The sequence below is a fragment of the Notolabrus celidotus genome, chromosome 22 (genome assembly GCF_009762535.1).
Source record: "Notolabrus celidotus isolate fNotCel1 chromosome 22, fNotCel1.pri, whole genome shotgun sequence".
Lineage (NCBI taxonomy): Eukaryota > Metazoa > Chordata > Actinopteri > Labriformes > Labridae > Notolabrus > Notolabrus celidotus.
In genome coordinates, this window is record NC_048293.1 from 22,885,858 (window position 1) to 22,954,840 (window position 68,983).

Here is a 68,983-nt window from a genome sequence, read left to right on the forward strand (position 1 = left end):
TGATTAGGATTAGGGTTAGGATTAGGGTTAGGATTAGGGTTAGGGTTAGGGTTTGGATTATGATTAGGGTTAGGATTAGGGTTAGGATTAGGGTTAGGATTAGGGTTAGGGTTAGGGTTTGGATTAGGGTCAGGGTTATGATTAGGGTTAGGGTCAGGGTTAGGATTAGGGTTAGGGTCAGGGTTATGATTAGGGTTAGGGTTTAGATTAGGTTTAGGGTTAGGGTTCCGATTAGGGTTAGAACCAGAACTAAACTTAAGCAAACAGAACCAGAACCGAACCAGAACCTAACCAGGACCGAACCAGAACCAAACCAGAACCGAACCAGAACCGAACTCAAGCAAACCGAACCAGAACCGAACCAGAACCGAACCAGAACCGAACCAGACCGAACTCAAGCAAACCTAACTCAAGCAAACCGAACCAGAACCAAACCAGAACCAAACCAGAACCGAACCAGAACCGGACCAGAACCGGACCAGAACCGAACTAGAACCGAACTAGAACTAAACACAAACAAACAGAACCAGAACCGAAGCAGAACGGAACCAGAACGGAACCAGAACGGAACCAGAACCGAACTCAAGCAAACCGATCCCGAACCGAACCAGAACAAAACCAGAACTGAACCAGAACCAATCCAGAACCAATCCAGAACCGAACCAGAACCGAACCAGAACTAAACTCAAGTAAACAGAACCAGAACCAAACTCAAGCAGACAGAACCAGAACCAAGCTCAAGCAAACAGAACCAGAACCAAGCTCAAGCAAACAGAACCAGAACCAAAACTGGAGCAGACATTATTAATGTCCTCAGGTTGGCATTGAGAAAAATCAGATGCCTCAGCTTGGATGGGCTGATCTGATTTCTCCTCTCAGTGAGTATTTGCCCGGTCTTCGAGAAGAACCCGAACCCTAACCCTCTCAGAAGGAACAGATGAAGCCACGATACACAGCCTCCCCTCCATCACCTGTATCCTATATCCTCACATATGATTGGCCTCATGGCCGCCATGCTGACCAATCAAAATAAAGTTCTGCTGTGAGCAGAGCTGGGGCTGAGCACTGTGAGAGCTAAGCAGCAAAAGGAAAAAACTGGGAGCCGGCTCTCTCTCTCGATGCGAGCCGGCTCTTCTGATTCACTATAAGGCATCGGCTCTCAGAGCCGCAGCTTTTGATCATGACACATCACTAATGTGCTTAATCTGTGTTACAATTATGAGGGGGTCCTTGGACAATTTTCTCACCTGTAAGGGTCCCTGGCTCCAAAAAGTTTATCTATTGTACTGCATATTCTTTATCTTTTCATATTAAGTTGTCTTCCCTCTAAATGTTACCATGGGTGGTGGGTGGGGAATTTCTATCAATCAGTATGTGTCATCACTGTGAATAATTATTGTTGTATTGGAAAAAAATCATAAATAAACCTAAATGTTAAATTAAACTGCTCACAGATTTATATTCCCCCTTTCATGATAAACCTGTGGCCTAAAGTAAAGTTAAATACTTAGAATGCCATTTTTCGGAGGTTCCTAAACGCAACACTCCCCCGTGGAGAACTCTGGGTAATGTAGTGTTTATGTGTTGTTGTGTAGTCATCACCTTAGCTGTCGATGCTACAGTGACTTGCAGCTCAGTGGATGCCTCAGTCCCTCATCATGATGAATGGAAAGACCATCATAGTGACCGGGGCCAACAGCGGGATCGGGAGGGCCACAGCAGCCGGCCTCGTGAGGCTCCAGGGCCGGGTGATCCTGGCCTGCAGGGACCGGTGCAGGGCGGAGGAGGCAGCCCGGGAGATCCTGCAGGAGACCGGGGCAGACTGTAGTAAGCTGGTCGTGAAACAGCTGGATCTCGCTTCGCTCAGATCTGTGCAGGCTTTCTGTGAAGACATTAAAAAGGTTGATGAAGTGCTCACTGTGACACAGAGGAGTTAACTCTCCTGATAATTAACATTTAAATGAACTTCATGGAGAAAATGTGGATTTTAAATAAATGAGGCTTTATTATTAAAATCCATGACACCAACTGAATTCAGGAACACATATTCTGAAATGGGTCCTAGAACTGTTTAATTCGGCATACATTTGATTTTAATAATAACACTTATTCAAGCAAAATTCAACTTTTTAAATTAGCATTCAAAGTATGTTCATCCTGCACACGTGACATGAAAAGCTGCTTCCTTCTTTTATTATCTGCAAGTTAAAAATAATCTGCTGCACAGATTTATTATTTATAAAAGCACTGATGAGCATCACACTGTGGTTTATAAAGAACACTGTAAGTAGTTATTATATTGTAATTAATATGTCTTCCTGCAAAAAATAAATCATGGCATTTTTTTAATGGAGTTCTCTTCAGTAGGTGGTAATAGTATTTTTTTTTTTCAGATGTCAATTTGAATTTTTACACATTATCTACAGGAGATCAATGTAAACTATTGAAGCTTATTTTCTTGTGTCAAAAAAACAAAATAAGTGAATGAATTAAAAAATATAATAATAATAAATGATAATATTTTAAAGCTGCTGTGAGGAACTTTTGATTTATATCAATTTTGGTGCCCCCTTGTGGACAAAGTGATACCTCTTATCTCTTGTTCTGTACATGCAAAAGTAGTGTTTTCAACAAAAACTCACCCTAATGTCTTATAACAGCCAGATTTATCACTCCTTAAAAACAGCCAAAAAAAGGGTGTTTCTAAAGCCAAATATCAATCATGTGGTCTGACACCTACCCCCTCTGAGTGGTTTAAGGCATTAAAACTGACAACAGAGAAGGTATCAGTGTTGTTGTTCATGGTCTTGTTTGCTTTTGAAGGTCATAAAGAGGCATCAGTGTCGGATTCAGTCTGTTTCTCAGCTGGTTAAAAACTCCTCACAGTGCCTTTAAAATAAAAATATATAATTGTTAAAATACAATCAAATAAATAAATGAATATTTAGAAAATAAATACGTTTTTAAAAAAAGTGATTTGTCATATTAGCAGATATCTGGGTGTTGAGCTACTGTTTAAAAACACTGAAATCTATGTTGGTAGATGTGTAAACATTAATTCATAATTATACATTTTTGATATATATGTTCTTGCTATGGCCATTTATGAGCAGTGTGTTCTTGGGCAGGCCCAGAGAATACTTGGAGACCCGTTGCACATCCTTTACCCTGAGTATGAACTTTTACCATCTGGAAGAAGGTACAGAGTCCCCAAATGTAAATTGAATCATTTTAAAAACTCCTTTGTGCCGATCTCTATTAGAATTTTAGATATTAAATAGCCTGTTAGGGTTGGGACAGTGTTATGGTGCTCTCTCTTTAAGAGTATGCTGTGTGTTGTATGAATGTGTATTATTTATTGTACTTTTCTTATTTATTTATGTGTTCTTGTGTCATTGTGGTGATTTTTGTAGGAGCAGGTAACATGTGCAGCACTGATGTCAAAGACAAATTTCCCTACGGGGACAATAAAGTACATTGTATCGTAATAATTGCACAATGTTTAATATCTGCTCTTCTTTGTGCCTCTGAACAGGAGGAGCTTCGGTTAGACGTCCTGATCAACAACGCCGGTGTCTACCAGTGTCCTTACACCAAAACAGAGGACGGCTTTGAGATGCAGTTTGGAGTGAACCACCTGGGCCATTTCCTGCTCACGCACCTTCTGCTGGACCTCCTGAAACAGTCCGCACCCAGCCGTGTCATCGTAGTATCCTCTAAGCTCTACAAGCACGGACACATCAACTTTGAAGACCTGAACAGTGAGCAGAGCTACGACAAAGCCTTCGCTTACGGTCGCAGCAAACTGGCCAACCTGCTGTTCACCCGTGAGTTAGCCCGTCGCCTGGAGGGCAGCGGAGTCACGGTGAACGCTCTGACTCCCGGCATCGTGAGGACTAATCTGGGGAGGCATGTGCACGTCCCGGTTTTAGCTAAGCCCCTCTTTAACCTGCTTTCCTGGGGCCTGTTTAAGAGCCCAGAAGAAGGAGCTCAGACTTCAGTGTATCTGGCCTGCAGCCCGGATGTAGACGGCGCGCAGGGCGAGTGCTACGCTGATTGTAAGCGTCAGGTTCTGCTGGACAAGGCCACGGACCAGGAAGTGGCCCGTAAACTGTGGGACATCAGTGAGGTCATGGTGGGCATAACCACATGATATCTCAAATTAATTTAAGCTTCCAAAATGTGTGAAATGAAGTGACTGAAGTCCAAAGAAAGACACAGAATGATTCGTGCCTTGCTCTGTACAACATCGAGTTGATGATATTTGCACTTGTGTCAAAAAAATACTGTTTTTATCTCCACATGATCCTCCATCCAACTCTGCACGACACTGCTGAGGTGAAATCAAAAGCAGGTTAATTTATTATAAGATGTTTTTCTTCTGTTCAGATTACAAATCAACATTTCTGTTTTCATTTAAAGGCTTTTAAATCATCCTGAATCATATTAACACTCGTTCATAGGCACACTTCTTCCTGAAGAGTATTTTAACTGTTTCTGCAGAATAACAAACATATTTGTAAAATTAAAATGCTTAAAATGCAAAGTTTAAATCATTTGAATACAGCAGGCTTCCATATCCTTACCTCATATTGTCAGAGATATATAAACATCCAGTTACCGGGTTTAATCAAATCAGTGCCACATTTTAAGTCGAGCGCTCTGAGGTAGGTCTGTTATCTAATTGTGTTAAAAAGCTTCATAATTAGGTGTTCATAATAGAATAATGTTCAGTGACTTGCTTCATTTCCACTCTGCCTCATTTACAAACCGGCTCCAGGAGAAGCAGGACTTTGGAAATCACATTTCTTCAGGGGTTAGTTAGGCTTCAGTCAGCCGTGCTGGTTTCTCTGAGAGCGTTCATTAGGAGGGAATGTTTTCTCTCCAGGTCACCTACAGATACAGAACTCCACCTTACATGAAGTGTTTGTGAGACCCCCAGGATACATAATGATTTCCCCACTGGTATTCTTCATTAGGACATTTTCTGGATCATTTATAGAGAGCTGGAAAACACAGGCAGCTGCTTTATCAAATCAATCTCACACTAAATGTTCCCGAGGCTTTTTAATGGCAGCTCTATTCTATTTGTCTTACAAATAACTCCAATTAGTGCAATTACTGAGTTTAATGTCCTTAATCGGCACAGGAATATTGAGAGGTACTGCAGCATGCTAATACAGATGTGAGGGCCTCGAGGTCCAGCACATAATGGTTCAATTAAAAGTGCATTAAATCTGTCTTTTCCTCGGCTTCTGTTGGACTCACTGCGCTCAGGTCTCCAGCGTCAACTCACAGACTGAAGCACCAAAGGTTCAGTACCCTGACTCTGATACATGATTTAAGGACAGTTTTGTACTCATTGTTACTATACGGATGAACAGTTTCAAATGGTCTCTCATATCGCAGCTGTCATCGTGCAAGAAACGGCTACACCCTGGACGGATCTGCAGTCTATCACATGGGCACACACACAAAGAGACGAGCAACCATTCACACACACACTCACACCTACAGGCGACTTCAAGTCAGAGAGAACACACTCATGCAGAGGGGTTTGGTGTGATTGAGAGTTTGAAACATGGAGTCAACATTTCCAGAATGCCCCCTTTTGGCTTTATAACATCTCTCCAGACACCACAGGGTGACCCCAGAGAGACCAACAACTTTCAGGTGATCTAGAAACAGGCGATGAGGTGCCTCACACAGGACTTCCACCAGATCCGTGTCAGGCCCGTCTCCGTGCTCTCATCCGTCAACATCCACTGGTTGTGTTTTCAGCACGCAGCACGAAGCAGGACCGCCAGACAGCTGGACTCATGTGACCGAGGTTTTCCCACTGTAATCACTGAATCAAGGATTTTCCTCCTCCTCTCCTCATCCATGTTGTCTTTCTGGTCCTCTGAAAACCTCTGACTCTGTTGACTCCAGGCCTGGCTCCGCTCATCATGATGGTTTGTTGTTGTAGTTAAGTGAAATACGATCTGGTGATAACACAGAGTGTTTGATTCTGAAAACTAACCGGATGATTTCATTTTGTTTTGGTGCCTGACTTCCTGTCCCGCTCCATCTGCTCTGTTGAGATTGATGCGTCGTGCTCCGGCATCCGGCAAAAAATAGAAGTCTTGCGTATCTGATCCGGAGGACTCCGACCTGCCGGGTCAGAGACGCAGCCGGAACGCAACGGAGCGGATCCAGAGGAAGTTAACACATTGACTAGAATAGAAACCTATCAGATCCGGTGCTGTGGCAGAACGGAGACGGACCGGTCAGGTGGAATTTGGCCGTAAGTCAGATCAGCCGCACCCCTGATTGTGCCTAATAAAGCATTACTCTCGGCCAAGACTGATGAATCCTGAATAAATGAAAACATTTCCACACAGGTTTAACAAAAAAAGAAAGAGCTACAGGGACCAGAACTGTGTTTGTTTCATTCTGCTGTAAAAATGAGCATGTTGTGTTTCTTCTGCAGAATGCCTCTAGTGGACACTCAGGGAACTGCAGGTTTTTGCAGCAGTTTCTGTTCCTCATTGGTTAGATGTTTCAACACTGAAAGTTTCCACTTGTTAAGTCCTTTTTGTGTTGTAGCTGCAGATATAATTTCTATTCTTTACCTTGCGCAGCGTTCACTGTGAGGATCAGATCCACCCACAGACCCAGCACTCAGACTGCTCCACAGCCTGCGCTCCCCGTGACCTTACATCACAGCTGATGTTAGACATGATGGTGTAACCGCGGCCGCAACAACACTGTTAGATCGGGCGATGAAAATGTCGTAAGACTGTGTGAGAAGATTGTAGTTTTACACATCAAGATGTCAGGGTTGATTATTTCAAGCTGTAACCTCAAAGTAACCTCAGGGTTTATCTGCAGCAGCACAGACCTCTACAGAGCAGATCACAATACGAGCCGTGGACGCCAAAACCATGCCGCAGTTTACAAATCAATACCAAGAGGTTACAATCCTGCGCCCACATTTAACGAAAGCATGCCAAGGGTTTACAAGATCATACCAGGCCCAGAGTTTAAGAGAGTACATCACAGTGTTTTAAACTGTGCCCACAGCTTATGAAGTTATTCACAGAGTAAACAAAGCATGCCCAATTTAAAAATCTGTGCCTGCAGTTTACAAAAGCATGCCAAGGGTTTGCAAACTCTTACCCCTACTTTACAAATTCAATTCAATTCAATTCAAACGTTAATTTATTCTCGAAAAGACATTGAGGTTTCCCTCATTTCCAATGTCGTCGAGATCACAGGGACGTTAGAAACAACAAACAAACAAACAAACAAACACAATCATACACAAAATAATAGATTAATTAAAGCAGATACAGTTTGAAACACAGTGGTCGGAGATCAAGGTCTTAAACTCTGCAAAAGATGGAATGGATGTCAGCTTCAAGGTCTGTCGGAGGGTATTCCATGATTTAGGGGCATCAATGGAGAATGCTGATCGACCCAGTTTGGTATTTATTCGTGGTACTTTCAGAATGAGCCAATCGGAAGAGCGAGTCCCGCAGGTTCCGCAATTCCATTCCAACAAGTCTGTGAGGTAGGTGGGGAGCTTTCCAACAAGCGCTTTAAAAATAAACAAAAGCCAGTGTTTGTTCCTCCTTTGCTCAAGAGAGGGCCAACCAACCTTCTCATACAGGACACAGTGATGGGTGTCATATCTGTCACCAGTTATAAATCTGAGAGCAGAGTGGTAAACAAATGTTTGACCATCGTTAACCAAATCATGCAAATTACAAAAAACTGTTCTCAGATTTTACTAAACTTTCTCAGAGTTTGCAAAACAGAGCTTAAAGTTTCCGAAATGGTCCCACATTTTACAAAACGCCAATATTTTAAAATCTGTGCCACGGCTGGAATATTCAAAACCATGCAGACAGATTACAAATCAATACCAACAAGATTACAAACTCATGCCTAGAGTTACAAAAGTGTTAACTGAAATGTTCCCACGGTTTACAAAATTATGTCAATTTTAAAAATCTGTCCCCAGAGTTTTTACATTTTTGCCCACAGTTTGCAAAATGAGCATTTGATTGAACTGAATCAGGGCCACGGTTTATTCTCCTCCACTCAGATAACAAACTGGTGCCCACAATTCACAAATCAGGGTCCACAGAATGCAAACTTTACAAAGTAGAACTCAGTTTTCAAACCTGTTCACATTTTACAAAACTTTGGTCTCAGTTTTTAAATCAAAACCCAGAGTTCAGGAAACAGCACCCAGAGTCTATGAATATGTTTTTGCAAACAGTGGGCGCAGAGTATGAGTCTGTCGAGGGTTCTCAATCAATCAATCAATCTTTATTTGTATAGCGCCAAATCACAACAAACGTTATCTCAAGACGCTTTTACAAACATAGGAGGTCTAGACCACTCTATGTCAAATAACTGTGTCTTCACCATAGACTGTATAAATAAAGGACGTAGTATCCGTGACGTCACTCGTCTGTTTCTGAAGCGCTGTTTCGAGGCCAATCGCGGCAGCCATATTGGAAATGTTGAACTCAACATAACTTCTGTCGAGCGAGTGTGACGTACAGAGGCGGGCTTTGAGCCTCCTCGCCAACAGCTACAGTGATCTCGTCAGCTGTGCCTCTCATTGGAAGGCTTGTAATCTTAATATCTTCGAAATTGCCACGTTATGAAAAAATTCACCCCCCGTACAATGTGTGCCGATCGAGAAATGAGCTATCCAGACTACACTCGTCTTTTGAACCAGGCTGTAAACATGTTTATTTCTGCTGTAAGGATCAGCTTTTTTGAATTGTTGTGTATGTGGTTTCCGTTTTTTCTGCAGCCAGCCTCAAGCGGATCCTAGATGAACTGCAGTTTTTAGCACTTCCGTATTGGCCTCGTATTTTTAGACCGGAGGTTGCTGCTTGGTCTGGATTTGTAATACTGAGAGCACACCCCCTTTCTCAGCTGACCCCAGGACGGCCCTGGAGATGTTAGAGATGACTCAGGGGTAAATTTGTGTCAAGGTTAGCCTGGGCAGTTCGGTGTCTCTGTTGGATAGACCTGGTTTTCAGACTTCAGAGTTGAAACAGAGTCAAGTGTTGTTTATTTGTCTGCTTTTCTCTTCATAGTTTATCTACATTAGTCACATTTTGTCCACAGCAGCTTTTTATGACATCAAACTGTCACTCTTATTAACCTTCATCATGAGAGCTGAGTAAATAAACAGAGTTTTGTTATGAACGTGACAGAAAGGGGTCTCTGGCTGCATTTGGTGCCACTGCAGCCTTTAAGAGAAACACAGGAACAGAGCGAGATCATGGCTTTGGTATTCAGTCTCTCAGAGGTCGACCCTGTCAGCTGGCGTGGCACCTGAGGGACCCGACCCACCTGACTGATTGGACCGAGACCCTTAGATGTTACCTGTTGTTAATATCACAGTGAGCTGTGTCGACATCCGTGCCTCCCCCCTCCTCCCCCGGCCCGCTCCCCTCGCTCTTAAAACAAGCTGTCTGCAGAACATTACGGACTCTGCGGTTGTCACAGCTCGCTCAGATCCCCATACATCATGAGAGCTGTGTGAGAAATATGTTTCTTCTCTTCATGTGAATGCTTCACAACTCTGCACACTGTCTTCATGCTCTCTCACACACAGCTTCCTCTTGAATCCATGAAGTTAGAGCAGAGAGAGAAACACTGATGCAGCTTCATTTCTGCTGCACACAATCAGACGGAGCGATGGAAGGAAGATAAAGAGGTGGATTTGATATTATCACAACTCTATGTGCATTGATTTTCTCTTTTATAACTCTGGTGATCATGTTTGAAGATCAATCAGCCAATGAAAGAGATGAAACCCTTCTGGATCGTGATGTTGTGGCTCCCTCTGCTGAATTAAGAGGGAAGGTCTTCTTTTCAGCTGAAAGTGGAGACCTTTCCTTTTATTCAAACTGCAGTTTGATAAATTAAAGCTCTAAAAAGGAAAGGACATGCTGGTGACACAGGAGCCCTGCAGGATATCTGCGGCTGGAGACGGCGAATAAGTGTTTTGTTATTGATTTAAAAGTAAACTTAAGACTTACCTTTTTAATCTAGCTTTTAATTTGGAATAATTTATTTTTAGCCCTGGACTGGACATTATTATTCTAATCATTGGGTTAACATTTATTTATCTTATTTAATTAATTATTTATTTATCTATTTATTTCTTGTATTTATCTGATCTTGTTAATGCTACCTTATTTTTAACTTCACTTTCCACTCTTACTTATTTTATTAATTTTCCTGATTTAATTTATTTTATTTTTAAATATTTTATTTATAACCATGCCTTTTTTAATTTTACTATTGCTGTTGTTTTCTGTCTCTCTGTTATTTTGTGAAGCACTTTGGGCTGCATGTTTATATGTATGAAAGATGATATATAAATAAAGTTGAGTTGAGAATTAACCTCCACTTTAATGGAAGCAAACTTGTAAAATTCTTCCCTCTGTATTCAGATCTTCAGGTGTTAATGAAGGGAATATTTACAAGCCTCAGCTCTGCTTTCTTTGGTTTGTTAACCAGATTATTAAATTGTATTTGTACTCTTCGTAAAGGTGGACACATTTAGTCAGGCAGACAATCACAAAACTTTCACTTTTCCAGTCCTTCAGTCGTCCAAACCCTCTCATCAATAAAAAGAAACATGACCCCGTCAGAGTCCCACAAACTGATACTTCAGACAAAGACGAGATTACAGAAATCTTTATTCTCAGAAATCTCAGTTGGATATGAAATGGTTCAACAAAATCTGAATAAAACAAACATGAAATCAAAACAGAGAGGAACTCGTGGTGTACAAAAATAAAGGCGACATTTTTCAACTTTCAAGAAAATCAAGGTCTTTGGAAATGAAGAAATCATCCAAGAAAACCTTGATGCTTTTCAAATCATGACCTTTATATCTTTACTGGTGGATGTAATGTGATACAAGTATATAAAACTAAGCATGTTTCATGAAGAGGAAAGCTTCTCCTCTAGAGAAAGTTAAAATACAGTGAGCAGTGCAAAGAGCCCGTAGAGCAGGGCGCAGGGATAAGCCACCAGCAGCTGCTGGCCCTCCATGGCCAGGGTGGAGCTGAAGATCTTTGAGGCTGAAAAACTGCACCAACAAATCCCCAACATGGCCAGGACCGTTCCCAGGACTCCTCTGTGGATACAGAGAGAGGGATTTAACCAAGGAAGTGATCTCAGCGTTACTCTATTGCTTCACTGATGAGGCCAGAGGCTGAAGCTGGAAGCAGGGAGTTAAAGGTGGAGTTAAAAAGTAAAAACAGTCACCATGAAGTCCCTCAGTGAGTGTTACTGCTGTGATGATGCCTTGACTCTGGACTGATGACCGTCTCCAACTTGTTCTTGGTTTTTATTCAGAAGCACAGACCGTGGAGGGCGTTAAGAATCAGAGACAGTTTTATCAAACGTCAGGACCTGATTTAGATCAAACATCAGTCCTGAGTGGAGTCCCGACGGCTCAAACAACTCAGAAACCTTTAACTTGGCTGGAACACTGCAGGATGGGTAGTCAGGATCTTATCTATGAAAACACACCTTCACAAAAACGTTCATACTTTCAAACTGTTTGGTTTTAACTAGAGCTGTCGAAGTTATTAGAATAATAATGTGTTCATTCTGTTTCCCTTTAATGTGACTCAAATCCTGGTTTATACTTCCTTGTCGAATTGACAGCCTAGCCTACGGGCGTAGGTCTGCGTCGCACCACGCCTATGCAGAGGTCTACGCACGTAGCCAACGCACACCTCCCCCAAAGTGTAACTACAGGCCGAATCAATGCAGACCACAAGCCCTGTGATTGGTCAAGTCTCAGATCCAGCTCACTGGCTGAGCACACAGCTAATTCAAAGAGCTCTCCTTGCCCTCGATGAAGGCAGAAATGGGAATACATGGGAGTCTACAGCCTGCAGGCCGGCTAGCAGTCTGGAAGATAAGGGTCTGCTTAAAATCATTTACACCCCATCCAATGACCACACATAGAAACTATCAGTGAACTAAAATACAGAACATGTAAGAAGAGGAGAAAAGTGGAGGAGGCGTTGGGACAGAAGAACACGGCTGAGCTCACCGGCTCACAAATCTTAAAGTCAAGATCATAAAGTACATTTCTTTGTATTAATTTGTTTCCTTAATCATGGCACTGGTAAAGATTGCTTTACGATGTTTAGAAATGCCAAATAACAGAATTTCAAACGTGCAATTAAAATCACGATGAATCACGATTAACTTTTGAAATTCAGTGATTAATCATGATTTTAGGAATGAGGCCTTGTTTAAACATTGAGAAACAGTATGAGTGTACATGCACTAAATATACTTACTGTAAAGAGTAGAAGACAGCGAATGCAGAGAGCGCCACCATGGGCAGGAGACAGTAGCCCAGGACACTGGCCACACAGCCAAAAGACACCGCCAGAGAGCTCATCAGACTGAGCAGCATGTACATCCCTGTACAGCCTGTAGCGCTGGTCCCGTACACGTAACCAAAGTGAGCTTTACCAGCCTTAAAACGACAGAAACACACACAACCTGTTTAAATCAACAGCAGGGCTCTGAGTGTGTCAGAATGAACTCTTCTAAGTTTCTAACCATCATCAGAGTGACCCCTAAAGCGATGCAGAAGATGATGGGCCCCGTCAGGTCGGTCTCGTTCATGATGCTGCCGTCTGCAGGCTTTAAAGGGTTCAACACCGTCAGCGTCTTCTGCCAGATGTGGTCGAAGTTGATGCCAAGCTCTGGACCATAAAAAGAGAAGAGGAGGAACACGAAAACATCAATACTTAAAAAACAGATCTTTGAGAGAGCCATGTCCAGGGAATTTATAGTTCAAACACAGAAATGTTGCTCCATGGCTGATTGAGATGAAAGTAGTGATGAGCTCTGGGATTTTACAGCGCTCTAGTGGAGGTGGTTTTCAAAGGTTCAGACACTGCAGCCTGATAATCTGACCGAACAAGTCCACCCTGAATCTGATTTTTTAAATCATAAAATCGTTCCTCATCCAACGACAATAGCTGGCTTTCTTTGGAAACATTAAACAGGAGAGCAATAAAGGTCAATAAATCTGGGCTCTATGACCAGACAACAGCTGCCGAAATGTGTCAAGCATCCAGTAATGTAGGAGGAGATGTGATCTCTGTTTACCCTCCAGAAGGGGAGGTTCCTCCTCTGGAGACTCTGCCCCTGTGTCTCCAAGAGTCCCGGGTTGGTAGTACTGCCCGGTGTAGTCCTGCTGCATGGAAGGATCCAGGACTTCTGGCATGAAGGTCTGAGCTCCACTGAAAATGACACAGATGCATGGAAAATATATTACATAGACCCTGACTGAAAGGATTCAAGAGTACTTCATAATCCAAAGTTTTCACACGTGCACTTCTGAATTTACTAAACATCAGTTAACTTCAAAGTCCTGCAGGAAAAACTCTGTGTGACCTCAGTTTGAAAAATGTGTTCACATTTGCAGCTCGCCTCAAAGATTTGATGACATTTTCAGGAGTTTAGCACACATGTGAAGACATATGCATACAAACATGTGAGTACAGATTTTGTTTTCCTATTAGAGTGCAGCCTCCATTGTATCTCCATGTCTGTGGATTGCAGTCTGAATCTTCTTCCCACATGTCTTGGCACATCAGTTTCGTAGCGTGTTACAGTCATCGGTAGGAAGATGGCTGAAATGTGTATGTCACATACGTGCACACATGCAAAAGCTTGCATCAGGTTTTTTGATCCTACAACAATTTGTTAATGAATGGTTTGCATGATTTTTGTTTTTATTAATATAGATGTTGTCATAGTCCAACTGCTGTGAAGCTGGATGTGATAGAGACTGTGATAAATAGAAACTGTCCTAATTGCATTAAAGAAAACTACATTTCTTATGGCTAAAAACAAATATTGTTATTCTTACAGTATGCATGTGCAAAGAAGCAAACTAAACAAACCACCCTCTGTGTGTTTTAGTTCTCAGGTTGTTACTTTCCCATGTTTGCATGAGATAATAAAATATAACAGGCACAGTGGAAACAGTCCTTAACAGCTTTGGTACTTACTTGTCGTAATAAGCTGGGTTTGTGGAGTCGTAGTTATCGTAGTAAGCCACAGTTTGACCCTGATCATCAATGTAATATCTGGTTTGGTAGAAGTCCTGCTCAAACTGCTGGATGTCCCCCATGCTGGTCAGAGAACACGGGACAGAAGAGTTCAACAGAAACAGGAAGTATTCACCACTTTTTCAGCGTAGAGAGAAACACAGAGGCCTCTGCAACCACCTCTGAGTTAATCTGCTTACTGACTCAGTCTCTAAATGTTACAGATCTGAACCAGAGCTCATTCTTGTGCCCCACTTATCCGTGGATTTCTAACAACCAGGTGAAATATCAGGGTCACCTACACAGTTTCCAAAGCACTGGTTACAAGGAGAAACAGTAACTCAGATGTTGTTGGATGTTTAAAGAACACATGGACAGTCACATCAGGAAATCACAGCTCATCTCTACTGACACTCACAAATATAGTTTAAAAAATGTCTGCTTAGAATAAACTCTTTCAAACTGAACGTTCAGTCCCTTTGCCCTCCAGTTTGAGAACCACAGATCATCAACAGTCACTTTGTGTTCTTTGAGTTCTTATGATTTCAAAACGTTTCTTCTGCTGCTGATCTAGATAGCCTCATCTCCAGTGTAAACTCACCCGTTCAGCTTTCTCCCTCTTCACAGAGTTGTGTGGTGTTGTCAGGGCAGAGGACGAGTGAAGCCCACTCTGTTCGGATGGTCTATTAATAACTGTCTATATTTAAACCTGGTCTCCGAGATATGACAACTGCTCAGGGCCTCTTTATTCTGTGAGGTAGTGGAACTGCAAAAAATGCTGTCTTTGCTTTATATATCCACTATGAGAATATTAAAGTATGTACAAACATACTGTGGCTGGAGTCAGAGTCTCATTACAGTATCAGACTCCAGTTGGCATGAATGACTGTCACAATTGTTGCCTGTAAAGTAATACGAATGACACAATGAGGCTGATTTAATTGATATATTAAAACTGCTGACATCAATCCAAACATGCGTTTTAATTTTTTGCACAAGGAAATATTTTGATATATATATTGAGCTAGATAGAATCAGGGTTGTTCACTGGTTTAAAGAGTGCAACAGTGGTCTGAATCTGAATGATTAACCCAACATATACTCAATCTGCCTTGATTTTTGCTTTATATGTTGTCACCTAGAGTAAAAAGTAATGAGTTGTATTGTTAACAAGAGAATTAGGGCAAACCATGTGGAAAAACTCAATCTTCACTACATAAAAATGCCTGGAGAAGTTATTGTTCGCATTAATCCAGATAAATAGCCAGATTGAGTCGTTTTTAAGTGGTCAAAAAGCTGCTAAAAAATCAATTCAGTAAACTAATTATGATTACGCGCTCTGAGCAGTAGAATATCACTTGTGAACTTTGTAGCACCCGCGTGGTTTCCCATTGCATCAGTGAAAACTCTCTGAAACACCTCCGTTAAGGGCTAAAACTGAAAAACAAATCACCACTCAGAAATCCGAGGAGCACTTGAATGCAGCTGTGCTTGGTTTCAATGCTGGATTCAGGAAACGTGGGAAAATCAGCGATCAAGATTGAAATGAGCAGCTGAAGCTACCAATCTGCAACTACTATAACCAAACATGAACTGTGTATGGATATAAACTCCAAATGAACATATAAAGCATATCAAACAGTTAATATGTCACGGCTGAATGCTTAAAGGTCGTCGCTGTGAAACGACATCACGCACTCCTGACCTCCCTGAACGCCTCTTCTGAAACCGGAAACAAAATAAGTGTCATGTGATTTCAGCTCGTGCCCCTGTGTAGTATGTAGCTGTTAGATGTCAAGTCTGTGAAATAACGACCTAAAGAAGGTATTTAAACATATAATCTGTTTTAATCTGAACAGCACTTTATTGTTTGATGTTAATTTAACGCGCGGAGATTAGCTTACTTAGTTGGCTTCACCGGATGTAACTAATATCACCAGTTAGCTCCTCATTAGCTAACATGTTAGCTGTTATTCACTCCTGCTTGTTTTGAAACACAGTCAAAGTGGGTGAAGACCTTTAATGGAGACACATGTTTTTATTTCCACAGTTGCCAAGTGGTCTATATAAGAAGAGGAAACTGTGGCCGACATGGCAGATGTGAGTATCACTCTTATTTGCTAAACTCTGACAAAACTTAAGGTTTGTTTTCTAAGAAGTTATTAGGAAAACATATTGTTTTGCACCTTTTTAAAAGAACAAAAAGTAGTATATTATGCCATTAAAAGCTGAGGGAGAACATGATTTAAAGTCTGTTTGCAGTATTAGGTCATGTGACTAATATCTCATCTTTACTTCCTGGTTGTTATGTGGTTCAGCTGCCTGACTGTGGTTGTAGACCATCTGGAAGATTTTTAGCATAATAACATTCAAAATAACATGTGAAAGCTTAAGTGCCTGTTCAATTAATCAACCTTTATTTATACTGGAGAGATCATTGAGGGGCAACCCTCATTTACAATGATATCCAGTCAGTTACAGTGACATTTAGAAACGAAAAACAAACAAACAAGGCATCAAGAGTATCATCAAATAGGATAAAAACTTTTTTTTTTATTTGGAGATAGAAACAATTAAAAGATCAAACAAAATAATACAAATAAAAGGAGGTGTAGGGGATTGACTTTAAAATGCACTAAAATAGGAGGGGACTGTTAATTTAAAATGATACAATAAATATATACAGGTAAACCTAGTTAAAACAGTTACAAAGTGGGGTTGAAAGATTGAAAATTAACTTTCTAAATGGTCCAAAAGGTAAAAGTGTATTTAGTTCAAGACGCTGCTGCAGCTTGTTCCAGGAGTCAGGAGCAGCAGTCTTTCTGTTGCCTGTAGAAGTGTAACAGGACAGCTTGTCATTTAAGTTGTGTTATTATTTCTACAATCAAGCGTTTCTGTCACTTATCAGTATATTTGGATCGGCACAGACAAACCCTAAGGACCCTTACTGGTACCTCTTGAACTCCCTTTATAATTGTGCATAAAACAGCCACTTAATAAAGATAGCTGCAATAAACTGGACTAGTTTATTCACACAAAACCTCTTAAAGCTGCTGTTGGTAGTCCTGGAAAAAACATCAGTTCAGCAGGGAGATATTTTGAATGCAAACGCTAACCCTCCACACCAGATTTCCCTCTCACTACACCCCTCTCCCCGTCTGTGCTCCTGTAAGCCCCGCCCACAAACAGATCGTACTGCACGCTCAATCAGGACGATGTAGGAGGACCAATCAGGAGACTTGCTCTGATTGGTCAGAGCTGTCGGGAGCGATTGGAATTTATAAATTGCTGGATACAGAGTTGTAGGAAAAATAGAGATATCACCATATTCTCAAAACACCTCATTTATTGATGGCTGTTGATGAGTGTTATGACTTTTATGCCAAACACAGCACAAAATAAGAACCGTTTTTTTAACCAAATCCTACCAACTGCAGCTTTAACAAATCAAAACATCGAAAGAAAAATGTCCACTTAAACACAGCAGCCCTCTGAAAGTCCTTCTTTCCAGAAACTATCCTTAAGTCCAAAGAGAAATGTCCTCAAAAACTCAAAGGTTGTTGATTCCCAAACAAATGTTGTCCAAAGGCAAAAAAAAAACCCACACCTCTTATCAAACTTAGACCAGCACAGAGAGTCCTCCTGATGGCCCAATTATCAGGGTCCTCCAAAGCATGCAGTGCAGCTCTGTGAGAAAAATGCAGAGCCTAATGCAGCAAAGAGTTCTGGGAGGAACTTCTGCAAAAACATAAAAGAGAAACGAGGTCAGGTTCAAACTGTGCTCAGTAAAAGTAGAATGCATAGATCATATCTACCGAGCACATCAACATCAACTTTGCACAGTCATCAAATGAGTCTGTCTCCTCAGGTCTGCAGGGGGGCGGGGAACTATTCAATAATCAGCTAATAGTTTGCAGTGACTATGGAACAGTGTTTTTACTTGAAATGCACATGAGCTGCTGACACCTGACTGATACTCGCTGAAGGAGAGAGAATCGCCGAGTGACCCACGATAGAATGAGTCATCTTTATTTCTCCTTTGCAGGATTTGAAGAGGTACCTGTACAAACAGCTACAGAGGTGTGTATGAGTGGTTGCATAATGCAGAATAGTTCAGTTGTGTCACACGTCACAGTTTGCAGTGAAAACGTCCGACTGTGTGTCGTTGACTCATGTCTGTCTCGTTCAGTGTCGAGGGGCTTCATGCGATCGTGGTGACGGACCGAGACGGAGTCCCGGTTATTAAAGGTGAGAATCAAATACTGAAGGTTTTTATTGTGTTGTGATGATTTGTGTTTAGTGAGTGGCTTGGAAGTCAAAGAAGAGAGGAGATTGATGACAGTAAAAGCTTGACATATGGGGATCATTCTTATCATCATTATTCATCCATTATTTATTTATTTATTTTAAATTCATCTACATTCTGTACACTATCAGGACAGCCGTAGTTTTTCTAACTATGGTTACCTTTCTTTCCTCACAGTCGCCAATGATAACGCCCCGGTCCACGCTCTGAGACCGGGCTTCCTGTCCACTTTCGCTCTGGCCACAGATCAGGGCAGCAAGCTGGGTCTCTCTAAGAACAAGAGCATCATCTGCTACTACAACACCTACCAGGTCAGACACCAGCCGCTCCATCATGACGTTTCAGTTTCCTCCTGAACAATAATTTCAATCTGAAGATTAAGACATGTTTTACTGACCTCAGAACTCAGAGGCTGTCTCATAGAACACCCTGTTTTACCTCTGGGGGGGTTGTTTTAGTCCTAATGCTTCTGTCATTTCCTTGTGTTGAACAGATTGTGCAGTTTAACCGGTTACCTTTGGTCATCAGCTTCATTGCAAGCAGCAATGCTAACACAGGTAAGATCTCCTCCTGTGAGTCAGACACATGTCACCTCTGTCTTACGAAACACAAACTGAGGCTCAGGAGAAAACTGTCACTGTGTAATGATCCTCATACAGACACAGAGGAGAACATTAATCAATCAATCAATCTTTTATTATTAAAAGACCCAACATCAAGTCAGGATAAGATCCAGCAGAAGTCCGTCAGCTGTCTTGTTCGTCAGCGGGTCCTCGTGTCTTCTTCTCCTCTCTTTTGTGTGTTGACTGTTTCTTTTGAGTAATAATAACACATCTCTTCTTCCTGTGTGTCCTCAGGCCTCATCATGAGTCTGGAGAAGGAGCTGGCTCCACTAATAGAGGAGCTGAGGCAGGTGGTGGAGGTGACATAGACTCTGACGGACCCTGTTCTGCCGAAACACCCGGATCACTCTCAGCTCCCTGAATCTCTCTCTCTCGCTCTCTGTCTGTAACGGTGCATTCAAGTCCTGTGGGGAAACCCGGTAATAGTTATCCTCCTGGCTGTTTCCTTCATGATGAAACTGTCCTGTACTCTGATTCTTCTCCTCTGTTGACTTTCCTTTCTTCCGTTTTCTGCAGTGTTTAGATTCTCTTTCAGCTCAGACAGACTTTATATGTTGAATCAAACGTCCCGTCTGAATAAAGGTTCCATTTTCAGCTCCTAAAGTGGTTCTCTTTTCCTTTCCACAGTTTATCTTTCACTGTCTGCAGGTTTAAAGTAAAGGAACATTTCTCCATACAGGTTTTTATTGAAAGTTGAAACCCAGTAGGCCTTTGGTAGAGGATTTCTGAAGACATGTTCTGTGAGACCAAAGCTGCAGAGTTTATGCAGACTGTTGATTTCTGTGTGACTACATCATGAATGAGGGCCAACATACAAACCTAAGACGACTCTTCATGCAGTCTTCACACAGGGGGGCGGGCAGGTAGGAGTCCAGATGTGTGAAGGGGGGCTCAGGAGAGGATTTATCCATGTCCGGAACCATAAAAAGAAATCATGACCAACTTCAGGAATCGTATCTTCTCCTCAGTGTCTTTCTTTGTCCTGATAAAGTGTCCACGTTGTTTTCTTGATGTGCATCCTTTCGAAAAGAAGACATGTTTTCTCTCACGTCATGTTGTTTTTTGAACAATCAGCCGTCGCTCTCTTCCCGTTGATGCTCCGTTTAAATAAGCAGAATCCTCTGAGTTCAGAGAGTCCTGATACTGGTCTCTTACAGGGGTCCCTGCACGTCCTTAAAAAGTTTAAAGACTAATTGAAGGTCATGAAGAGAATTAAGAGGCCTTAATTTCAGACGGACTGAACACTACGCTGTCTTGGAAGCTTTTTATGAATGATTTTTATTTTTCGTGCATTTTCTCATTCATGTAACAAACAGTGTTTACATCAGCTGATTACAAACACATTCACACACCTATACACTCACCAAATATGCTACACCTGTGTCAGCTGTCATGCTCTGCACTAATGGTACATATTTTTCTCTATTTGGGTCTTAAAAGACTTCATTTTCTTTAAAAAGTGTCCCGAAACTTGTCTGATGACTGCTGCCCTGGCATTCGATGCTTCTAACTCTGCTGGTGAATCAGTTTTTGTTTCTGTTTTCTATAAATATGGTTGTAAACTTAAAGGATTCTGGAGACATTTGTGTTCCATCTGAAACTTCATGAGAACATTTGTATGAACTATGAGGAAGAGAGCGAGCTGAAGACGCAGCCCTACAGGTTTTACAAGTTAGCTCCCAGCATCAGGTGGTACAGTGAAAGTTAAGGCAGCTTCATGCTGCTGTTACAATCTTATTTCAGAGAGAGCCTGAGCTAAAGACGAGAAGTTCAAGGGTCAAATATCTGCGTTTCAGATTCATATTTAAATCTGCTGCATTGTTTTTGATTCAGACTCGTCGACACTACCAGTCAAAAGTTTGGACACACCTTCTCATTCAATGGTTTGTATGTATTTTAATTATTTTCAACATTGTAGATTAAAGGTGACATATCATGCAAAATGGACTTTTTAATGGTTCTCTACCTGAAACATGTTTCCCTGGCATGTCTACAAACCCCCCGAGAATGAAAAAAATCCATTCTGCCCCTGTTTTGATTTCTCCACCTTTCTGTAAATGTGTGCTGAAACGAGCCGTTTCAGACTTCTGTGTTTTTGTTACGCAACAACAATATCCGGTCTGTCACGGAGTCAGAGCTCGGAGCTTGTTCAGCCCATAGACTGTATAAAATAATACTGAATCCCCCCTCCGTTTTTCATTACCTGCACACGTGTGCTAACAAGGAGCTTAGGAGGGAGGCATGCTAGTTGTAGGCTGTCTTACTAAACACAAAGGTCGGGTTTACTCCCCACGTCTGCAGATTTGAAGATCTAGTGGATGATTTTTATTTATCATGGATAAGTGCTAGCGCTAGTTAGCATAGCTACATAGCTACATGTCGTAGCTGTAGCTGTGTACCAAGACACACGTCGACATACTGACAAATAAAACAACAAGTAACACAAAATCTGTGACCAATCCTTCAGAAAAGGTCCCACTGCCTTTCTGGCATAGGTCGGTTTTACTCCCCACGTCTGCAGATTTGAAGATCTAGTGGATGATTTTTATTTGTCATGGATAAGTGCTAGCGCTAATTAGCATAGCCACATAGCTACATGTTCATAGCTGTAGCTGTAGCTGTGTACCAAGACACACGTCGACATACTGACAAATAAAACAACAAGAAACACTAAATCTGTGACCAATCCTTCAGAAAGGTCCTGCTGCAGGCGCCTCTCCGTCAGGATCAGATTCTGGATCAGATCCAGAGGGTGGAAGTAACGTGATCTCTGAGCAGCCTATTCAGCCAACATGTAAACATTAGATCAACGTGCTGGAGAGCCGAGGCCACACCCACTTCCTGAGGGGCGTGGTCAGAGAGAAAACAGAGTGTTTAAATACATGTTTTGGGGACCTCTTAGACCAGTATATATTGATGAAAAAAGCGTGATATGTCACCTTTAATACTGAAGACATCAAAACTATGAAATAATCTGGTTTTGCCATAATCTGGATTACAACAGTAGTCAAATAGTCAATCCATTGCGTACTAACCCTACCTCTGAACAACACAACTGACGGTCTCAAGCACAATAAGAAGGCAAGTCATTCTACAAATGAACTCTTGACAAGGCTCATGTTAATTAGAAACCATTCCAGGAGACCACTTCATGAAGCAGACTGAGAGAAGACCAAGAGTGAGCAAAGCTGTCATGAAGGAAAAAGGGGGCTACTTTACAGAATCTAAAATATAAAACATATTCTGCTTTGTTTAACACTTTTTTGTTCATCAAATGATTCCATGTTTGTTCTTTCATAGTGTTGATGCCTTCAGTATTAATCTACAGTGTTTCAAATAATTACAATAAATACAGACACTTGATGAGATGGTGTTTCCAAACTTTTGACTGGTAGTGTACATCCTCTCTGTCTGAACAGCGTTACTACAGATTTAATTTATAAACAGATTCAGGTACAATAAGCCTCTCTGCTTTCATCCTTTGATAACACTTCACATGTTTATGAGGAATCAGAAAAGACGACATGTTGTTCAGTGAGTTTACAACACTTCGTTTCACTGCTGAAATAACTAAGAAGAAAAAGTCCCCCAACTATTTCCTGTTTGAGTAAAATGTAATAAAACTAAAGAGAGCAGCTGTAACACATCAGACGTTAGCCTCTCTGTATGAAATAAATACATCACATCTGCACACTCAGAGTGTGTGTGTGTGTGTGTGTGTGTGTGTGTGTGTGTCCGAGTGTTATCTTTGAGTCTTCAACTGTTCCTTATTCTTCATCCAGTTGATGCGACGTCCTCTGAGAGCGGAGGGCTTCTATCCCGGTCCGCTCACCGCTCTCATCGACCTTTTCTGATCTGTGACTGAAAACAAAGAGAGAGTCACCTCAGTGAGGAAAGTCGAATCAACCTCTTCAACTACATCATGCAGGCGCAGGGAAGTGAAGGAGTTTTGAAAGATTGAAGGGGGGGATGATGAAGGAGCTTCCTATTTGTGAAATGCACCTGGAGGAGGTAGGGATCAAGGCGACAGCGAGGATGCAGGAGGAGGAGGCTCAGTGTTTCTGAAAATTTCTGCACCTTTGCACATCGATCATTTTGAACGGTATCTCAAATGTAGTGTTTTTTTAAACCTCTCACATATTTTGGAATCTCTTTAACTGCAATAAAAGTTATGAAATGCTCCAGTAGAGTCCCTCAGAGAGTAGAGGAGCTGTCCTCGGTCAGACCTTGACTTTGGAGCTTAAAAAGTTTGATCAGATTCATCACAATATTTACGCTGACACCTTCTAACACATGATGGAGATTATTCAGAAATAACAAGGTTAATATTCCTCAAGCTTGAGTCACTTTTCATTTGTCTTTCTTCAAGAGACACGGATACAGCCGTGTGACTCATCGTGTTGAAATGATAAACTTCCCCCGTGCCTACTTCTACTTCTTCTTCAGAAACATCATCATGATTTGGTCTGTTTCGTAGAATGCTTGTGCAGCATATTGTCAGTGGTGCTTTCCCCTCCTGTGCTTCAGTATGAAGCAGCAAACTCACCAGTTTCCACCTCAGCATCTTGATCCACTCGTCCGCCTCCACGCCCGTCTTTGCACACAGATAAAACGTCCTCTCAGGAAACACCAGACTGTGGACGCAGAGAGATATCGAGACGACGTTACGAGAGGAAGGAAAGAAGACTCGTTTATCACAGTTTATCTATTTTGTCTTTGAGCTACAGCTTTTCCCTTTGCAAGTTTGCAAATTTCAGGAGGAGGAGTAGGAGGAGGAGTAGGAGGAGTAGGAGTAGGAGGAGTAGGAGTAGGAGGAGGAGGAGGAGGAGGAGGAGGAGGAGTAGGAGTAGGAGTAGGAGGAGGAGGAGGAGGAGGAGGAGGAGGAGGAGGAGGAGGAGAAGAAGGAAGGTGGTTAAACTCAGCTCTCCTGTGTGTTTGATTGACTTTGTGTAAAAGGTGAAAGGTTAGGAGTCGTTGTAACCCCCTTTTTTCAGCCACAGCTGCCTCTCAGCTTGTGGTAATTTCTCCGTCCTGTTTCCTTCTGTTGTTTCAAACATTTGACTTCTCCTTTTTTCAAAAATCACAGATGTCACATTTCGCTGCCTTGGGGAAGTTCAGCAGCATTGAACACCCACTGAGTCTGACAGCTGCGTTGTGAAAGATCTAACACGGTTGTCTTGTTGACAATTTACAGCAGTGGACAGTGACATGGTAAATTCACTCCAGTACGGTACATTTGGATGTATTTTGGGGTGAAATCTAAGACTTTTGACTCCTCTACATTTCCATGAATGCTCTTGTTACTCTCTACTTTTACTCTGAAGTCGTCTGCTGAATTTATTTTCTAAACTGTGTTCGTGTACGTCTCGCGTCTCCACGGTTGAACGTCAAGCAAACACAGAGCAGACATCAGATCAGGCGGTTCCTCCTGAGCACCATGGTCGTATCTTCAGCTCATGTTTGAAATGAAGAATGATTCATTTGAAATATTCGCTCTGTTGTCTGCTCTGCACAAACTCCACCGTCCAGCCTGAGAGAGAACGTCGAGGTCTGCAGCTCAACATGAGTTTGATCCCAGATGAGCATTCCTCCTGGGGAATCCAGAGGCGATCCCAAACCAGGTGGGATATATAATCCCTCCACAGAGTTCTGGGTCTATCCCGGGACCATCTCTAAAGGGAGGCGTCCGGGAGGCATCCTTATCAGATGCCCCAACCACCTCAGCTGACTTCTTTCAACGTGAAGGAGCAGCGGCTCTACTTGGAGCTCTGAGCTCCTGACCCTCTCTCTAAGACTGAGCCCAGACACCCTTCAGAGGAAACTCATCTCAGCCGCTTGTATCCGAGATCTTATCTTCTCATAGGTGAGGGTTGGAACGTAGACCGACTGGTAAATTGAAAGCTTTGCCTTCCGGCTCAGCTCCTTAAGTTAAGTTAAGTGATGCAAGCCAAGTTAAATGAAGACAGTACACGAAACAAACATGCGTGTTCCCTTTCTGACCCTCACTCACCAGAAACAGTTGACTCTGTCCTGAGAGTAGTCGAACTGGACCGCAGAGCAGGCCTTCAGGTCCAGGGTTCGGATGGGCTCCGTGCACTGAAACCGAAACACTCTACAGCTCACACAGTTCAAGCTCGGAGCCTCTTTTTCTGATGAGACCTTTAGAAGCTGCGGGAAGACTCACCACTTTGTCTTTAAAGTATTTCAGCTCGTATCTGTTGAGTGTGAACCACCTCTGCTTCCAGCTCTGCAGACAAGATTTAAGAAGTGTTTTTTCAGAGATCACACACTGAAGTAGATGTTTTGTAAATAATCAGGCATGTACAGCTGCAAACAGATATGTGTTCGGACACGGTTTGGAGTCGCTCCTCTCTTACCTTCACGATCCCTCCCTGTTTCACCAGGTAGCCTTCCTTTGTGCCCAGCTGGAAAGACAGAAAAAGGAGTCTGCAGTTATTCAAGAATCGACTTCCAGGAGTCATTCTGTTTTATTACAACTGATGTCACAGCAGAGGTGAGTACTATATGATACTCAGTTCTATCTCAGCACCTCACCATCCACCCAGCCTCCCCCTCAATCTCTGGTCGACTGCCTCCACGCCATAAAACCCTGGATGACATCTAAACTCCTCAAAATTAACAGTAAAGAGACAGAGCTCTTGGTTGTGGCCCCCAAGCCACTGCTCAGGAAGGTTGGAGATCTCCTCCTCTGTGTGGATGGCTGTTTCATCTCTCCACCTCCTGAAGTCTGCAACCTGGGTGTCATTCTTGACTCCACCCTCTCCTTCCGGTAACACATCAAATCAGCTATCAACTGAAGAACATCTCGCGTCTGCGTCTATCTCTCTCCAATTCAGTTGCAGAGACCCTCGTTCATGCTTTCATAACCTCCCGGCTGGATTACTGCAATGGAGTCCTGTTCGGGGTACCCAGCAATGCCCTGGACCGTCTCCAATATGTGCAGAACTCAGCTGCCAGAGTTCCCACGCATACTAAGCCCTGGCAGCACATCACCCCCACTCTCATTAACCTCCACTGGCTCCCTGTTAAGTACCGCATCTCCTCTAAGCTCCTCCTCCTCACTTACAAATCCCTGCATGCCCTTGCCCCCAATACCTGGCTGACCTCCACCAACACACTCCATCCAGGAACCTATGGTCCTCGGACCTGGGTCTCCTCTCCATCACTCGGACTAAGCTGCGGACCTTTGGAGACAGAGCATTCAGTGTGGCGGTCCCTACTCTGTGGAACTCTCTCCCTCCCAACATCCACAGCGCCCCAACCCTGGACGGTTTTAAAGAAGCAGTCAAAATGCACCTTTTCCTCAAGGCCTTTCCTCGTTAGATATCCCCACCTACCCCCCAGACTCCCTACCTGACCCTGTGAAGCCACCTTGGGTTTCTTGAAAGGCACTATATAAATCCCAGTTATGATTATTTATTATTACGATGTGCCAAACAGTGAGCTTCAGACAGACCAGTGGGTCCGGTCATGGAGGTCTGGGGAGAATATTAAACCCTCCTGTCACACTTAAATGACTCTGAAGTGTTTGTGTCTGTGCAGACCGGGTCTCCTACCGAAGGTGCAGTCGGCACCAGGTCATTTTCCGTGCGGCCCGTCTGTATCGCTGTGTGAACTCGCACAGACTCATAGATGGACGGCTCCTCCACTCGCCACGGGTACGGACACTTCAGCACAATGAGGGTTCCTGGTTCACGGGGAAGACGAGATTCAAACAAAGAAGAAAACAAACATCATACAACACAAACAGGCAGAAATCAGCAGCTGTTAGTGTGACGTAGGTTTTCATCAATCCTGTGAAACCTCAGAAGAGCAGCTGACCACCAGACCGCTCTGTGGTGTGTTTCTGTTAAACTCATCTCTTTCTTTCCATCCAGACTCACCTCTGAGTGTGACACGGCAAGGCAGCTGTATTTAAAGTCAGGGTGAATATTTAGACTGTTTGAAGTCACAAGTTATGCTCACCCTGAAAGTCTAAGAAAGTTTTGTGGACAACATTTATGATAAGTCACATCAAAACCAGAGAGCTGAATGCTGTGTTGATTTTAAGAAATGAATTATCTATATCAACTCAATCTCAGAAACAAGAAGCCTTCATCTGGTGATTAAACTGACTCTGTGAATGTGACTTTTTCAGCAACTCCCAGACAAGATTTCCTTTTGTCTGCTGCATTCTTTACAGTCCATTTAGCAACTTAAGAAGCAACAGTTTGCCTGATTCACTAAATATCTGTGCAGCTTTTGCACCCACGAAACCTGAGCAAATGAGCCGAGAACACATCGGCTAATTCAGCACACGAAGGGTTAAATGCACCAGAAACCGCTCTGCAGAGCAAATAGCGTCACCGTGCAGCAGTGTCTTCTCCATTCATTGAAATAAACCATTATGCATTCTGAGCAAAATGAGCTTCTTTCTTTTCAATTAAGCTTCATTGCAAATAACACCTGATTCACTAACACCTGAGCAAACAGCCAGAGGGACGTGTTCACTTTCTGCTGCAGAATTTAGAAGTGTTGTTACGCTCAAACCTTCAAGTGATCAAGACAACAATTTCCCCTCAAGTGACTAAAAAATATACCTGCGCGTTTGCATTATTATCTTCATAACATTCAGGGGTAAAACCAGTCCGTCTGTCTGTGACTCAGTCGCCCGCACATACAGGCTGTGCCATCATGCACGACTAATCTGCTGACTCGCCCAAGGACATAAGATGAATATAAACTTTGAAATTTCAGCCACTTCTGTTAGGAACCGACTTCAAACTGGTAAACAGTTTCCCTCTCCATCCAGCTCATCAACATGAGAGCTCTGTGCAGCAGAGTGTGGAGACGCTGACAGCTCATGTTGGTCACAATCAGACGCAAAACAAGAGCAAGCCGCACAGAGCTGCAGGAGGTTGTGAGCGTCTCTGCACTTTTATTCCATTGGTGCAATCTGCTATGTAGCACCAACATTTATTTATTTATTTATTATAGGATAGCCCCTTGAGATGCAGCATCTCGTTTTCAAGGGGGTCCCAACAAAAACACAAAGCAAATTAATACACAACAAACACAGACAGCTCTCCCTCACCCTTACTCCTCCTGGACCCACCCAGCACCCCACCATTAAACAAAACTTTGACAATAGACAGCATCAACAAAGAGAAAGGCATCAAAAAGCACATAAACACACGTCAGACACAGGAACAGCTTGTTTTTATATGATAAAACTAATTTGATTTAAAGCAGTGGATGGAGGTGATGGATTTCAGAGTAGGGGGTAGATTATTCCAATCGGATGGGGCGTTGAATTTGAATGACCTGCGACCAATTTCTATATGGATTCTGGGGACAATGAAGAAGGGATGTTGCGTATGTCTGAGGGAATATGAAGATTAATAATGAACCAGGAACTCTTTTAGATAGGGCGGACAGTTAATATGAATACATTTAAAAACAAACTGAATTTAAAATGTCAACTTCAGACCTTGATAGGAGCCAGGATGTCATTACTGTGGACTGTGTTCTGCCTGTTTTTGCTCTCCATACAGACTGTTTTTCCTGCCTCCTGATATGTGATTGGTCACTTAACGGCTACTGAACGAAATGATTTCTAGTGTGACAGCTGAGCAGCTTAAACCTTTGCCGTTAAAGCAACAACCTGAAAACAGAGCCATCAGTATGTGCTGTTTGACTCCTGAGCTGAACGCTGAGTCTACCTGTGTCACTGCCCAGCAGAGGTTGGTTTGCGAAGTGGTTGACAAAGTCCTGGAGTGTTGCAAACTCATTGAACCCGAACACATAAGTGTTGTCTCTGCGTGTCACGTGAAAATGCTTGACCGAGTCCTTTGCCCTGTGGGATAAAAAACAACGTTTTAAGTCTTCACTGAAATACAGAAACCTTAAAGGAGAAAGAACTTAAGAAGTGTGTTCATGTTAGAGGCAGACTGACCTCACTGACAGGGCGAAGCAGCTCGGACCCTCATTACTGTTCCTGAGGAGATAACTTCCATCAGTCCCATTGGACAAGAGAAGAGCCTCTGCAGCATGACGGGACAGGTCATAGTGGTACCACCTTCAAGAGAAGAAACTTGTTGTTTAAAACTCTCTGTAATAAAAGGACTCCAGTGAAGAAGAGCCGCCAAGTGCATTCTGGAGGCAGCAGGGAAAAACTCTCGGGGGCGACCTGGAGTTCAGTCGAGGACTGTCCGACCCTGGGTGACCCTGGCTGTGTTACCCTGATGAATCTTAAACCAATCAGCGATCATCATCTATCATCCTCTGACGACGAGGGGGCAATATACCTCAGGGAACAGACCCCAGCTTTTCAATAATTATGCTGTTCTCTGCACTTTTGGAAACAACTTCTATTCAAGACTTCCTTTTCCGTGCCGTGTTTATGTTGCAGACATGAACACGATCACTTCCTGGTCCAGGACGCCTCACTCTGCCTTACTTCAGATGCATGAACCCAAAAACAACCTTTTGTAAATGTTTGATGTAGTGCAGATTGTAAGCTGCAGTTGCATGCATTAATTTGTCTCTGGAGATAAATAAACCGTTGTCAGATTACCGCTGATGGGAGCCAGGATGTCATTACTGTGGATTGTGTTCCTCCTGCTTTTGCTCTCCATTCAGGCAGTTTTTTTCAGCAGACAGCAAAGCCTGCTGAAACACGATTGGTTGACACCACTCAGACTAAAAACAGAAACCACAACACTTCCTCTGATGAAAATCAGACCAGTTTCTCTAAACGACTACATGTCGAAGGAAAATGATCATAAATAAATAAAAGCCACGACACCAACATGATCCTAGAGTGATATGTTTATAACACTTCCTGCTTTCGACTAGGTGTTATGTTTATTTATGTATTGCTCGGTATGTGAAGGGAGGTTTCAGAAATGTGGAACAACCTCAGACTGTAGGATAGATGCAAAGGAAACCAGTAAAGGGATGTGAAAGTTCATAATTTGCATCTAGTTTTGCTGAAAAAGACGATAAAAAAGACTGAGGTGAAAAAGTGATACAGTATGCAAAGAAAAAAGCACAAGTTGCAGTAATAATGAAACACGAGTTGCAGCAACAACTCAAAGACAAACTGAGTATTTAACCTCAATGCTGCTGCTGCAGGAACCTTTAGAGGTTTGTGACACAGTTGTAAAGACGACATTATGATTATAATGTAGAAATTATCATCTTACAGGGTTTTGAATCCAATTAAATTCTCTTCTTCAGCTTTATTGTCAATCTTTGGAGCTTTTTATGTCCACACTCACAGGTTAGTACACCATGTGTCTACAGCTGAGGTGCTGTTAACATTTAAAGAGGGGGAGAAGATCAGACACACTGAGGAAAGTGGAGTTTAAGCTTTAACTTGAACTTTTATTCATTAACAGGTTGTGAATCTCATACGCCGCCGTCACTTGCATATTCCACAGTGAAACACAGTAAACCTGTATTTAAGAATTATTACTGCCTATCAGTGACACAAATTGAGAGCATGTTCACCAACACTCCTGCACATGTTGATAAAAACTATCTATTTTCATGTGCTATTCATTTCATTTCTGAATCAATCTGTTTCTACAAATGTGTTCCTTTAAAATTGATAATAGTTCATGGTACTAATGCAGGAACATCTTGCATCGATACAGTAATCAATCATGCAGATTTTGCCCTACAACACAAGTCATGCATGTTTTCTAAGCGTGGGAAATAGTCAGAATACTTTAAATTGCATGATTTTGCAGGAGAGTTTGGTACGTCTCTGTTCCAGCTACAGATTTGTTCTCCAGCAGGTGTGAGGCAGAAGAAAGGCTCACATGAATCTGTTCATTTGAGTCCAATGTTGTGATCAATGTTGTCTTACCCCAGAGTCTCTAACTCGTCGCTCGTGTCCTCGGTGGAAGCATCGCTGTAGAAACTCATCTCTGTTCGAGACTCCAACAACTGGAGAGTCTGACGATCATCAAACAGAGCAGTAAAGACACAGAAGTGAAATCTGCCAGTTTGAGTGGGACACGCCCAAAAGAGGAAGTCAGCTGTAACAGGACTGTGTTTAAAAAAGGGTAGAATAGTGCTGCTTATATTTACGGGGGGCCCTGAAGGGAGACAGCACAAACATTAAATGACCACCAAAAAAAAGAAAAGACACTAAAAACATTTTAATATGTGGAATCTAGCTTAATTTCCTATTATACTCATGCATTTTTCTTGTTATATTCATGTATTCTCTCTTGATAGTTATATTCATATGTTTTCTTTTTGTATGACTTATCAAGTAACAAGCTAATAGTAGGGTATAAGACCAGCGATCTGTGCAGTTCCTAGAAAACATGTTTGACCGAGGTCAGATCTATTCGCCTCTGTATCACAAGGTCAGTCAGCCAGGATGTGATAGTTCATCTTTGCTGAGTTGCTTTACGGTTTTACTTTTTTTTAAATTACGGTTGTACGTAAGCTTAGGGGATTTCTGGCTACCAATGCCACGCGCTTTATGCTAAATGAATAACCACATGTGCTGATGTGTGCACATTTAGAGTCTTCTATGCATTGTGGCTTATAGGTCACAAGGCTGATGTATGTCTCTATTGTTCCCGTGTGCTATAGCTCTAATCGACACCTTTTACCCTTAATTGCAAACCACACACTTCCCTCCTCCCCAGGGCACGAAGAGATGTATAACTAGCTGATTGCTTCTCTAATCGGACAGAGAACTTCAGATGCTCTATGAGTACGCTGTAACTTCTCTCTCACGCTGCGTGAATAAACTTTGTGTGTAAACTTTTATACTGAGTTTGAAGCCTCATTTCTGGTCACTGCTCTGCTGGACGATCGCCTCACGCCGGGCCACGCCACCACAAATACAAGTATAAGAATTTTAACAAACTCCAAAAATGTTTACAAAAACATATATATATATATATATATATATATATATATATATATATATATATATAATATGGCAAGCCGTTCAGGAAATTAATATATATGGAATGAAGTCTGAATATATTGAATGAAACTCGATATATATGGAATGAAACTCGATATATATGGAATGAAAAATGACATCACGTTTGGACTTCGCCATCTTGTCTTTCTGGGGTGTGATCATAGGGGTGTGATTCTGTTTTCCGGTTAGACGTAGCTTTTAATAATGCAACCATGAGGGAGGCACGAGATGTTTTCACTGCAATTTTAATTAATGAAGGGGTTATCAACCCCTTGGGTAATGCATGTGCTGTTTAGTCAATCCGTATAGGAAAAAGGAACCCACCCCTCCTCTCTATTAAGTTGGTTTCATCCAAAAGTGATGATCGGACCGTCTGCACAGAGAGACGAGAGGAACACGAAGCAGTGGGCTGCAGAAGCATTTAGGAGGGTAGTAAACAAGTGAAAATACGAAAATATTAAATATCACAGGTTGTACACACTTCTACAAAGGCTAAAGATATTGCCCCTTCTTTATTCAGGTGGTTCAGTCCTCTAGCTCGCTAGCTAACTTTTGTTATGACTTGTGATAATGTAGCATCCTGTTCAATGTTAACAGGTGGAGCTCATACCTGTGTGCATCATCTGACAGTGAGTGAGTGTAATGAAAAAGTACGACCAAATTACCACAGGTTACAGAGGTAGAGGAAAATGTGTCCCCTCAGAAACACTAAAAAGAAGTGCAAAAGGTTATTTTCAGAGAGACATTAATAAAAGATGAGTTCTCTTTGATGACAATAAAACAATACGATTAGAAGTGGTGTTCAGAGTACTTATTTAAGCTTTCATTCAATATATTCAGACTTCATTCCATATATATCAAGTTTCATTCAATATATTCAGACTTCATTCCATATATATCAAGTTTCATTCAATATATTCAGACTTTCATTCCATATATATCGAGTTTCATTCAATATATTCAGACTTTCATTCCATATAAATCAAGTTTCATTCCATATATATCAAGTTTCATTCAATATATTCAGACTTTCATTCCATATATATCGAGTTTCATTCAATATATTCAGACTTTCATTCCATATATATCGAGTTTCATTCAATATATTCAGACTTTCATTCCATATATATCGAGTTTCATTCAATATATTCAGACTTTCATTCCATATATTCAGACTTCATTCCATATATATCAAGTTTCATTCAATATATTTAGACTTTCATTCAATATATTATTTCCTGAACGGCTTGCCATATGAACGGCTTGCCATATATATATATATATATATATATATATATATATATAACATTTTCTGAAAGCAGCAATGTGATCCAAGTGCAGTAATATAACATCTCTAAAGTCTCCTTTCATACAGTTTAGAGTTTAGTAAACAGTAGATGCAAACTAATACTACATTTAATTTCCTGAGAAAACAATGTTTTGTCCCACTTTTTGAGTCAGAGTTCTGTGTTATGTGTAAAAAGAAAAAAATTGAAGAATTGCTTTTTATTGGTTTTGGATTTAATATCTTGAGATTTAGTTCCTGATTGTGGCCACTAGAGGGGGCGCTAGTTGTGGTGAGGCTGTCCGGGGCTTCCTCTCATCAGGGAACATTCAGCTGAACCAAACTAACGACTGTCTCTGCCTCTCCTGACATTAAACAGGTTAGCAGTGTGTGTAACTGTAATAGGAAGCATTTTAAGGACGTTAAACACCTTTTTAATATTATGTTGACAAGTTAAATGTCAAAAAACGGTCACTTTGTTCAGCCGTTGAGCTAAAGTTTGCAGCTAACGGCTGCTGAGTTTTGCTAGCTTAACAGCGAAGCTAACAACGTACTGTTGTGTTATTATTTTGCAACGTTTATGTGAAATCTGTTTTTTAAGCTTGCAGCTCAATGCTGAAATAAACCAACAGGTTTACAACACTGATAAGTTACAGGTGAAATGCATTTTGCAGTTGAGCAGCAGTAACTGAATGTGTGATAATCCCTGTTATAGTCTTCACCTGGACAAGCAGGGCGCTAATCCAAGAGGACCAGTACATTCTCTGATCTCATAATATGGTAAATGGTAAATGGACTTGTACTTATATAGCGCTTTTCTAGTCTTTCTGGCCTCAAAGCGCTTTTACACTACTCGTCACATTCACCCATTCACACCCATTCACTCACTGATGGTAGAGGCTGCTACAGTAAGGAACCATCAGTGTTAGCTAATTTCAATCGTCCACATTCACACACCTCTGAATAACAGAGGGAGCAGTTCGGGGTTCAGTGTCTTGCTCAAGGACACTTTACTTCATGTGACTGCCGAAGCTGGGATCGAACCGCCAACCTTCCGATTGATAGACGACCGACTCTACCCAGCATCTACCCGTTGAGGTGATGTAACATCACGTGAACAACATAAACATGTTAACATCATGTGAACAGCATAAACATGTAGCATCTGCCCGCTGAGCTGAATTTCTTGTTGGATAACTGCAATCACCTCCTGCAGATCAGTGTGCTGCTTTCTTCTGAACAGCCCCAATATACAGCGATGTCTTTTCAAAGTCCGGATGCTTATAATTTCTAGAATTTCCCAATTTCGTTTTTTGTAGATAAGCAGTTTTGGAGTTTTTCGAGTATTATTGTCATTAGTTTCATTTTAGGATTTGTGTGATAACACTGATCATGTGATCCAGCCGCTTCAGCTCAGGGAGGAAACAGAAGCCTGGTGAGTGTTAATCTAACATTTGTATAATTTCTCTTCTACAGTCTCAGAGTAAGTTTTCTCTTTGTGAACTGGAAAGGAAAGAAAGTTTTTTTGAGCTCAGCAAGAGGACACAGTGTGTGTGTGTGTGTGTGTGTGTGTGTGTGTGTGTGTGTGTGTGTGTGTGTGTGTGTGTGTGCTCCTTCCATTCTTGCGTGACACCCTACAACAAACTTGTTTCTCCTGATTCCTGTGTGTGTTCCTCTCTCACTGTGTGTTTGTGTTTGTGTTTAACCTCTCAGACTGACTTCAGACCAGAACATGAGTGTTCGTTTAGAGGAAGAGGAGGACAGAGCAGAGTCTCCTGGACCCAGCTGTGTGGCTCTGAAGAGTGACCGGTCCAAGGATTTAGCTCTTCACTTGAATAATGATCCTGGACCCTCAGACTCACAGTAAGTATTTGTGTTGTTTATAGATTGATTGATTGATGTCAGGTAACATAAACCTGAACACCTCTTGGTTAATAACAGCAGCCGTTCTGGAGCCTGATGAATAGTGTTATTATCAAAGAACTTTACAGGTGCTCGTGTTATGAATGAAAATATGTTTGTGTTTGCAGATTTCAGTCCAGAAGAGGGAGAGCAGAATCTCCTGGACCCAGCTCTCTGTCTCTGAAGAGTGACCGGTCCAAAGATGAACCTCCAAAATTCAGTAATGAACCTGGACCCTCAGACTCACAGTAAGTATTTGTGTTGTTTATAGATCGATTGATTGATTGATCGATGTCAGGTAACAGAAAACCTCTTTGTTAGTAACAGCAGCCGTTCTGGAGCCTGATGAATAGTGTTATTATCAAAGAACTTTACAGGTGCTCGTGTGATATGAATAAAAATGTGTTTGCGTTTGCAGACTTCAGTCCAGCAGAGGGAGAGCAGAGTGTCCTGGACCCAGCTGTCTGTCACTGAAGAGTGACCGATCCAAAGATGAACCTCCAAAATTCAGTAATGACCCTGGACCCTCAGACACACAGTAAGAGAACTTACTGTCTCACGACGGTTCAGCTGTTTCTGTAATCGAAATGTCAGTTTGATTATCATCCTGAAGGAAATTTGATCGCCATCAGACAGCAAGACAGGAGAAATTTATGAAACACTTTGTTAAAATGACTTTCAAGCACAATGTGACAAAGAGAAGCTGACCCATCTCTGTCCCTAAACCTCCTCTGTGGCCACAAGTTCTCAGCGGTTCAGAGAGATGGGGTCAACCCTAACCCTAACCCTGGCAAGTCCACCCAGGATGAGACTCTGGGGTCACACCCAAATCTTCCTCAAGATATTCATAAATCCAATCAACAAATCATTAAAATATAATGACACCAGCTCTTAGTTATGCTGCTATAGGCGTAGACTACCACACTGGGATCCTGTCTTTCCCTCTCTCTCTCCTCCTTCTGCCTGTCTCTCACTTTAACTCTTCCTGTCCCATTAAAGCTACTAACCATAGACCTTTCTGGAGTCCCTGAGCTCCCTTGTCTCGTAGGTTCCTCTGGATCTCTGCTGCTGTGGATGTGCCAGACTCCAGCTGCTACAACTACTACTATCCGTCTCACCACTATCATCTCTCTCTCTCTCTCTCTCTTCATCTCCCTCTATCCCTCTCTCCAACACGGTCTAAGCAGATGTGTGTCTAACATGAGTCTGGTCCTGCTGGAGGTTTCTGCCAGTTAAAGGAAGTTTGTGCTCTGCTCATGGTGGATTAAGATGAGATCAGACTGAGTCCTGTCTGTAAGACAGGACTGGATCTGATCCTGTCTTGATGTTGGGTCTTTGTTAATAATAGAACATAGATTACAGTCTAGACCTGCTCTGTTTGGAAAGAGTCTGAGGATAACGTTTGTTGGGATTTGGTGCTTTATAAATAAAGATTGATTGATGATGTCTTCACAGGGGGAGGAAGAGGAGTCCTGTCTCTGTGGAGGAGCAGCCGTCCTGCTGTGCTGTGTGTCAGGACGTCCTGAAGGATCCGGTCTCTACCAGCTGTGGACACTGGTTCTGCAGACAGTGCCTCACCTCATACTGGGACCAGTCCGGTTCACCAGGAGACTCCTACTTCCCCCGGTATGGAAACGGATCCAGATCTGGACCTGGACCTGATACAGCCAGTCAGACCAGCCCTGCACAAAGTAAGACTGTCCCCCTGTGTGTTTCTGTGAACCGGTCTGAAAACAGCAGCTGTTGGTTCAACACTCTGACGTCATCCTGTCACACAGCACAAAGAGTTTTATGATCATCATTTCAAACCCAGTGAAATGTAACCTGATGGTTTTTCTGCTGTTTATTATTGGATCTGTGTTCTCCTTTCAGACCCAGAAGAGTTCATGTGGATCAGGTTTTGGGTTTATGAGGCGGCCCTCTGTCTTTACAGTCACTGTGTTCTCTCTCTGCGTGTTGGTTCTGTTTGCACAGACGGACATAGAGAGCGATATGGACTCTGTGCAGATCTTTCTTATTGATCAGGTGATGAAAGCATCACTTCATCTTCAAACAGTCTTTGTTTCTCTCTCTCTGATTGGTCTTTTTAGAGCCTGGTGGTCTGCAGGAGGTTTTAAAGGAACACAAGATCAGTCTGAGGAGGAGATGTGAACATGTGACTGAAGGAAGTGATGAAACAGGAAGTAGAACCCTCCTCAACAGGATCTACACTGAGCTCTACATCACAGAGGGACAGAGTGAAGAGGTGAATACCCAACATGAGGTGAGCCAACTGGAGACCGCCACCAAGAAGAAGATCCTCCAGGACACTCCCATCAGGTGCCAGGACATCTTCAGAGCCTTACCTGGTCAACAGAAACCCATCAGAGTGGTTCTGACAGTCGGCGTCGCTGGTGTTGGAAAAACCTTCTCAGTGCAGAAGTTCACTCTGGACTGGGCAGAGGGCTCGGAGAACCAAGACCTCAGTCTGGTGGTTCTGCTTTCATTCAGGGAGCTGAACCTGATCAGAGATAAGCGGTACAGTCTCCTCCAGCTGCTCCATGATTTCCATCCAACATTACAGAAGGTCCCAGCAGAGACGCTGGCTGTCTGTAAACTGGTTTTCATCTTAGACGGCCTGGACGAAAGCAGACTGTCTCTGGATTTCAACAACACTCAGGTTGTGTCTGACGTCACACAGAGCTCATCCATAAACCTGCTGTTAACAAACCTCATCCAGGGGAATCTGCTCCCCTCAGCTCTGGTCTGGATCACTTCTCGACCCGCAGCAGCCAATCAGATCCCTCCTTCACGCATTGACAGGGTAACAGAAGTCCGAGGCTTCACTGACGCCCAGAAGGAGGAGTACTTCAGGAGGAGGTTCAGTGATGAAGATCTGTCCAGCAGAATCATCTCGCACATCAAGACCTCCAGGAGCCTCCACATCATGTGCCAGATCCCGGTCTTCTGCTGGATCACTGCTACAGTTCTGGAGCACATGATGAGCACAGAGCAGAGAGGAGAGCTGCCCAAGACCCTGACTGACATGTACGCACACTTCCTGCTGGTCCAGACCAAGAGGAACAGGAATAAGTACGCTGAGGGTCCTGAGACCAGTCCTCAGGAGCTGATGGAGGCTGACAGGGAAGTTCTCCTGAAGCTGGGCAGGCTGGCGTTTGAACATCTGGAGGAAGGAAACATCATGTTCTACCAAGAAGACCTGGAGCGCTGTGGTCTGGATGTCACAGAGGCCTCGGTGTACTCAGGACTCTGTACAGAGATCTTCAAAAGGGAGTATGTGATTTCCCAGAAAACAGTCTACTGCTTTGTTCATCTGAGCGTTCAGGAGTTTCTGGCTGCAGTCTACATGATCCACTGTTCCACAACCAGGAACACAGCGGCACTGAAGCCTTTTTTAAATGGACAAGACAGTGAACATAATCCCACAATCTGGATCATAACATTATTGCAGGCTTTGCTGTGGAACAAACTCAAAGTTTCAACTCTGGAAGACCTACTAAAAGAGGCAATGCTAAAATCTCTAAGCAGTAAAAATGGCCACCTGGACCTGTTTGTCCGCTTCCTTCATGGACTCTCTCTGGAGTCAAACCAGAGACTCTTAGGGGGCCTGCTGGGTCACACAGACAACAGTCCAGAGATGATCCAAAGAGTCATCAACAACCTGAAGAAGATGAACAGTGATGAGATCTCTCCTGACAGAAGCATCAACATCTTCCACTGTCTGATGGAGATGAAGGACCTCTCAGTCCATCAGGAGATCCAAGCGTTCTTGAAGTCAGAGAACAGATCAGAGAAGGAACTCTCTATGATCCAGTGTTCTGCTCTGGCCCACATGCTGCAGATGTCAGAGGAGGTTCTAGATGAGCTAAATCTGGAGAAGTACAACACATCAAGGGAGGGACGACAGAGACTGATTCCAGCTGCGAGGAACTGCAGGAAGGCGAAGTCAGTCCATTTAAGATCAACATTATAAACACTTTAGTTACCTTTGAGTGGCAGGTCTTACCTTTTAATTTAAATTGAGTTTATTTGATTTGGATAATGCACATTAATCAACATTTCAACAGTATGCCTCAATGTAAATATGTCGGAGTTAGCACAATAGCTAAATTTCATACGTAGTCCTAAGGCAGGTACTCACATAAAACACAAGACGACAAGTTTTAAAACTACAGGATGTAGATTTTGGCACGTGTGGCCCTTGTTGTGCGACAGACACTGTATGATGCCACAGCCAACCTGACCTCTTAAACATATCTGATGACATTATATTTAAACAGGATGTTGTAGTTATAATTCTTATATAGCACATTTGAGAATATAACGTGTCCTCTCTCATTCAAACTCACTTTATTACAGCCTTTCAGACTGTGAGCTCTCAGAGACTCATTGTGAAGTTGTGGCCTCTGCTCTGAAGTCCAACCCCTCCCATCTGAGAGAGCTGGACTTGAGTGGAAACAAAGAGCTGCTGGATTCAGGAGTGGAACTTCTGTCAGCTGGACTGAAGAGTCCTCACTGCAGACTGGAGACTCTGAGGTCAGTTCACTGTCTGAAGCTCATTCTGGTTTTTGTTTAGGTTTTGTTCAAATCTTTTTCTGAGTTTCAAATTTTTTGTTCGTACATTTTGAGATTTTTCCTGAAGCATACATCGGAAACCAATGATCATTATGAATGGTGTGGTGACGTTTGGATGATGTCTGCTGAAGGCTGACATTATGATGGTCCCAAATAACAGAATGACTCTCAGAAAGTCTATGTATTTATTTTAGGACAAATATCGTTGATTGGGACATTGTAATGTTGAGCTATACATTTAAAATCGTTAACTCTTATCTTATTCTCTTGTTATCTTTGGATGATAAATTATGTTTTATCTTTATCATTTTTTTATCATCTTTATTCAGATTTAATGTCTGCAGGTTGTCAGCGATCAGCTGTGCTTCACTGGCCTCTGCTCTGAAGGCCAACCCCTCCCATCTGAGAGAGCTGCAGCTGATGGACACCAAGCTGCAGGATTCAGGAGTGAAGCATCTGTGTGGTTTTCTGGAGAGTCCACTCTGCAGACTGGAGACTCTGAGGTCAGACACCAGGTTGACTTTAGTGCTGAGATGAATTTGATGTGAAAGTTGTGTTGACATTAAACTGCAGATATAATGCTGATATTCTACTGATCCACTCTGAGCATCTCAATGTTAAAGGTGATTTTTCTCTTCGTCTGTGGTTTCGTCTGATGACAGAGGCAGAGCAATGTTGATCTTCAGATTTCAAACCTTAATATAGGAAGAAAAATCCTCCACTGGATAATTCCCGCAGAACCTCTGAATCAGCTGATGTTAGATTATGTGCATTATCATGTTTAGGGAGAGAGCTAGGGCTGGGGCCAACAGAGCTTGAGGAGCAACTCAACAAATATGAAAACATTTCAGTCACACACTCATCTCTGGAGGAATGTACCAAGACACTGGCATTAACATTAATGAGAGCTCTTTTTCACATGTTGTATTTTACAGGTTTTAACCTGAATCATGTTGGCTTCGGGTGTTTGGAGTCTCATATTTCATCTTCTTCAACTCTGAACAGGTTATTAAACACTGAATGATTTCTGAACTTACATAATTTATTTGTATCCAGATTGTCTTCCTGCAGTTTGTCAGAGATCAGCTGTGCTTCTCTGGCCTCTGCTCTGAAGTCCAACCCCTCCCATCTGAGAGAGCTGGACCTGAACTTCAACAAGCTGCAGGATTCAGGAGTGGAGCTGCTGTGTGGTTTTCTGGAGAGTCCAGACTGCACACTGGAGACTCTGAGGTCAGTTAACTGACTCTGATTTTACTGTTGGTCTGACAATAAGACATTTAAATTGATATTATTCATTCATTCATTCCCGGATAAGCGGAGGAAGATGGATGGATGAATAGATGGATGGATTACTTTATATCTTCATCATTCATTTTTACTTAGATTGAGTTGGTGCAGTTTGTCAGAGATCAGCTGTGCTTCTCTGGCCTCTGCTCTGAAGTCCAACCCCTCCCATCTGAGAGAGCTGGAGCTGAGTGGAAACTACCTGCAGGACCTAGGAGAGATGCTGCTGACTGAACTTGTGGAGAGTCCCCTCTACAGACTGGAAACTCTGAGGTCAGTATGGTGTCCTCAGTGCATGCTGAATCCGATGAACCAGAAATGTGTTGTGGTCATGTGTTAAGGAATCACACTGACGATTTAAAGTTGGCCAATGCGTGAGTGTTAGTCAAAGGGTGTGACTGTAGCCAGGGGTCAAACTGGATGTTTTTTTTAGTTTGACAAAACATTTATATTCTTGTAAAGTCTGGTTTATGCTTCTGCTTTGAATCAATGGCATAGCATTTGCAGAAAAAAATGTGTAGTCTTTGCAGAGGCCTACACATGTAGCCTGATGTGCAGCTCCTCCAAAATGTAAAAAGTAACTACAGTCAGCCCCCTCAACAAACAGAATCTGACTCACTCTTCCTTTCAAATGTGGTCACTTCTGGCCCCAGAAGAAAACATGATGGCAGACATGTCAAACTTGAGGCTTTATATGTGCAGTCAAGAAACCACTGGGAGACCATTGATTAATGATGTCAACTGTTGGTCTTCTTCTCTCCTCAGATGGTGGTGATCTGTCAGATTAGTGATGATCCAGAGGTTGATGCAGCAGCAGCCTGCATGTGGAGAGACTCTGACTCTGACGTGTTACTGGGAGGAGGAGGAAGAGGAGAGCTTCATCCAGCAGTGACTGACTGAATCACTGCAGGTGGACAGTGGCGGTTCTAGACCAATTAAACTGGGGGGGCCAGGCTGGGGCCAAAGGTGTTGTCAGAGGGACACATTCAACCCTGACAAAAGAGACTGAGAAGGGCAAGGACCGGCTGAGAACAAACTGGCAAAGCATCAGTGCATCCCTATATACTAGACATATATACTACTGTGTACTATATCAAAATGCAGACTGACAGCAGCTGTTTGGCTGTTCACACTCAACATGAGTCCCTTAGTGCTCCAAGGGGCTGGAACCAAGTGCCACATGCATGTGTTCCGCCTGTAACATCAGAGCGATACAGAAGCTTTTTTTATTGTATAATATGTGTTTGGTGTGGAGGAGGGGGGGGACACGGGTGGGTCCAGGTTCAGTTCTACAGGGGCACTGGCCCCTGTTGGCCCCTCCCCAGAACCGCCACTGCAGGTGGAGGTGACTGTCAGTGCTGCAGTGTGAGCTCTGAGATCAGCTCCAATCGCGGCTTGTTACAGGTCGCTTCTAGTCTTGAACTGTTTTCTTTGAGAAGTGAAAGGCAGATTCACATGACTGTATAGATCGAGTAAAGACGAGTCACCCATGCCTCAAACTCATCTCTGTACGAGGATCCAACAACTCCAAGTTATTTATGACAGGTTTGAATTTCTACAACATGAAACATTCCTGAAGAGTAAAACAGTCAGCTTACTGAAAATAGTCTTACAGGTGGAGTTAAGGTATTGTAAAATTATACTCCTAACTGTGTTGATGAAACAGCTCTGTTGTTTCTGGAGTCTACATCAGAGGGTGGACTTTGTTCAGTCGTTTGTCTCCTTGACATCCGGACAAACTCCCATGACACCGTGAGAAGTTTGATTAACTTTGATACTGTTGTGCTTTTGAAATAAAAGTGAAGTTATTTAATAGCTCTGGGAAAAGCTTACTCTTTACATTTGATACAAACTGACATTTATTTAAGAGTCACGTCAATATCTGACTAAACTAAAATAGAAAATAAAACTGATGGCAAAATTCTGAGATTGCTGTCAAATTAAAATACTTTTTATCAGACAGATTGAACAATTAAGTAGACATGGAATTAGAGTGATAGACAATTTCACAATTTATAGCAAGTGACATAAGTACCAACAACAAGATATGAAATCTGTTTATTACTTTTTTGAAACAGAAGTTTGTACCATACATCTGTTAGAAAGGAGAATAATCATGAAACATTAAAAATCCTCCTCAGTGTCGGCACTTTGGTTTTTAAGGCTGAGAGTTTCGCATGGACGTTAAGGCTTCATGTTATTTGCTGGTTGTGCACAGAGGAGCGTTACAAACGCCTGATCTTCAGTCTCTGTTCATGATGCAGCATTAGCCACATCCTTCAGTAAACAGCAGCTTTAACTGAGCGGCGAGTGGTGAAAATAATTAAAGAAGTGTAAATGGAGTCAGTATGACTCAGTGATTCATCTTTCATTTACCTCCAGCTGAGCAGGTAAACAAAAACAAGCCGCTCGTAGTGATGTCTGAAAAGTCTTTAAAATCTCTCCGTCGTCATCCTCGGGTCAGAGGACTGTAAACCCAGCGCACCCCTTCCAGTGTTTGCCGAAGAGAACGCAGTCACAGCAGAGGTACGGGTACTACAGGATCAAACAAAGGTTGGAGGATCTGTTTGTGAGAGGAGAACAGCCCAAAAATCTGTCTACGTCCACACTGCAGGCTTTTATCATTTCATTCAAACAGTAAGGATTAACCAGAGACTGCTCAGAAAGAGACGCTGCACTGACATCTAGAAAAGAGTCCCTGCCCCGCCCCTTCAGGAGATTCAAGCAAGAGTCCTGGAATGATCAAAGTATGACTCAGAACTCACGAAGCTTTTCAGAAGCCACGTAAAACTTCAACACTCAGAAGCTTATTGGAATGTTCTGAACTCTGAGACATCTCTCTGGCGCAGGAAGGCTTTGTTGATGCTGAACCGACGGCCCATCTTCATCATCGACCAGATAACAGAAATCAAACATGGTGGTTAAAGGCTGAGCGGGAACCGGCAGAGGAAAGAAGAGAGACGGCAAGGGATGTTAAACATACGAGGAGCTGAGAGGAAGAGATGTCGATCGAACTGAAGAGAACAGACACGAAGCATGACAATGCTTTGGACTAGACCCCTCAGTTCTGTGTCGGGGACTCCCCCTGCTGGGACTCTACCTCACCACTGGTCACTAAACATTACATCTAACCTGAAACAGTTTTAGAGAAATGAACAAGACCACGCCCACAGAGGGGACAGAATGCAGCATCTTTGTTATAGTCTTTAAACGAAGGGATGATTACGTTGGTCATTGGTGTCTTTGCTGTGGAATTACTTGTACAGCAGGATATCACAGCTCTGTGTTATGCTGCCCCCTTGTGGTCAGATGTACTGTCTACAGCTGTGATGCTCAGTGCCAGACACAAGTACTTTCTTCATCCTGACGCTTTATGACGTCTGAGAAATAAAGCAGTGAAGTCTAGTTTAGTCATTGTGTCGTACATGCAGACGTCGAAGAAAGAAGCATCAGAGAGAGAGAGAGAGAGTCAACATTAAATACATGCTTGTAGTGCACCCTCTCTTTTCACTACTTTTCCTCCTCTGTCTGTCAAATGTTCATTCATATCTTAGGATTACATTTGAACCTGCAGTGTGGATGTAGATCTGATTGTTTTCATAAATTCAACAGATTTCATGCTTCAGGCCATGACAGGCTGCTCTCACTCACTGATCCTAGAAGATAAAAAACGGATGAATTCAGATGTTAAACGACCCAAGGAAGCTCTGTCTTCAAATGTGGGAAATGCTGATGGTGTTCCTCAGAGTCTGTGCCACAGAGTCTCAGTGAGGTGTCCGACAGATACTCTGATTCAGTCGGGACATTGGACCATGTGAGTCTCGCTCAGAGTTCTGAAGTGAAATGATCAGTGCTTCAGCAGAGAGAATAAATATCCATGGAGGAAAGTCAACAGTCTTTGTCTCCTGTCAGGTCGTACAGGAGAGATCTCTTCCTCTGTGTGTGTGTGTGTGTGTGTAAAGGTCAGGACATCACTGAGGCTGTGTTTGGCTCCAGGCCGGGGTTATCCACACACACCGGCACTCTGCTGTCTCGGGAGTGTTTCAGGTTCCAGCGCTGCATCTTCCTGCGGTATTTCTCTGAATCTGCGTTGTCCGTCTGAGCAGCAGTGGAGTGGAGGGTGTTGTGTAGCGCTCGGAATAACAGCCTGATGGAGAGAGAGCAAAGAGGACAAGGTGACTGTGAGGATCCCGTTCGCACATCAGTCAATACTCAATCATCGTGCGACAGACAGTGCGTTGATGCGGCGTTAAATTCAAATGTTCAGTCTCTTCTGTTAGCCGGGTGTGGCCACATGCTTTGTCAATTAACACTTGTTTCTGATTGGTCTAAACCACTTAACGACGGTTATTAAATTTCACTAACATGAGCAACGCCGGTGACAAACTGATCACACATCAAGTCAATCAAGAAGGAGAGCTGAATGAGTGTGTGTGTGTTTGTGCGTGTGTGTACCTGGGTAACAGAGCCATCACTGTAGTGAGAGCACACACGATGTAGAAGAGAGGCTGGGACATCTGGAGTGTTTCCACCCCCAGAGGGTTGGTGGGGGGGCTGCAGGTCACACAGATCAGACTGAAGAGCAGCACGAAGCCAAAGTACAAACCGGCACTGAACCCCAACACCAGCGCATGGATCCACGTCTGCAAGACAACACAGAGGGATCAGAGACTCCATGACAAAAAAAAACAGAGACACTGCAAACTGCGACACAAGCAGACGTGAGTTTTAAGGAGCGGGGAGGCTGACCACAGTGTGACTCTCGATGACTTGGTGCAGCAGGATGATGAAGAGAGCTGAGGCGTTGATCGGAGAACCCAAGGACAGATCCCCGGCGTCTGATCCTGCGTACGCCTGAGTTAAAGGTTAGGACAGAAAGATGGATTTATATCACACAAAGTTACAGAGTGAAGAAGATATCGTGGACTTTCAACGCTCTTTCACTCAGTGCACTTACAAAATACGGCACGAAGAAGCAGACCAGGCTTTGGTAAAAGGCATCCAGGACTGTGATCCAGAACATGAAGGGAACATAGACCTGCAGAGAGACTCATGTTAGTCCTCTACACATATTGTCTTCAGGCGTGTGGACAATGACCTGCAGGGAGGAGTGATGGTGGTGGTGCTAGCTCTGCTAAAGCGACACCTGGATGTGTGTGTGTGTGTGTGTGTGTGTGTGTGTGTGTGTGTGTGTGTGTGTGTGTGTGTGTGTGTGTGTGTGTGTGTGTGTGTGTGTGTGTGTGTGTGTGTAGTGACCTTTGAGGTTTGTGTGTCCCGGTAGAGCTCGGGCAGCTCCATCAGAGTGTCCGCAGGCGTGTCTCGGTCCAGGACGCCGTAGATGAGAGGAGGGACGGAGGTGAAGAGCAGGTTGAAGAAGATGAGCACCCAGGAGTTTGTCATGACGCTCCCCGAGAAACCACAGAAGAACTGATACCAGAACAGCAGGTTCACGTACATCTGCACACACACCGACACACACACATTCAATCGTTGCACTCTCCAGGCAGAGATTACTTTCACTACATAGAATCCAGAGTTTATCAGAGTTCATGGAGGACTCTTACCACGTTCTTGTAGAAAAAGTAGAGGATCATGTTTGCCAGACGAGAGTAACACCAGCGGCCGTGGACCAGCAGCAGCTTACTGAGGTGTTTGAACCTGGACACGGCGAAGTCACTGGACATGACCGCCTGAGGGATGAAGGACAGACACACACTCATCACGAGGGGGAGCGTGTATCACGTGTAGTTCTGTGTTCATTTTAAGCCAATCAAATAATCCATGCAACAGGGACAGCTGAAGACGCCATGTTTTCATTACCTGCATGCCCTCCTGACCAGAGATCCCCACGCCCACATCAGCCACCTGAATCATGCTCACGTCGTTGGCTCCATCACCTTCAGGAACAAAACAAACAAACAGACCTTAATGTTTACGGAGGTCTAATATAACAGAAACATGGCGCCCTCAAAATGTCCTCATGGTTTTACCCCTCAGCTCATCTGTGTCGCTGTGAGTCGGCTAAAGGATGCAAGCTACGTTACTCAAGTCTTGAAGGTTAATTCATGAGGTTGGACAAATACTCTCTGTGGATTATCGATCATGTTTCAGCTGCAACACTTCAACGTTAGGAGATCATTTACTCCTTGATTTCTGCCTCATCGTGTTGAGAAAGACTGCATAACAAAGTCCTGAGTCCTCACCCACAGCCAGCGTCATCACGCCCAGCTGGTCCCGGATCAGCCGGACCACCCGACTCTTCTGCAGCGGCGTAGACCTGCAGCAGATCACGGCCCTACACCGGCAGCTCAGCTCCAGGAAGTCGTTCTTCAGCTCCTCCTGCAGGGCCCAGTCCAGCGTGCGTCCGTCGATAACCAGGACGAAACTGGCCCCACTGTCCGAGGAGGATTTCCCATGATTCCCTGCTTCAGTGTGACTGTCCTCACCACGCTGCACTTCTAGTCTGAGCTCGTGAAGTAAAGCTACACACGCCTCCTGGTGGAGAAGAGATCCATGAGAAGGGTTAGAGGTGAGAGAGCTAAAACACATTTTACTCTTACAGCAGAGTCTAATTCTCTTCTGTGTGATGCTGTCAGACACCAGGAGTCACAATCTGAGGATGCAAGTTGCAAAACAAGCACTCTGATTGGGCGATTTGGCCTCCTAGGATTAGGTAGAGGTCATCACAGCCTGATTCTGCTCAGGTAGATAAAACTTTTGCACCTTTCAGTCGTTAAGGCCCACAGCTGCTTGATTTAATACAGCCTGGTGATAAAAAAGACACAGTAGGAGAAAAGAGCCGGAGGTCTCGATGCTAAACCAGAACAACATCGTAGATCAGGTCTCAAACTCTGAGTAAGCTCAGACCTTGCTCCCACAGCTGGCCGTCAGCAGCTGGTCGTTTGCACGGAGGAGTTTGCAGGCGTAGGCGATGTTGATGGCCGTCTCCTTTTTGTCCCCGGTGAGGACCCATACTTTGATCCCAGCCCTCTGAAGGGCTTCGATGGTCTCTGGGACCTCCTCCTGCAGTCGGTCCAGAATCCCTGTGGTACCTGAGAACACACACAAGTGCAGACACATTTCAGATCCTGGTCTCTGCTCTGACTCAGGATCAGTTGTATTTAAAAGTCTCTCGTACCCAGCAGCGTGAGGCCGGTCTCCAGCCGCTGAGCCGACTCCAGCAGCAGCTCCTCTCTGTTCTCGATGCTGCTCTCGGCCAGCAGCTGCCTCTTCAGCCACACCTCGTACTCCTCCTCCTCCAGAACCTGACACAGAGAACACACATCACTAAGCGACACACCGTAGACACATGTACATTACATTTTCTTAAAAACATGGCACTCTTTTTTCCCACTATCCTCAAACATTACCTTCTTGGCGATGCAGAGTGTGCGCAGGCCGTCTCTGGCGTAGCTGTCTAAATGTTTCTGGGTCTGTTCTCGGATGTGACCGTAGATCTCCTGAGCCTGCTCTGCACCTGAACATCACAGGGACACAGACAAGCATTCATGTTAGTATTATTATTATGATGAACCTTTAGAGAACACACTCTGGCTTTAAATGAACAATCTGTCAACATGTGGTGGATGTATTTTGGCTTCACTCTTGGGTTTCTGTGTCTTTACAGTTAGGGGTCCTAATTTGCAAAATCTCCTCATGCACGCTCCTTTAGTCCGTTACCTTTAGGCGCCTCCGTCAGGTCCATGATGACCGAGTCCGCTCCCTTTGTGTAAACCACCACCTGTCCTGAGAGTGGGTGGCGGATCACCACAGACATCCTCTTCCTGTTGGAGTCAAACGGCAGGATGTGGAGCAGCTTGACCGCCAAGGAGCCGATTCCTGGCAGATCCACCAGCAGGCTCTCTGCAGACCGGCCCCTCAGGGTGCAGCGGTACGCCTGGGCAGCGTGGACCAGAGCCGCCTCGTCTGGACTCTCTGCCTCATACAGCAGCTCATCATCAGAGTCCACTTCCCGGGTCAGATCTCTCTCTTCAGGGCTGAGCTGTGCATACTCTGTAATATCATCCACCCTCTCCTCCGCCTGTCCAGCACCTTCGTCCTCCCTGGAGGGTAAGTCCAGTTCAGGTGTCAGGTTGGAGGCTTCCAGATGGTTTTCCGGGCCTGGTTCTGACCTATCTGCGGTGCTGTCAGGAGGTGTGGGGAAGGTGAAGGAGCCGGTCTTCCTGCTGGCGAACAGCCGGCTGGTGAAGCTGTGAGGGCTGCCTCTGATCTGAGGAGGGGAGAGGGTGGAGAACGGAGAGAAGCTGAAGCGCTGGAAGAGCAGTTTGATCTCCTCCAAAGACTTCAGAGGTGTTCCTCGTGCTTCAGGTACCTGCAAGGAAGAGAGGAAAATACAACGTTTAAGATGGTGGACGAACAGTGCTTGGACATGAAACAGTATCAGGACGCCATCACTCACCATGTGACGGGGCTGCCCGGGCGAGGACACCACCACGCTGTTGCACATGGCCAGAGCCAGGAAGAAGTCTGTGATGTAGGTGAGCTCCAGGCTGGAGGGAGTCCTAAAGGAGCCGTCACTCAGAGTCAGCCCAGGAGAGCAGAGCCAGCTCAGCTTCCTCACAAGCTCAGGGTCCGGTACTACCTCCCTCGCCTGGACAGAGAGAGACGGGAGCAGCAGGAGCTTTAACATCCAGGCTGAGGAAAAACTCAATACTATTAAAGGTTCTTTTAAGGCCTCTCTGAAGTGACGTGCATGAGTGAGGGGTTTCTGACCTTCTGTGTAAACTCTAGAGTCACGGTTTATACTGCTCTTATGAACACTTAGTCCAAATACATGATCTAATCTCTTCCAGCAACCTGTGAGCAACAACTCTTCCCTCTGAGATCCTAAAGACTGAAGTTGCACTGAGCTTCTCTGGCCTCTGGGGCAACATTGATTTTCTCAGGTGGTCTACATGTTTGATTCACTTGTGTTTGGAAAGAGTAGACCCCGCCCTTTAAGGGGATTTGAGACTTACAGTGATTTATAGTGAAAGACAACGCCAAACCAAGTTCTGTACGTATTACAACAGAGTGGCTCTGTAGTAGAAGAGTCCAGGTCCTGACTAGTCCCCCATTGAAAACATTTGGAGCATCATGAGACTAAAAACATGACAAAGGAGACCCTGAACTGTTGAGCAGCTGAAATCCTCTATCAGGCAAGACTGGGACGACATGTATTTGCATTATTCTGGATTTGTAAACCATCAAATTCAGTTCTTACGTTTTGTACAGCGTCCAAACTTTCTCAGTATTGCAGTTACATTTTTATTTACCTTTTTCCAGGCCACTAAAGCAGCACTCATGGAAGTAACTCCGAGCACACAGCACGAACACTGTTTGGTTTTATAGACATGCCTAAAGTTACTGATTAGAAAAGCTTCTATTGTGTGATAAATGAAAGCAGTCCAGGTGTGGCGTGAAGGAGATAAAGAAAGAAATACTTGTGTAACTGTGACGAACTCGTAGTTTACAAATCTTAACATGAAGCTTTTTTACTTCTTCTCATTAAAGCAGAAACTCAGAACAAGTTGTGAAGGATTTTCAAACTCAGAAAGTTCAAGTTGGTGTGTATAAGAGGGACTAACCACACGGCTGCAGAAGGCGCTGGTCCTGCGCTGGATGTGATCGGTCAGCTGGTCTTCCTCCTCCTCTGCCTCGTTGGTGAGCGTGTGCAGAGACACGGAGCTGCGGTTACAGCTCAGAGAGCGGCAGCTCAGAGATTTCCCGCTGCAGCCCGACTTCAGAGTCACAGAGCGACCGGATGCCTCATTCCTCTCCGCCTCGTTCCTCTCCGCCTCGTATACCTCCAGCCTCCGAGCTGACACACACAGGAAGTTAAGTTATTAGAAACACTCAGTGTGATTAGAGTCAGGTTATAGTTCATTATTATTGGATAGCAGAGATATTTGCTGATTGGTCAAAGCTTGTCGAGTTGTTTCATCAGCGCTCACCGTTCTCCTCATGAGGATATTCGATCCCGAAGATGCTGCAGCGCCGGAACACCATCTTGTTCTCTGTCAGAGTCCCTGTTTTATCAGAGAACAGGTACTGGATCCGACCAAGGTCCTCCGTGATGTTCAGGGCCCGGCACTGGATCCTGGAGTCCAGCTGCTCGTTGTACAGAGCCAGGTCGTTGTGGATGAAGTAGATCTGACCCAGTTTCACGATCTCAATGGACACGTACAGAGAGATGGGGATCAGGACCTGCAGGACGGAAACTGATTACACCTTCTTCATCACCACAGCTTTAAAACATGTGACACTCATGTAGTTCATAAACGTGTTCATTCATCAGTCGACGGTTTACCTGCAGCACAATGATCATCGTCCAGAAGACGTAGAATCCAGCCAGAGCAGGAGACGTCTCCCCATCCACCTGAAAGATCGGGTCTTTCAGGTTCTTCATCCAGAGACCATGACCTGAAAACAGGAGATGCCACAACGACTCGTCACTCTGAGACACAAAAAGACTGAAGCCGCGCTGAGCTTCTCTGGCTTCTGGCGTGTCAGCTCGTCTCAGTCACAATCGTGTGCAAAACTGGATTTAACTGCACGGAGCTGCAGAACTTTGGGGGCGTTTCAGCACTTCAATTAGCACACTGAGAAGGAGCAGATAGCAGGGGGATGATGTGCAATTCTTGGTGCAATTAGCAGCAGAGGCACGCTTCTCCACGTCTGGAGTCTTTATGCACTACATGTTTTTATTTAACCCTGACCTAGCTGCTCTTGCCCTGATGTATCGATTTGATTTGTTTCTTTTAAAATAAAAACATCACTCGCCTGAATGGTTCAAGTTGGTCTTTGTACATAATGTGTAAAAAGTGAAGTAAACAGATCTTCAGAATACAGATATCATCAGGGCAACATGCTTTGTGGATTGAACCTTGAAGGAGGGGCAGATAGAGGGAGCAGTTGAAGCACGGTTCTTGCCCCCTCAGCGTCGGTGCTCACCTACAGCCGCGGTCAGACACATGACGATGAGGAGCAGCACACACCACAGGACGTCTGTGTTCAGGCGCTTCTCCAGCTGGCTGCGCTTGTACCGAGGCCCGCTGTTGTTCATCATGGATTTAGTCTCATGACCTGAGTCACACAGCGGGAGAAGAACAGATCACAGACTCGCTTTGTTTCAACACCGAACATCACCGTGGGAAAAAGATGCAGCAGCGTCAGTCACAGGCTGCTCTTTTCTTAGACCTTAAACGCTGCTGATTTCTTCAGAGGTTAACTAACACAGGTTTGTCTTCACAGTCTGATAAACGGATCAAAACAGTCTGAGTGTTTGGTCCAGGATGATGGATTAGCTTCTAGTTTTTAAAATGTACAAAATCTTCTCCCGCATGGGCGATATCTTTAATTAATCCCAATATTTAAGTAGAAAGGTCACTGAGTTTCCTCTCTGTGCTGACATCACCCTCATATAAACGTCTTTGTCTTCTGATGTTGTTCAGAGGAATCGTTATAAATAAGATCAGTCGTTTACTTCGTCTGAAAGCACCTTAAAATAAAACCTTGGGGATCCCTGACATGACAAACAAACACTTTCATAGTGTATTTGTTGTTTGAGTGAGTTGGATGTTTTGTAGTGAACTCAATGCTCTTACCGGCGTAGACCACGATGCCCACCACAGTCTCTGTGTTGCGGACGGTGCAGCTCCTCAGCAGGAGGTTGCTGTTATGGAGGCCGACACGGACTCCGTTGGGATGCTCCCTGTGAAACGGCGTGCACACAAACAACAGCTGAACAAGACGCCTCTCTTTCACTCACTGACAGGAACATTCAGGAGATGACTAAGAGTGTTTGAGGATATACTGCAGTCCAAGCCAAGAGCAGGATTTCCAAATGTTGAAAACAATCAGCTCATGATGCTGTGAAAGTTCTTTATCGTCTCTAACGTTACATTAAACTTCTCCTGACTTGACTTTGTAATGTTTGACGCCTAGTCATGCATCTTGTCAATAACATTTGTTTTCAATTGACTGATTTTTGCAGCTTTCTGGATTTGAACATTTTGAAACACTTCGCAAAATCTTGGAGGAAGTTAGGACGAGAAATGTGCAAGACATATTTCAAATTTTCCACAAATTGAATAAAGGACAAGGAGTTTGAAGCAGTCATAAACAAAAATGAAGAAATTTTGTTACACAAGGTGACTTACATTCATACAAAGCTGATATATACAGTGAGAAGATGATGATATTGATCATGTGTCTGTTTCCAAACACTGACAGACACAGACTCACTCACATGTAACCTCTGAACCTGCTCAGGTCATTGTTGGGATTCTCACACTCGATACGACTCTTGAAGTTCTCAAGGGTCAGCTCTGCTCCCTGGAAACACACACAAACACCAACAACAGATTCACACACACACCTGGATTACAGTGAAGAGACAAAAGGTGCTTTTCAACGAGAAGTGCCAGGAACTTTTGGTTCCAGGATTTACCCTCTAGGGAATCAATAGGTCCTGTGGCCGAATTTTGTCTGTGTTTCGTCTGCAGCCTGAAGTTTTGTGAAGATTATGAAAATCAGAACAGAGACGTAGCGAGAAGCAATAAAAGTAACTGCTCTACATCGCTGATGATGCATGAAGGAGATTCCTCTTGAGCGGTTTCTGATCGTGCTTTATTGCAGATAGATGCACTGAATCAACACTTGGAAGGAGACGAGCTCTAGAAACAGAGGATTCATAACGTCTGAAATGCTCGACTTCATTTTAAAGTCATGTCAGAGATGGACCGGTGTTCCAGTTTAAAGAGCGACCCTGTTAACTGGAGACTCTCAGCCGGATGCATCCCTCTCAAACTTCTTTACATAATCATTAAATATCTGATGAGGATATTTGGACATTCGTATAAAAACTAAACTAGTTTGCATTCCCGAGGACTCCTTCTGTGTTTCAACAGCTGTGTAAACTCCACAAACACTGACACGTTCAGCTGAAGGTCTCCAATTTACAGGGTCACTCTTCAGACTAGAACACCGGGAGCTGACAGAGACGCATTCACACTATCAGGCTCAGAGAAGACCGATGTTCAGGAGTTATCAAACCAAGTGAATCACAGGTGTGTGCGTGATGTTATGGGATAAAGACACTGCAGGTAATCTACCAATCAGAAACGTTCAGAATTGCAGGCCTCGCCCCCAAAAGTTCATTTACCTTTGAAAAGTACTACCCCCCCAAAGCAGAAACTTATCAGGGGGAGGTCAAAATTTAGGCCCTGGTTCCTGCTATCAAAAAAGCACAGAGCTCTTCTAAAGGCCCAAAATTCCTGAGGTTGAAAAGCACCTAATGATTTGCCTTCGGGCCACAAACTGACATGTCTTACACCTCTTGATGCTCTTCGTGCATTACCTGAAACGGGAGGTCTGACACCACCTGTCTCTGCTTCAGGTTGGTCTCTCCGTCCAGGTTGGAGGTCTGGATGTAACAAACCCCTCGAGGGTCAGAGGAGTACAGCAGCAGCATGTCAGCCGGGATGATTTCATTCGAGGACAGACGCACAAAGTCTCCAACCTGCACGTCCTTCCAGCACCGCTGGACGTACGCCTTCTGTTTACTGAGAGACGAAATGAAGAGAAGGAGAAGAGACAGAGAGTTAAAACACTTCAGGTGTTTGAAGAAGTAGATCGGGAAATAAGTGGATGTTTGATGTGCATGAGTGTCTTGGGCGGTCATCCCTTTTAGGTCCCGGTTTAAATGCCCGTTAAAAGTTCATTTATTTATCCAGACACATGAAACCAAGAGAGATCTCCCACAGCTGGATCGTGTCCACCGCACGTCTTCCCCACATTGTAAACCACAAATAAAGTGACATAATGACATTTACAAACAAAGAGCATAATGACAGAGAGGAAGGGAATCATGGGGGTTTAAAAACACTGTAAGCTCTACAGCTATTGGAGCATATTAAATATTATCCTGCACACAATGTTCTCCTGCAGCTGGATCAAAGAGGTATCACTCGGTGCAAACTTTGCACATTTATACTTCTCCACTTTTTAAAGATCCTGCAGGAAATATTTGTGATCCCTGAGTTGAGACATTTCTATCACAAGAGAACACACATCAGACCACAAACGTCCGTCTGGACAGCAGAAGAATCGTTTTCTGTTTTGTGAAGATGAATATACGGTCCCACAGGTGTGAGGCATCTTGCATTTTGGAGTGAAGGAAGCGTAACCAACCTGCTGTAAACATGGCAGCCAAGCCTGTTGATCAAACGGTCTGACTTAAACCTGCGAAAGTCCTCCCAGATGTCCTTGATGGCCGTCGCTGACAGCACCAGGATGATGGGGATCAGAGCGACCTCCGGCTGGAAGGCCTCCACCACGGGGACGAAGTTTAGAGCAGCGAGGAAGATGAAGTAGATGTTAGCTAATCGATGAAGCTGCTCGAACAGATTCTTCGGCAGGAAGGATAACAGGGAGTACTTTGAAGTCCGGATTTTATTTTTCTTGAAGGACTTCAGGAGTTTCCTCAGCTCCTCGTCTTCTGTGCAGGAAGACACCACAGTCCTCCTCTTCTCCAGACGTCCTTTGTCAGAATGAAGACACTCCAGGCTATACATGAGTCCACTCCACTGCTCCAGTGTTTAATGTCTCCACTGGGAAGCCTCACCGACAAGAAACTGTGACCATGACAGACCGAAAGCGTTTGAATCACTGCTCTGCTCCCTCTGGAGCAAAGGGAACAAATAAGAGAGAACAGGAAGTCGATAGATAACAGCCTCGGTGACATATTCATGGCCACACCTCTGAACGCTGTAAACAAACTCAAGGTTCAAGTTTTACAGCCGCCTGAAGTGACTGAGTGGGCGATCAGATACGAGAGCAGGGCGGGGCGGAGCAGCAGGGGCTGACCTGTCACTGAAATTCACTCTGAAACACCATTTCAGAGCGAGAGGCTTAAATCCATCCGAGAAACAGCTCGGTTTGAAGACGCTCTTCAGTCTCCTTCAAAACGTGATGAGATGAAGGAGGCACGCCGTGATGCAGTTTGACTGACACTGAAACTTATGAAGCCAAATATTTTTTTAAAAGTAGACATGATCTATTCTGATCTGGTGTTCACATGCTGGAGGTGCTGAACGTGCCTCATCTACGGACGTCATAGCAGAGCGACAGGATAAAGGAGGAGGAGGTGCAGCATCGGTTGTGTGGATTGGTCTTCGTCTAGTTTTTGATGGAGCAGCTTGGAAATAAAGTGTCATGACTATCGGGGAGGGGGGGTCGTTGTTTTCTCTGTTTTCTTGCTGCCGTGTTGCTTCAAAGTGACGAGAGATAAAAAAGAGCCCATGCTGAAGTGTTAAAAACTGCAGTTCCTCGAGCGTCCACTAGAGGCTGGCTGCAAAAACACCAGAAACCACATACACACCCATTCAAAGAGCCGATCTTTACAGCAGAAATAAACATGCCTGGTTCAAAAAACAGTTTAGGTCTGAGTTTTTTGAACATATTAGGTTGAGTTCAGCATTTCAAATATGGCACCCGCCGACGATCGGCTTCAGGAACAGGCGGGTGACGTCATGGAGACTTCGTCCATTTATTATACAGTCTATGATTCCAACTGTCATCCCCTCTCTCTCTCTCGTGGTGTCCTGCTCTAGCCATTGTCCTAAAATCCTTTGCTCCTCACTCAGGTACCACAGATGAGCCGCAGGCAAAGAGGACCAGGGCAGACGGGAAGAACGTTTTCAGCTGCTGCACATGTGATGCACTTTTCAGGACTTTATTGCACTGAAACTGTTGTTTTGTAAAAAACTTAGAATTTTGAATTGACTAAAGCACTATTTCTTGTATTGACTGATGCATTCATTTTTTTAAAAAACTATTAAATGTTTATTTTTTGGGAGACTGAACTGTTGTTGTTTTTGTGATTACAGCTATTGTCATATCAGATACATAATTTGTTTAGGTCAAAGGCAAAGCCATGATGTTGAATTCATCTTTGCACACTACATCCTATAGACTATTTAAAAACTGATATGGGTTATCGGTATCGGTATCAGTTTGGAGAAGCAGGAAGTTATCGGTTATCGGTATCAGTGGAAAAAACACAGTTATCGTGCATCCCTAGTCCTAACCTCTCTGAATCATCGCAGAAAAGCCCAAAAATATAACTAGTTTGTGAATTTATTATGGAACGTTTTCTGTGTTACAACAATGAACCTTCATCTGAAGCCCTGAGGAGCAGAGCAGAGTGAGTCCATGCATGGAGGCTGACGATGAGAAGCTGCTTCAGTAAGAGAGATCATATATTCACCAAATGCTGAGATGAACCCCTGAAACGTGAACACATGGAAACTAACCTGACGCATTTGTTTTCACATCTGAACAGCTGTGACAGTAAATGCAAATTATACTGCTAACTGATGTAAATGTGAGCTTTCAGACCCGAGCTTTGCATGTAACTAAACCACCATGAAGATGTTGTTTTTGAGGTTCTGATGTGTGACTGTGAGAGTTCAAACGCCTCAGGTCAAAGTGAGAAAGTCTCTTCTCTTCATGCTCTGCAGTCAGTCAGTCTGCCCCCTGACTTTACAGTCATCATAGTAAACAGTCAGATCGACCAACAGTGACCAAAAGAGTTGTGAATGGCGTGAAACTCAGGCTGCTCGCAGTTCACTTACCCACACAAAACTCGCACTACGTTGTTGTTGACCTTCTTGTCGAACAGGTAGCGTCTGTAGTCTTCCAGAGCGTCTTTGATGGCGATAACGGTGAGAACGACCACAAGAGGAATCATGGTGATCTCCTTCTGAAAGGCTTCAACGACCGGCACCCAGTTCAGCAACGCCAGGAACAGGAAGTAGAGGTTAGCGGCCCTACAAAGGAAAGACCAGAGCAGCAGTTTATACAACAGATTTTGAGAGTGCGGCAGAGAGCGTAGTCCGTCCACATCCATATGTGTCTCTAAAGCAGATCCAGATGTTTGTAAATATGTCTGAAAAGAAGATAAGACAAACAATCCGGCTGACAACAAGTAACTAACTTCCTGCTTACTATTTTAAATCCATGAACCAGAATTCTGAAGTTCTTCTTCTCTGTGTTTTCACAAATGTGACTCTGACCTGTGGAACTGCTGGAACAGGTTCATGGGGAGGAAAGTCAACAAGCTGTACTTTGTAGTTCTGATGGCATTGCCCTTGTAGTTCCTGGACACCGCTTCGTAGTCCTGTTGGTGAGGCCCATGGCGAGCAAACACCGTCCTCCGCTTCCCGTTGACCCTCTGAGGCGAGCCGTGGGTCTCCGAGAAGTTCTTGTTGGGCAGGCCGTTAGGAGCAGAGTACCATCCCCGCCCCGAGTCACCGTCCAGGAGGTGCCGGCATCGATGCTGCACCCAGTGGAGACGCTCCATCTCCACAGAGTGACCACCGCCGCCACTCCTCTGTGGCCTCCTGCTTCCTCTGTCCTCCACGGCAGACTTTCACAACGTCTTCATCCTGCAGAGAGACAACGACAACATAATTAATCCCTGATATAATGAATTTAATCAAAGCTGTCTGCATGTTCACAGGACCAGGGCTGTGCAAAGTGGAGATTTTCTAAGACATGATAAACAGCTCTGTCGACCAATGAGGCTCCTGCAGCGCTGTGTGCATTGTTATCAGAGTAGAGGAGGAACGGTGAGAGGAAACGTAACAAACACTAGCACAAGAGTCATTGAACGCACCATCACCATGAGAGTCTGCTTCAAACATACAGAAGAGCAGAGCGTGTGTACGTGTGTGTCTCAGCTGACAGACTAACTGAGCTCTCGTCATCATGACACAGACTCAGACGCTGCAGGTGGGTTTATTTATACACATTAAAAACATTTGTTAAAAAGACTCAAACACAAACAAAGCTCGGCGTGACAAACCGGATGTTAGAGCTGCTTGAAAAGATGTTGTTGTGACAGGGAGAAGTTTCAGGCATCATCTGAGGGGGGAGCAATGTCTCCCAAATCTCCATGAGAGTGAATTTAGGTCGTCACATGACACACGTTTTCAAATCATAATAATAACACAGGCTCTTTCAAAAGGCTGCTCCCTGTTTCTCTGATCTACATGAGAGCAAATGAACTCCTTTTTCATCACAAACACTTAAACACTCTTTAATCCTGTCTCTGTCTCCTTTCAGCTCTCTGTCTGCACAGCGTTCCCCCTCACTCAGCAGCTCGGTCTTTGTCCGTCTTGTATTTCATACAGGGAGTGAACAGTCAGTTTATCAGAGTTCAACAGCTTCCTGGAAATGTCGTGCAGAAGTCACAGAGCATAACACTACAACAATGAGTCCAGAGAAGCTGAATGGATGAGGCGGTTAAGCCTCAGAGTTTTGGATTATCCAGAGAGGGCTCGTCTCTGTGAGCGACATCTTTAACATCACAGACATCTGATACACCGACGGCACAAAACGTAGATTAACAAAGCTGGAAATTCAGGTCCAGGAAAAGGAGATCCGCGAAATAGAATCTGAAGCTCGTGCACCCTGGCAGTGAACCCCGAAGGTTTTATCACTCATTAGACCTCCTCTCAGCACAGCATGTGCAGAAAGAGCCCGATTGATATCTCCCTCAGTCTCCTGTTGGTTTGGTTGTTCCTGTTTGGCTGGAACGAATGTAACTCCAGGACGAATGTTTTACAGCTTTATGATGGAAGATTTAAAGAAACTAAACGTGAAGGCTCACAAGCTGAAAGTTAGAACATTCTGTGAAGCTCCAGCTCATGTGTACACGAATCAAAAGGAGACACTCGGACCCCAACAGATCCAAAAACACTGCTGTGGGATTACTAAGAAAGTCACGATGATGGAGGGACTTTGATACAGGACTGTTGTGGACTCAGTATGAACAAGGTTAAAGATAAAGTAATGAAGGCCTGAATAAATTTAATAAAAGGTGCTTTTCTAAAGCAGGAACTTTCCTCAGGGTCTAGGGACCTAAAGGGAACTTTACCGCAGGAACCAGGGTCTAAATTCAGTTTAGTCCTTGCTCAGGGGGGTAGTACTTTTCCAAAGGTCCAAATGCTTAACGTTTCTGATTGGTAGAGTACCCTCCGGGTTTTTTATCTCACCCTCCGTCCACAATGACATCACGCACACCTGTGATTCACTTGGTTTAATAACTCCTGAACATTGGTCTTCTCTGAGCCTGATAGAGTGAATGCGTCTCTGTCAGCTCCCGGTGTTCCAGTCTGAAGAGTGACCCTCTAAACTGGAGACCTTCAGCTGAACGTGTCAATGTTTGTGGAGTTTACAACAGCTGTTGAAACACAAAAGAAGTCCTCGGGAAAGCATCGTAGTTTAGATTTTATTGAAACGTCCAAATATCCTCATCAGATATTTAATGATCATGTAAAGACGTCTGTGCATCCGGTTGAAAGTCTCCAGTTAACAGGGTCGCTGTTTAAACTGGAACACTGGCTGATCTCTGACAAGACTTTAAAATCCTTCTTCTTGCTTTAAGTCGATCAAAAACAGCACGAGAGTAATCTCCTCCATGCTAACAGGCAAACTGTCTCCTTCTATGTCATCATCTTTGTTGTAGGGCCTTTGTTTAGTCTCCTTCTTACTGCTCTCTTCTGGTCTGGTGGTGTAGCGCGGTTACTTTTATTGCTTCTCTATCGCTGGTCTCCAAATACTTGAACAAAATTCACATTCAAGAATGTTGTCCATATTCGTACCTTGTTTACATGTTCCTCTGTCTACTATCACTTGGTCACCCTTTTCTTGTTAAGCACATTTCTTGCACAGTAAAAAATAAGTTGATGTTTTTAGAATCAGGATCAGGATCATCTCTGTTTTCTCCCCTAACGTCTCGCCCCCTCAGGACCCCCCCTCCCTGGAGAGTGTGGATGGCCCTCACAGTGCTCTGCGGCATGTCTAAGCTGCTCTCTGTGGCTCTCAGCACATGGGTGAGAAGATAATGACTCCTGCTCATGCTCACATTGGAGGTAAACAGAGTTCATGATGGCTTCTTGTCAAGTATTCAAAGACTCCAACAGACAGATGGAAGTCAATTCTTTATCTGCAGATGAAATCATAAACTCTGTTCTTACGGTTTGACAGTTGAGGAGTTATGTCTGCTCCGTCTTTCCTCCAACAGACGGGATCACACGCTCTGCAGACCGGAGGGTTCAGTGTTTCCTCTTTCCACCCCGGGCCCTTCTTTAACAAATATAAATAAGAGTTATTTGTCAAGGTGAGACAGTTGACACTAACAGGTACAAAGACTTTCAGTAGTCCTGTTTGTGTTCGCCCCTGACATCCACACTTTGTCTTTAAACTACACGACAGCTCAGATGAATTTACTGGAAACACTTTGCTGTTTAACAGCGTTTTCGCACACATTCACTTCCTCACTCTTCATCACTGAACTGTGACAAAAAACCCCAGCCTGGACACTTCTCTGAGTTCATATTACATTTCCTCATCTTCTGTTTGACAACTTCACCCAAAGCAGAACAACAACAAGAGTTGAAGCGTAAAAGCAGCTCTGAGTGTGTCGCCTTAGAATCTGATTATTTGACTTTTTAAGCGTAGAAATGTTTCCTTTAAAACCTTCACATAGTTTAACAAGTTGAAACTGTTTGGGTTTAGTTTGACAGACAACTCAAGAGCCACAGAGAAGAACACAAAAACACCAAAATGCAACAATCACCAGATGAGATGGTCACACAAGGTCAATTCTTGCAACCTCCGGCCGTGAGAATTGAAGCCAATGCGTAAGGGTTAAAAACTGCAGTGACACAGTGACCACACACAAGGTACGCTCGTCTTCTCACACACAGAGACAAACATCCATGATGCTATGCTAACTTTGGACGCAGGAAACAAGCCTAAGAGTGACACATTGACCTCTTCCTGCTGACTGATGGCTCAAACACACGGCCGGCTGCATTACTCCAAAAAGTACGATCATAAAGTGGCAGGCTTTTACCGCTCCGGAGAGGAACCAGTCAGGGTTCACAAGACCAAAATGGAAGGGTTCTTCAGTAGTTACGTAAGAAAACCAAGAAAGCAGCAACAACCAAGCTGTTACTGACAACAGAGGAGGCCACAGGATACACACACCGTCACAGCTACCTCCCTTCATGGATCTTGGTCCCAGAACCAAACCACTGAGATCAACTCAGAGCTGGTCTAAACCTGAGGGTCTGAACGACGCTGAAACAAACAGTAACACGAGACGTCTAAACCCCCTGAAGGATCCTGCCGGTCCCCAGACTCCAATTTGAGCACTGCAGACTTAATGATGTCACTTTCCTGTTAACTGCATGATCTGCACGTAATGTGTCTGGTCACATGGTGTTTCCATGATGAGCTCATGATACTGTTTCCTCTCTGAAGAGCTGAGATCGGCCCCAACAATCTTCTTTAGGAGCGATGTGCTCCAATGCTTTATGGTTTTACAAATATTGGCTGTTCTTATCTGTCCTATGAGCCACATATCCTGCATGAACTCCTCCTCCTCCTCGTGGGTTTTGTTATGTCTGATTTTTAAGTGTGATTATGACTGTGGTGTTGTTTTGGCGACCTGTTTGGCATGGTACTGTTTTCTTTGGCGTGTGTTCCCTGCTTCCTCCTCTCTCCTGTGCTGCAGGTGTCTGCTCCTGATTGGACAGGAGCTGATGGGCACACACCGTTGGTTCACTGTCGTCCAAAACAAACGAAACGTCTCAATCTCCTGTCCTGTATCTGATCAGATCACAGACCTGGCTCTTTAGTGAACACCTCTGCAGTTAATTGAACTGATGCTAGAGATGATGATGATAATGATGATGTTGGTGTCTCAGCATCTGTGTGTGTAAGACGTGCAGCAGTTACTCATGTTGTCCCGTCCTGTCTACATTCTTGCTTGTGTTGTGCATCCTCTCAGACATACTGCTAAAGAGTCTGCTAAAGGAAACTAACATTAATGAAGACACGCGGCTGCAGCACACTCCACACCCCAGCATGCACCACACCCAAGCGCTTGCTCAGGTGTGAGGGCCCGTTCTGTGTTGCTTGCAGCCGTGGTTAATCATTACTTCTTCACTATAATAAACAGCAGCCTCACCCTTTTTTGTTTCTCCTGAGCGCTGCGACTTGACGTGACCGGTTTACGCATCAATCATAAATATTGATTGTTGATAATAATCATTAACAGACTGAAGAGCTGCAGCAAGCTTTCTTTAAAATGCTGCAGCATGTTGAGGGCGTATTATACGTAAACAGGAGACTTTTTGTATCATAATACTAAAAAATGTGGTTTGAATTCACAAACACGGAGAGCTTTTGTTTAACTTTCCAAGAAGACTTCGAACGGGAATCAAACTACCAGCAGGAAACATCCAGGAAGCTATCACTAAGCATTCCTCGTCATGTAATCGTGAATCTGTTCTCCTGTTTCAGATGAGTTTCTCAGAGTGTATGCTCTCAGAATCAGAGCTCTATCTATTAAAACAGTGAGCAGGTCAAACTGAGGGTCTCTGTCAGGGACCAGCATTTTTCCTTTAGAGGCACTAATAATAAAAACAGGAGACAGCTGTATGATGTCTGAAAGGAGGATTTAAACTGTATTTCTCCACAGATTTTCTCTCTCAGTGTGGTCAATTTAATTTCCCCCATACCTTTAAATAAGTTAGCATGTATTTCTAAGCGTATGCATTATGAAATAGAGTTTAAACATTGTGCTAAATCTGCTTTCTTGCAGAATATACACTACCAGTCAAACGTTTGGACACACCTTCTCATTCAATGGTTTTTATTTATTTTAATTATTTCCAACATGGTAGTTTAATACTGAAGACATCAAAACTATGAAATAATCTGGTTTTGCCATAATCTGGATTACAACAGTAGTCAAATAGGGCTATCCATTGTGTACTAACCCTACCTCTGAACAACACAACTGATGGTCTCAAACACATTAAGAAGGCAAGTCATTCTACAAATGAACTCTTGATAAGGCTCATGCTAATTAGAAACCATTCGAGGAGACCACTTCATGAAGCAGACTGAGAGAATACCAAGAGTGTGCAAAGCTGTCATGAAGGAAAAAGGGGGCTACTTTACAGAATCTAAAATATAAAACTGCTTTGTTTAATAATAACATAATTCCATATATGTGCTCTCACAGTTTTGATGTCTTCAGTATTAATCTACTCAAATAATTAAAATAAATACAAATCCTTGAATGAGAAGGTGTTTCCAAACTTTTGACTGGTACAGTAGTGTATACATACTGTTGAAGCATACTCCCAACATGACACTTTGCTGTTGTGCTACAGGACTTAGCACCAGGCTACAGGTGGTCTGATCATGGTGGTTTTTAAAAAGGAGCTCACCTGCAGCACCTGCAGCACCATCAATCCACCTCGTCCCAGGTGAGGCAGGTGCATGCCTCACATTATTCTGTGAGGTTTCTATAAATCCAGCTTTAAGGCTAAGATTCCATTCCACCACGGTGCAAGACTGAACGCTTCAGGCGCTCCTTTGTGCCCACCGCCATCAGACTGTTTAACAGTAACGGAGGCCACAGACTGCACCACACTGACCACTGACCCCCCTCCATGAACAGATCCATACCATCCCTGCATTGTCTGTCACACTCCATCATCTCATCAACTGACTCTCTTGACTGCTGCTGGCATTATAATGCATAATATACTGTATTATGATTATCTTTGCCATATTATATTATTTTATATTACATTATTATTGTAACTACAACTCACGATCATATTACATACCCATATTTATTTTTACTTATTGCTGAATCTGTCATTACCAACCATAATCACACCATGTCAACCTGTCACAACTGAATAATTTTTAATACTGCCTGTAATTACTGCTACTTAATTTAAATTCCATTGTAACATTGTATATATCTAAATTGTATTCTAGCTTTATTTATCTATTTTTATTTTTACTTATTTTATTTTATTTTATTTATTGAAACTTCTTATTGATTGTACTCATGTCTGGGTTGCTGTAACAAGTGAATTTCCTCCCAGGGGATCAATAAAGTAATATCTTATCATATCTTATCTTAAGATGGTTCAGGCTCTATGATACAAGGACTTCAACTTAAGGCTTTAAAACTAACAGATTGAAACTGCAAACTTAATTTCTCTGCAGGCTTTCTCACTGAGCCTCATTTCAAGCAGACAGAATAAATAGGCAGACCCTTGGCTCTTTATCTCAGTGTGTTTAGCCTTATCTCTGCTCGATAACCTTCCTAGCAGCAGCAGGGTGTCTCTACAGGAGAGTCACCTGAGCCCACCCCTCCTCTGCAGATTCACCTTTACAGTAATGAATACAGGAACCTGCTCCCTGCATCAAACTACACACAGACGAAGACAAAGCTTACCTGCTGCTCCTCTCCGTCGCCTGCCTGTTGTCGCAACAGTCACACCAGTGTTTGTCAGGAGATCTCATCAACAGCCAGCCTGCAGCACGAAACAGGATGTGAAACACAAGCTGCTGCGAACAGTTCACTTCCCCCCCCTGGAGCGCAGAGCTGCAGAACCTCCTCCACAAAGTGTTCAATTCAACCTGAAATCAACATGAGGAGGAAAACACACAGAGTTAAAATCAATAGAGTTATTATTTGGAATGATTTAGCTTTAATATAACAGTCGGTTATGTATTGAAAAGCTTTAAAGGCTTTGTGAAGTAGAATTTAATATTTAGAAAATTACAATTCAGAACAGCTGACTGTGTGTTGCCTTCGAGTGGACCCTGAAGGTCAGAGAAAAACACCCTGATCTTGAATGGAGTTCAGGTTTTCTACATTTAAGTCACTGAAGTAAATGTTAGTGCATCCTCCATCCCAGAACACACATGAATACACCTAAAAAAACAACTACAGCAGGGTATTTCCATGTGTTAGCATAAACTGTCCACGCTGTGAAGCCATTTGATGTGATGAAGCTGATTTTTCCGGATCACGTGAACGCAGCTTAGTTTGCCACGTGACCGCAGTCAGCTGATCGTCATGCGGAAGCAGATGGAAACATGGTGGATTCACTGAGCAGGCTACCTGCGGGAGAGAGTCTCAGAGTGAGTAACAGAGCTCTTGATGCACGATGAGGAATATTCAGGGTTTGAAATGATTCATGAAACAGCTGGTCACAAATTAAGATTAATAATATAATCTGAAAGAGTTTAGGAAAGAGTTCTCAAACGGAGTTTCAGTAAATTATTAAATATTTAAATAATTAGGATTAATACAATCCTTTGGTTTGTTCTGCTTTTGATCACCTTGACGTGACATGCTAAATATTAAATATGATTTAATTGTTAAATGAAGGGAGACTTTTGTATTTCCACCTGGTAAAGTGTGCACATGTTAAAGCTACAGTAAGGGATTTTTAACTGGCTTTAAAACACATTTTACTCCCCTCTCTCTATATATATTTTTTACCTTATCTCTTAACTGATCCAAAGTTTGATTAACAGTAATTTAAAAAAAAGTGTTAATCCTTATTTCATATTAAAGGTCCTGTGAGGAGTTTTGAACTGGCTGAGAAACAGACTGAAAATGATACTGATGTCTCTTTATGACCTTCAATAGCAAACAAGACCATCAGCAGCAACACTGACACCTTCTTTGTTGTCATATTTAATGCCTGAAACCGCCCTGAGGGGGTAGGTGTCAGACCAGCTGATGGACATCTTGCTTCAGAAATAGCCTTTATTTGACTGTTTTCATGGAAAATAATCTCATGGCCTGATAAAGTGGACTGTTAAAAGACAACAGGATGAGTTTTTTGTTGAAAACACTACTTTTGCATGTATAGGACAAGAGAGAAGAGGTATCGTTTTGTCCACAAGGGGGCGCCAGAATCGATACAAAACAAAAGTTCCTCACAGCAGCTTTAAATTGATATTTCTACGATAACACACATATTAAGAATGTTTTATTTATAGAGGAGAGGACAGTGTAGAAACTGGGAGAGTGGGGAAAAAAGTGGGGGAAAAAATGCGGTAAGAAAGCTGCAAGTTGTGCACAAACCCGGGCCAGATATTGCAAGGGTGTGCAACTTAACCATAAAGCCAAGTCCGCACCAGCTTAAATGTAGGTTTGCACCTAATTCCCCTCTTTCTAGATGGCTCCGTCTTACCTGTCCTCTCCTCACTCCTAAATCTTCAAACCATCTCTCTCTCTCTCTCTCTCTCTCTCTCTCTCTCTCTCTCTCTAAACTCTCCAAACTATACACCACATATGACTTACATTCCAGATCTAGAATAATAAAAGTATGAATAGTTTATCCGACTAGTTTGGTGCCAGCTAGCGAGGGTGATGGCGCGTTATTCTTTAGTCAACTAAATTTGCACATCCTGTTTTAAGTTTTCTAAACATTTTGAATCCTGTTCAAATGTTAATCCTCAGTTTCCACCTTCGAAAGGAGCTTCAAAGTGTTTGAATCATTGCAGTGTTTTCTTCTGTGTAGCTGTGTCACAGGGTGGTGGATGGACTCTGTGGTCGGGAGCCTCCACGCCGGAAGGACTACAGCGCCACCTGGAGCTTGGAGGAGTGGCTGGACCTCCTGAACTCCCTCACAGCCTTCTTCCGCGTGGCAGTGGGGAACAACAGCTCCGATGAAGAGGCAAGAAAGCACAACTCTTCCAGCTCAAGCAGAAAGACGCTGTTTTTAATATTTTAAATCATTGCATTCAGACTTTTACTTTATGATTTAGAGGCTATGTTCTGACTCGTGTATCTGCACAGTCTCTTCAGAAGGCAGATCTATTTTTCTACTTCATGCTGTAGTTAAAGATCATCTGGGTTGTACAGTAGTCGCATCAGTGAATACCTGTTCTGGGGTCGGTTTCTCAGCTCTCCCCGTGTGTCTGTGTGTAGGTCCTGGCCGGGCTGTCAGGGATGAGCAGCAGCAGTCATGCAGACACTGTGCTGAGTGTACTGAGAGCCCGACGGGAGGAGATCCGCCGCGCTCTGCAGGACAGAACCAACTCCATCTCCTCTGCCACACTGCAGGACTTCGACTGGCAGCTGAAGGTGACTTAAAGTCTTGACTGCTCGCTTCTTACGTTTACATGCATTTTATCAGGAAAATTAAAGCTGCAACCAACAAGAATTTAAAGCTTTGAGCACCGTAGTGGTTGTTTTGTCTAAAGGAAGAAAAAATACTGTCTTAAAATGGTGAAGCATGTTTCCACCTACACCAAAATAAGTTCAGCTAGATGTCTTTGAGCATGAGAGAATATTCACATTTTACAAACCAGTCAGAGATTTTATTTTTCAAGAAAATATCCTGCTCCTGTAGAAACACATCTACACTCTATGTTCATGCTCTCAGCATTAAGTCCTTTCTGCACAGACTGTTCATGCCCCGCTGCTGTGTCTAAATTAACTCCTGTATCTCCTGCCCCTGTCCCTGTGCTCGTCCTGCAGTTAGCTCTGTCCAGTGATAAGATCTCGTCCCTGCACACTCCTCTGCTCAGCCTCAGTCTGGATGTGAGAGAGAACACGGGCCTGCGCTCCTGCACCATGGAGATGAACAGAGACGAGTTGAACACGCTCATCAGTTCACTAGAGGCTGCTAATAAGGTATGTGTGTGTGTGTGTGTGTGTGTGTGTGTGTGTGTGTGTGTATTTTTTATTTATTTTTTTCATATCTTTTTATTAGATTTTTGCAGACAGTGCAAAAAAATGTCACACAAGAGTAAGATAAGTCAGAGTATCTGCATAGGATAGAACAAAAATCCCCAATTAAACAGAAAAACAAGACAAAGCAGACAATAGAAAATAAATCCCTGTTATCCTGCTTGTTGTCCATTAGCGACCGTCTTATTATAGATGCTAGTAAACAATACAAGTAGACACAGAACGAACATAAGTAGCATAACTTACAGTTCAACAGTTAGTAAAATGAATAACAACGATAATAAATACATAAATAAACAAAAAAGGGTTGGTTCTCTCTCCAGCGGTTA

General features: G+C 43.5%; 7 protein-coding genes across 18 annotated transcripts in view; 4 read left to right on the forward strand and 3 right to left on the reverse strand.

The window, feature by feature from the left end:
• The first annotated feature begins 1,555 nt into the window (after positions 1-1,555).
• LOC117806060 (retinol dehydrogenase 14-like) lies at positions 1,556-4,562 on the forward strand. Its single transcript, XM_034674728.1, has 2 exons — positions 1,556-1,901; positions 3,536-4,562. The coding sequence occupies exons 1-2, from the start codon at positions 1,641-1,643 to the stop codon at positions 4,151-4,153; spliced, it is 879 nt and encodes a 292-aa protein (XP_034530619.1). The 5' UTR covers positions 1,556-1,640; the 3' UTR covers positions 4,154-4,562.
• A 6,141-nt stretch (positions 4,563-10,703) lies between these two features.
• LOC117806061 (protein YIPF7-like) lies at positions 10,704-15,581 on the reverse strand. 2 transcript variants are annotated; one of them, XM_034674729.1, is made up of 6 exons: positions 14,719-15,576; positions 14,079-14,201; positions 13,171-13,304; positions 12,616-12,761; positions 12,348-12,529; positions 10,704-11,164 (listed from the first exon to the last, which is right to left on the reverse strand). In XM_034674729.1, exons 2-6 carry the CDS (start codon positions 14,198-14,200, stop codon positions 11,002-11,004), a joined length of 747 nt encoding a protein of 248 aa, XP_034530620.1. In that variant the 5' UTR covers position 14,201; positions 14,719-15,576; the 3' UTR covers positions 10,704-11,001. The 2 variants fall into 2 exon arrangements, with proteins under 2 accessions (XP_034530620.1, XP_034530623.1); XM_034674732.1 differs by lacking the exon at positions 10,704-11,164 and adding an exon at positions 11,181-11,369 and having other exon boundaries at positions 14,719-15,581.
• Positions 15,582-15,810: 229 nt separating this feature from the next.
• On the forward strand, positions 15,811-19,649 carry lamtor3 (late endosomal/lysosomal adaptor, MAPK and MTOR activator 3). Its single transcript, XM_034674733.1, has 7 exons — positions 15,811-15,941; positions 16,168-16,217; positions 18,163-18,197; positions 18,307-18,365; positions 18,601-18,734; positions 18,917-18,980; positions 19,281-19,649. The coding sequence occupies exons 2-7, from the start codon at positions 16,209-16,211 to the stop codon at positions 19,352-19,354; spliced, it is 375 nt and encodes a 124-aa protein (XP_034530624.1). The 5' UTR covers positions 15,811-15,941; positions 16,168-16,208; the 3' UTR covers positions 19,355-19,649.
• Positions 19,650-22,356: 2,707 nt separating this feature from the next.
• dapp1 (dual adaptor of phosphotyrosine and 3-phosphoinositides) lies at positions 22,357-31,081 on the reverse strand. Its single transcript, XM_034674734.1, has 9 exons — positions 30,922-31,081; positions 29,002-29,124; positions 28,769-28,902; positions 26,624-26,754; positions 25,424-25,471; positions 25,231-25,293; positions 25,057-25,142; positions 23,593-23,680; positions 22,357-22,907 (listed from the first exon to the last, which is right to left on the reverse strand). Exons 1-9 carry the CDS (start codon positions 30,978-30,980, stop codon positions 22,884-22,886), a joined length of 756 nt encoding a protein of 251 aa, XP_034530625.1. The 5' UTR covers positions 30,981-31,081; the 3' UTR covers positions 22,357-22,883.
• Positions 31,082-33,589: 2,508 nt separating this feature from the next.
• The window catches only part of LOC117806222 (NLR family CARD domain-containing protein 3-like), a 435,740-nt gene continuing 400,346 nt past the window's right edge, over positions 33,590-68,983 (forward strand). The window contains exons 1-12 of one of the 8 annotated variants that reach the window (XM_034675029.1): positions 33,590-34,387; positions 34,693-34,724; positions 35,003-35,152; positions 35,320-35,439; positions 35,610-35,729; positions 36,647-36,882; positions 37,282-39,136; positions 39,551-39,727; positions 40,096-40,269; positions 40,823-40,996; positions 41,150-41,323; positions 41,816-42,865. In XM_034675029.1, the coding sequence (XP_034530920.1) occupies positions 35,022-35,152; positions 35,320-35,439; positions 35,610-35,729; positions 36,647-36,882; positions 37,282-39,136; positions 39,551-39,727; positions 40,096-40,269; positions 40,823-40,996; positions 41,150-41,323; positions 41,816-41,825 (3,171 nt within the window). In that variant the 5' untranslated portion in view covers positions 33,590-34,387; positions 34,693-34,724; positions 35,003-35,021 and the 3' untranslated portion in view covers positions 41,826-42,865. The other 7 variants (XM_034675028.1, XM_034675030.1, XM_034675033.1 and 4 more) reach the window with 7 other exon arrangements.
• Positions 43,083-66,008, reverse strand: atp10d (ATPase phospholipid transporting 10D). 4 transcript variants are annotated; one of them, XM_034675022.1, is made up of 24 exons: positions 65,725-66,008; positions 65,394-65,578; positions 58,129-58,500; positions 57,688-57,882; positions 54,411-54,615; positions 53,301-53,386; positions 52,657-52,763; positions 52,004-52,135; positions 51,360-51,472; positions 51,004-51,256; positions 50,638-50,870; positions 49,470-49,661; positions 48,731-49,382; positions 48,421-48,527; positions 48,189-48,315; positions 47,918-48,102; positions 47,254-47,545; positions 46,871-46,947; positions 46,615-46,740; positions 46,307-46,507; positions 46,008-46,088; positions 45,800-45,904; positions 45,506-45,693; positions 43,083-45,197 (listed from the first exon to the last, which is right to left on the reverse strand). In XM_034675022.1, exons 3-24 carry the CDS (start codon positions 58,413-58,415, stop codon positions 45,014-45,016), a joined length of 4,128 nt encoding a protein of 1,375 aa, XP_034530913.1. In that variant the 5' UTR covers positions 58,416-58,500; positions 65,394-65,578; positions 65,725-66,008; the 3' UTR covers positions 43,083-45,013. The 4 variants fall into 4 exon arrangements, with proteins under 4 accessions (XP_034530913.1, XP_034530914.1, XP_034530916.1 ...); XM_034675023.1 differs by having other exon boundaries at positions 65,394-65,731; XM_034675025.1 differs by lacking the exons at positions 65,394-65,578; positions 65,725-66,008 and adding an exon at positions 61,096-61,168.
• The window catches only part of commd8 (COMM domain containing 8), a 6,077-nt gene continuing 3,046 nt past the window's right edge, over positions 65,953-68,983 (forward strand). The window contains exons 1-4 of the mRNA XM_034675069.1: positions 65,953-66,085; positions 67,480-67,635; positions 67,890-68,045; positions 68,442-68,597. Of these exons, the coding sequence (XP_034530960.1) occupies positions 66,041-66,085; positions 67,480-67,635; positions 67,890-68,045; positions 68,442-68,597 (513 nt within the window). The 5' untranslated portion in view covers positions 65,953-66,040. The remainder of the gene's footprint in view (positions 66,086-67,479; positions 67,636-67,889; positions 68,046-68,441; positions 68,598-68,983) is intronic.

Excerpts from the sequence above, each read along its gene's own strand:
- LOC117806060 (XM_034674728.1), top strand. The coding sequence starts at position 1,641 with ATGCCTCAGTCCCTCATCATGATGAATGGAAAGACCATCATAGTGACC. Across the intron at positions 1,902-3,535 it reads TCTGTGAAGACATTAAAAAG|GAGGAGCTTCGGTTAGACGT; the intron begins GTTGATGAAGTG and ends GCCTCTGAACAG.
- LOC117806061 (XM_034674729.1), bottom strand. The coding sequence starts at position 14,200 with ATGGGGGACATCCAGCAGTTTGAGCAGGACTTCTACCAAACCAGATAT. Across the intron at positions 12,530-12,615 it reads TAGGGGTCACTCTGATGATG|GCTGGTAAAGCTCACTTTGG; the intron begins GTTAGAAACTTA and ends TGTCGTTTTAAG. Across the intron at positions 11,165-12,347 it reads GCTGTCTTCTACTCTTTACA|AGGAGTCCTGGGAACGGTCC; the intron begins GTAAGTATATTT and ends CTGTATCCACAG.
- lamtor3 (XM_034674733.1), top strand. Across the intron at positions 18,198-18,306 it reads CTGTACAAACAGCTACAGAG|TGTCGAGGGGCTTCATGCGA; the intron begins GTGTGTATGAGT and ends TGTCTCGTTCAG. Across the intron at positions 18,366-18,600 it reads CGGAGTCCCGGTTATTAAAG|TCGCCAATGATAACGCCCCG; the intron begins GTGAGAATCAAA and ends CTTTCCTCACAG.
- dapp1 (XM_034674734.1), bottom strand. The coding sequence starts at position 30,980 with ATGAGTTTCTACAGCGATGCTTCCACCGAGGACACGAGCGACGAGTTA. Across the intron at positions 25,472-26,623 it reads TGGTGCCGACTGCACCTTCG|CTGGGCACAAAGGAAGGCTA; the intron begins GTAGGAGACCCG and ends CTGTCTTTCCAG. Across the intron at positions 25,143-25,230 it reads AATACTTTAAAGACAAAGTG|TGCACGGAGCCCATCCGAAC; the intron begins GTGAGTCTTCCC and ends TTTCGGTTTCAG.
- atp10d (XM_034675022.1), bottom strand. The coding sequence starts at position 58,415 with ATGGAGCGTCTCCACTGGGTGCAGCATCGATGCCGGCACCTCCTGGAC. Across the intron at positions 57,883-58,128 it reads CTGTTCCAGCAGTTCCACAG|GGCCGCTAACCTCTACTTCC; the intron begins GTCAGAGTCACA and ends TTTCCTTTGTAG. Across the intron at positions 52,764-53,300 it reads AGCAGGTTCAGAGGTTACAT|GGAGCATCCCAACGGAGTCC; the intron begins GTGAGTGAGTCT and ends GCCGTTTCACAG.